The sequence below is a fragment of the Lathyrus oleraceus genome, chromosome 6, assembly GCF_024323335.1.
Source record: "Lathyrus oleraceus cultivar Zhongwan6 chromosome 6, CAAS_Psat_ZW6_1.0, whole genome shotgun sequence".
In the NCBI taxonomy this organism is placed as follows: Eukaryota; Viridiplantae; Streptophyta; class Magnoliopsida; order Fabales; family Fabaceae; genus Lathyrus; species Lathyrus oleraceus.
This window is the reverse complement of record NC_066584.1, coordinates 466,499,571-466,571,659: the sequence shown is the minus strand read 5'-3', so window position 1 is coordinate 466,571,659 and position 72,089 is coordinate 466,499,571. Positions and strand designations below refer to the sequence as shown.

At 36.0% G+C, this 72,089-nt stretch overlaps 2 long non-coding RNA genes and 1 pseudogene across 2 annotated transcripts; 2 read left to right on the top strand and 1 right to left on the bottom strand.

The window, feature by feature from the left end:
- The first annotated feature begins 2,326 nt into the window (after positions 1-2,326).
- Positions 2,327-4,032, top strand: LOC127092665 (uncharacterized). The gene is made up of 2 exons (XR_007792254.1): positions 2,327-2,718; positions 3,669-4,032. It is a non-coding gene; the product is annotated as an uncharacterized LOC127092665 (long non-coding RNA).
- Positions 4,033-27,980: 23,948 nt separating this feature from the next.
- On the top strand, positions 27,981-29,129 carry LOC127092740 (uncharacterized). Its single transcript, XR_007792271.1, has 2 exons — positions 27,981-28,657; positions 28,863-29,129. It is a non-coding gene; the product is annotated as an uncharacterized LOC127092740 (long non-coding RNA).
- Positions 29,130-32,611: 3,482 nt separating this feature from the next.
- Positions 32,612-35,062, bottom strand: LOC127091531 (probable protein phosphatase 2C 63; annotated as a pseudogene).
- Between the last annotated feature and the right edge of the window lie 37,027 nt (positions 35,063-72,089).

The window sequence follows — 72,089 nt, the reverse complement described above, 5'->3', positions numbered from 1 at the left end:
GGAAGATGGTGATTTAACCATAATTTTGAGAAGAAAAAGGAAGACGGTGGAAGATGGAAGAATATGAAGACACGAACTAATGGAAGATTGATGAATAGTGAAAAACAAATAAGCAATATGAAGAATAGGAAACCACGAACCCTAAACTGTTTATAACACAGTAGTTAAGCGGTCACATTACTATATGCATACCTAGTGAAGCTTCGCGAAATATACCTGAGCGCATCACACACTCAAAGATACAACAGAGTCGCCATCGAACTTTATTTATTCCCGAAGGAGAGGGAAAACATTGGTAAAACCTGAGGGAGAAAGAAAAGGGTAAGGAAGTCGGTTATGCAAGGGGAGGGTATTAGCATCCCTCATATTTGTTGTACTCAACGAGAACCGTTTTGAATGTTCTTTGCAAGAATGAGTGTTATTATCTAAAGATTACTCGCGAAAGGGAAAAAAGGTTAATAAATAAATGTGTTCACGAAGGATTCGATCCCTTATGATTAAGCATTTGTTTATTTGCGATATAATGGATGTACTCAGATCATACTCTAGCAATTAAACATTGTTTGTATGCTCACACATGGAGGCTTAAGCTTCATTCACAGTAGAACGGAAGTAACATGTCCTTTCTGAAAAGGTTTTACATAGAAAATAAAACCCAAAGGAAAAACTGAGTTTGATGAGGTGAGTTTGCTTTTATTCTTAAAAGAAAGTCTTGATTTGAATCATACTAAAGTCTATGAATGGAGGTGAATACGATGAGCAATTGGGTTATACATCTCGTACCCAAAGATATCCAAAATGAGGATAAGAATTCTCCACTCTCACCCATTCTCCATTGCTTAAGGCTCATGGCGTACAATTCTAATCGTATTGTTAATTGTTTTTGATTTTATTCAAAAAAATGGTTTTAGTCTTACTAAACAAAGAAAACAAGAGGGGAAAAGAGAAACCCTAGGAGGTTGAAGGCTAATCTTCAATCTGTATCCCATATCTGTGTAGAAAGACTTGTCAATTATTCGATTTAAATTGCACTAAAGTCTATGAATAGAGGCGAATACGATGAGCAACTGAGTCATTTGTCCCGTACCCAAAGATATTCAGAATGAGGATAAGAATTCTTCATTCTCATCCATTCTCTATTACTTAAGGCTCATGTTGTGCAATTTGCATCATAATTGACGAGTGTTGAAGTTGAATCTCTTTGTTGCTTCCTGTGATGAAGGATTGCTTTGAAGAAAGAGACTCGACAATCAATTTACTCAAATTGTATTGAAGTCTATAATTAGAGGTGAATACGATGAACAACTGGATCATTCGTCCCATACCAAAAGATATTCAGAATAAGGATAGGAATTCTCCACTCTCACTCCTTCTATATTGCTTAAGGCTCATGGCACACAACTTGACTCATGATTCACAAGTGTTGAATACACCTTTGTTGTGCTTGAACAGTAGTCCACTTTATCTTGTACTGATTTGTATTGAATGGAGTCTTGAATCGTAAGATCTTGTACAACTCTTGAGATCCAGTATATCTAGTACATCTTGAACACAAAGGACTTGTCCTATCAAGTGATCAATGATCTTTTGATCACTTGAATAGGCTTGGGAAATTGAGCACATTAAAAAGGATTTGGTTTATCAAAGCAAACTTCGATCAACCCAACCAATGTGAATAAAAATGACCAGAATCAAGTACACAACATACCTATAGATTAATCAATTAATTAGATGATTTACAAGTCCTAAGTTAGGGGAACATGCATTTCAAGATTTTAAACTCTAGTGGTACTATAATCAATTTGTACAAATTGTACAATTAGGAATCAAAATATAGTTAAAACTAAACAAACCTAATTATCCAATTATCATCATTATTTATAATCAATTCTAAAATTCTAATTATAACCTAATCACATCTAAAAAATCTAATTGATCTAAAATTCTAAAATTCTAATTAAATTCTAAAAATCCTAGTTCTAAAATTTCTAATGAACCTAATATCCAAAGTTCCCAGTTACCTATACTATTCTAAAATTCTAAATCTAATGAACCTAAAATTATAATTAACACCTAGTCAAATTCTAATTAATCAAATCGACCTAAATCCTCTAATTAACCTCTAATCTAAATTCTCAAACTCTAATTAAACTAAATTCTAAATCTTAAATTCTAATGAACCTAAATTTTAATTAATCATGATAAAATGAACATGAAAATGATTTTAATAAAATAATTAAGAGAGAGAGGGGGGGTGTAGGCCCGTATATGAGGGTAGGAAGAGCAGGAAATTCGTTTGGGCCTTAGGCCCAAACAGATCCGAGTATCAAACACCAAGAAACACGCAAGCTGGAACAATGAACCCACACTTCTCATGAGCTGAAGCAAAAGCAGAAAAATGCTTCTCACAGAAGCGCTTCTTCATCGCGGATTGAAGTTTCAGAGGCAATCGATGTTCAAAGAAAAAACCATGCTCCAAGAAAGTTAAGCCAGTGCACATCCTTAAGCACGATGCAATGAATTTTCATCAAGCAATTTCGTCGTCGCGCTTCCGTTTGCTTCTTCATCTTAGCAATCGGACTCGGAGCGAAAACAAGGTGAAGAATCAATGCTTAAACAAATTTCTTCGAAATCATCATCCAACCGAGGTTCATAACTTATGCGCGCGAATTTGAAATGACGGAAACGAAATCGAAGAGAACTCACTGTATGGAACAGGTATCAAATTCGCCTTGAATTGCTCTCTCTCTCTTCTTCCTCTAATACGAATCGTGTGCGTGAATTTTGATTGAGAAATTGCGAGATTGTGTGCGTGTGTGTGAATTAGTGATGAATGAATCGTTTGCTGAAGAGTTTCTGCATTGTTATTGTGTTGTGATTGTTGCTTCTTCCCTCTGTTCTAAGATTTGCTGTTATGCTGTGAAAATGAGAAATCTGTTTTTGACGAAAGAGAGTGGATGAATGAAAAAATAGTCTGAATGAAAAAATAAGTTCAGTGAAAAGATAGTTTGAATCCTGATTTGAGGCGTGTGATGTGAACTTATATGGTTCTGATTTTCTGTTTTCAAACTCAAATGAAATGTCGGTTAGAAATGCAATAGTTATTTAGATGAAATTCAATCGAAATTTTAATGAAATGTAAAAATGAACTTCAACTTCTGTTTTGAAATGCACTTTTGTTAAATTAAGTTTTGGAAATTAGTTATGTGTTAGTGAAAATTCTGTTATAGTTAGAAACAAATTTTCTGTTAAAGGAATGCCATGTTATTGATGTTAATTTGTTAGTCAGAACCTGTTAGGAGTAATATGATGCTCACAATGAATTTTGTTAGTCATAATGATTGTTAATCACTACTGATTGTTAGCAAAATCTGCTAGTTTATTACACTTCTATTAGAATCAGTTAGGTTGTGAAACTATGCTAATTGATTAGGTCAATGAGTTCAGTTAGTTCAATCGCAGGTTAGTTATCAATTGAATTTAATTGTTTGAACTTAACAAAGTCCTGTTAAGGTTGCTGCAGTTAGTGTAGCTTATATAACTAATTTTCTACTATGACAGTTAATTATTATTCAATTGGCATGAAGCTAATCAGTCAGGCTAATGAAATGAGATTGTTGATGTTAGTTCAGCTGGTTTGAATTGGATTTGTTCTGTTTGTGGTGCAGGGCTACTTAGAGTGCTTGATGAAATTGCTATCATGGACATGTTGTAATGGATCATGCTTGAAGTATGGAATTGGATCATTGGCATTTGGTTAGGGGATGCTTGAGTTGTTCTTGTGTAGTTGTAAGGTTATGTAATGTGGTAATGTATTTGAATTGTATGTAATTTTGGAAGATGACTTTGTAATTTATGGACATGTTGTAATGGGAATGACATATCATGGCTTTGAGGTTTATTAGAACATGGTTGAAATTTGGTTTATTGTTTGTAATGGTTTAAGGTTGAAAGTTGAAAATGAATGTAATTTGGAATTGATGGCTGGATATGAAATTGTAATGAAGGGTAATATGATGAACTTGTATGAAAGTGTGATTTTGAATCAAATGGTTGAATTTAAATGTAATTTGATGAATTTGAATATATGAAGTTTCGACGTATGGAATGTACATTGTATAAAATGGAATGGTATTATGTTTATAAATGGTTGAACATTGAGAAAATGTTAAAAATGTGGGGGAAAAATAGGTTGGTCCAAATGTCGGTCCAAAAGTAGGTTTGACCAGGTTTTGGACCTGGTTACGGACCTGGTCATGGACCAAGTTCCTTGGTCCAAAAGTATGTCAGACCAGGAAATAGACCAAGAATTAGACCAAGCCCAAAAGCCATGCAAAACCCAATAGAACCATGATTTTGATGATGAACATGATAAAATGCATTAAAATAAATCTCACATGGTCAAGAGTGATGAGTTGAGTTTGGTCAACTGGTTGACCAAAAAGTCAACGGTTGACCAAAAGTTAACTTATACAAAAATGCTGAAGTTTATAATCTCTTTTCAACGCCACATGGAAAATGAAACCAAATGAATGGAATAAAAATAGGAATCATGAATGCATGCACATTTCTGACCAACCATATAACATCAAGAATTAGGCTTCAGCTCTAGTCAAACCTGAAATTAAGCAATAATCAAACCTCAAACTAAGTGAGCAACAAACATCAATACCCTGAGCCAAGATAGGGTTTACAATTCTTCAAAGCAAACCTAAGGTTCACCCTTCTCGTGCAAAAGGCAACAAGGGGAGACGTGATTCTGTGCACAAGGCAACAAAATAAACTCACAAAAGGTAAGTCGTCTCAATGAAAATTTCTCCATTCAAAAGGCAAGGAGATTGGAAAGAAGCCAAATGAACTCACAAAAGGTAAGTGGCTGACAAAAGGTAAAAAAGTACATGCAAAAGGCAACACGAAGAAGAGATATTTCGGGAAAACCTGTCGGAAATACCACTATAGAGTTTCATGATAATGTTCTCAGTTGGGGAGAAAGAATGTCTCAACGGAGAATTCTTTTATGCTTTCGAGAAATACTTTCATGCAGTTCACATATGTTTGATTTTGTATGGCGTAATGTTTCCATCTTGATGGAATATGCTACATGTGTCATGATGCAATGAATGATTGCTTAAGCAAGATTTCGATGCATGATCGGGATTTTGTTATGTACAAATATGCATGGCTGGATGTATTTTTAAAGATTGAGAACTTAGGGTACCAATAACCATTGGGTTTATCAATCAAGATCAGGGTTCTCTGTTGAAAGGTGAGGGGTATGTTTAACATGTTTCTCCGACATTCATCTTGCACTTAGAAGTTAGTTACACATAATGGATCTTACTCTGAAGAGACTCAAAAGTATAAAGAGGATATTCCCTCTCTAGTCAGTCATGCCCCAGTCTATTGGGAATCTGCATGCTCCAACAGTATCAAAGAACCAGGACAATGGGAAGTAATGTTGGACACAATCCATACCCTGTTAACCAGAAGCCTTGTAACCAAGCAATCTCCTTGGGTATCCATCACACCAGACCTAAACTCGGGGCATCCGTAGACCCTCAAACCACTGCGCAAACTACATCGCCGTCTTGCATAAACAATCGGCCATTGCATATCATTACATCATGAATCGTGTAGCATATTCCATCGAGGTGAAGCATTACGCCATGCAAAATCAAACATGCATAACTGCATGAAATTCTTTCTCAAAAGCATAAAAAAATCCTCCGTTGAGACAATTCTTCCTCCCCGGCTAAGAATGCTATCAAGAAGCTCTTGAGTAGTATTCCCAACAGATTCCCTGAAATATCTCTTCTTCATTTTGCCTTTTGCAAGTACCTTTTGACCTTTCGTCAGTCACTTACCTTTTGTAAGTCACTTTTTGCTTTGTGCCAATCTCCCTGCCTTTTGCATGGAGAATATTTTATTGAGACAACTTACCTTTTGTGAGTTTATTTAGTTGCCTTGTGCGCGAAATCATGTATCAATGCTTACCTTTTGTAAGTCTCATCGCTGCCTTTTGCACGAGAAGGGTACCCCTGTCAGAACTTTACATCTCGTTTTATTTCAAAATACCTGATGTAGGTTTGGTGAGTCTCGGGGTTTGGGTAACCATTGTTCGAGAACCTCTTCCCCGTCATTGTGCTTGAGGGATATTATGAGGTTTTCGTACCTACTGCAAAGTCCCCACTTGTCAGAGCGTGCCAAAGTCCAGTTCCTGTCTAGCAAATCCTTTCAAAGTCTAGGTTTCACCTAGCAAATCATATTCAAACCTGTCATTTTGACCTTTGCAAACATTTAGGACCTTTCTTTAGTTGCTTACCTTTCATAAGTATCCATCTTCCTTTTGTAAAGGAAATACCTCTTATTTCCCATTTACCTTTTGTGAGTCCCCTTTGCCTTTTGCATGAGGATTATCACATCTTTTACTTGCCTTTTGTAAGTTCCCTCTACCTTTTTCACGGGAAGTACTTCTTTCAACTTACCCTTTGTGATTACCTTCTTCCTTTTGCAAAGGAAAACCCTTTTATTCCTCACTTACCTTTTGTAAGTATCCCCAAACTTTTTCACGAGGAATTCTATCTCAATTTTCTTACCTTTTGTAAGTACCCCCTACCTTTTGCATATGAGACTTTCTCTTTCTAAGGAGTCGTTGCTACCTTTTGTATGAGATAACCATCCTTCACTCTTTCTTCTCAACCTTTTATTGAGAAGTTTTATCATTGTCGTTGCATGAGAAATCATATTCATCTTCATGCGTATTCTTAACCTTTTGTTGAGAAGTTTTCTCATTACCTTTTGTATGAGAAATCCCCTCTAGATTTCTTATTAACCTTTTGTTGAGAAGTTTTCTCATTGTCGTTGCATGAGAAATTGTATCCATCTTCATGATTCTTCTTAACCTTTTTTTGAGAAGTTTTCTCATTACCTTTTGTATGAGAAACCCCCTCCAACTTCTTCTTAACCTTTTGTTGAGAAGTTTTCTCATTATCGTTGCATGAGAAATCATATCCATCTTCATGTGTATTCTTAAACTTTTGCTGAGAAGTTTTACCATTACCTTTTGTATGAGAAATCCCCTATAACTTTCTTTTTAACCTTATGTTGAGAAGTTTTCTCATTGTCATTGCATGAGAAATCATATCCATATTCATGCATCTTCTTAACCTTTTATTGAAAAAAAATCTCATTGCCTTTTGTATGAGAAACCCCATCTAGCTTCTTCTTAAGCTTTTGTTGAGAAGTTTTCTCATTGTCGTTGCATGAGAAATCATTTCCACCTTCATGCGTCTTCTTAACCTTTTGTTGAGAAGTTTTATCATTACCTTTTGTATGATAAATCCCCTTCAGCTTTCTTCTTGACCTTTTGTTAAGAAGTTTTCTCAGTGCCTTTTTGTATGAGAAGTCATATCCATCTTCATATGTCTCTTTAGTCTTTCGCTAAGGAGTGTAACACCTCAAAATTTGCCCTCCTCTCTTGGGACTAAGATTATCATATTGCATATCATTTTTAGGTCATTAGGCATTGCATATTGCATATCATGTGGTTACATTGTGCAAGCTATCCTCCCAAGTCTTGATCAGAAGATGAGGAAGTCAAAGTGCAAAGCAGGGGTTTTATTGACTGATCATTGGCCATCTGAGGATTGGGCTGTGAATTAGGGTTTCATGATTCTCAATGGATGGTGGTCTTCATCTTGATTGCAATGATACATCATCATCATCATGGTTGTCATCAAGTGTTGAAGCAGGATTCCTTGAGATTAGGGTTTTGACCATTGGTCAACCCTAATCAATTGCATTGGGCCAATCAGGGCATGATCAGAAGATGGGGTTTATGATGGCTATGGGGTCATAATATGATTTTATTGTGATTATTGAGGCTAGGGTTTCATCCTTGAGCCATTGCATCAGGAGATTGGGGTTCAGTTTGATCTATGCATTGCCAGATTCATCTATCAGCTGAAAAGTCAACGGTGGTCAACTGTACATGATCTGATGGATTTGGAGGTGGAAATGAGTTGGATACACTTCATTCATGTTGGAACAAGTGTTATTTGACATCTCAAAGCTTAAGAATGAAGAAAATCAAGTCAGGACAAAAACTGGCAAAAATAGAAAGTGACTTGTAATTGAAGTTTCCAAAAATGGAAAGTTTTTCACCTCAAGACCACGTGTCCAAGGAAGCTTCAAATGAAAATTTGTTCAACATGAAAGTTGTAGATCTTGTTCTCACCTTTCCAAAAAGTCCAAGAACTTGAAAATCCCATGTATGGTTGGAAAATTATGGCTCAGTGAATTTCAAAAATGACCCATAATCAGGAGGCCATAACTTCCACATGGATTGTCCAAATTAGAAGTTCTTTATATGCACAAACTCCATTTGACATGTACTTTCATGGTGCATAATTGGATTTTCTCAAAAGTGGTCAATGCAAAAAGTCAAATTTCAACTGGACAGTTAAATGGACCAGGGGCAAAATTGTCCAACTTGTGAAATAATTGGAATTTTTGAGTGGGGATTTTTGCTACACCTCACAAATGGTATTTGAAACTTGTTGGAATCATCATTTCATGGCTAGGTTTCATGATTTGGAATTTGGCTTGTAAAATGAAATTGCAAAAATGGACACATAACCATTCACATGTGATTTTCTAAAATACACATCCAATGAGAGTGAAACAAGTTGCAATAGCTCATGACAGGTATTTGGAAGTTGTATGAGCTGTCCATGAGGTGGCAATGAGCTGGCTTTGGAAAGTACCATTTTGCCCTTACTTGAAAATTAGCCATTTCACTTAATCAATTCAATTTGGCTAATGAGTGTGATTAAGCTTGGATTAAGGTGTCATATAAATTCCTAATCACTTCCAAATCATAACAGAATTACACACACTCCAAAACCAGATCTGAAAACTCTTCATTCTCTCAAAATTTCTTCAAGAACACATTGAACTCAAATTCATCAAACTTCCTCAATTCTTGATCATTTGGAAAAGTGCTTGTGGATTCGAGTTTCATGCATCATCTACTTCATCTGTTTGTGAAGATTCACCTCAAATTCACCACCATTCACGACTGTTCAAGCAAGGTCCTTCCATGGTGAAATCGAATTTCTCCTTCTAGAAGCCATTTCCATTGATCCTGAGTGTTCCAGGCTACTTCTTGAAGCTTGTTCTTCGACTGTTTCGCGTCACAACACCTTGAAAGCTCCGATTCCAACACTGCAATCTCAAGGTACTCAAAATTCGAGTCTCACGATTTTGCTAATTGTCATATGCGTTGTGTAGGTCATTTGTCATAGGTTAACATGTAGCAATCGGTTTGTAAAATGATTGAGCGAGTTGAGAGAAATCGCGACTCGAAGCTTTGAATGTGAAACTTTAAACGATCGATCCGGTTAGTACAGTTAGATTTAGGTTGATTAGGTTATATATTCATGATCTATGCACTGAGACGGTTTCAACGCATATCCATTTGTGAGATTTGGTTGAAGTTTGAGTAAAATCATTGTTGGACGGGGATGAGTATGCCGCGCGAAGAGGAAGGAAAATTCTGGAAAAAACGTGTTCGATCCAATTTTTCATTTGAATGTTTCAGTTTCGCTGTTTACCGCGCCAAGTTGAAGATATTTACCATACTGCCATTAATGAATCTTATTTAATTATATTAATTCTAAAAAATTCTAAAAAATTCATAAACACTTTAGAAAATTCATAAAAAATTCATAAAAAATCAGAAAAATATAGGGATTTTTAGGTTGACTTCCTTGTTGACTGTAGAATTTTTTTGACCTATTGGTGGAAGTTGTGCATGGTAGAAATTGTGTTTGACCTAGGTTTGTTTCACATGTGCTACATTTTGATACATTCTACCATTTTGATTGTGAAATGCTCATAGTATAAAAGAAATTCTTGAAAATTTTTGTGGTAATTATAGACTGGTTGATGATGATTTACATGTGCATTTCATGAATTTTTGATTCCTGGTCATTGAGATACAAATTTTGGAACTTAGGTGTGACAACTTGTGTCACACCTCATTATGTCAACTTGCTGGATTTATTTGAGTGACCTATACTTGTTGGATTAATATGAAATTTTGCATGATGTTTCATTAACATGTTAAGATGCTATGTGAATTTTTGTGGAATTTTATGTGGCATTTTCAAATTGATTGCTATTTTTCATCTCTGTTGGTCAAATGTGCAAGCTTGTGTGACATAGGTTGGTAGATTTAATGTGAAATGCTCATATGGTATTGAATGATCATGAAATTTGGTATGCTTGTAATAGACACATGATAGAACATCCCTGTTTTGGTCCCATCCATTTCTTTATTGTTTTCATTGAGTTATGAATTTTTGAAGTGGAAGCATGTGTTGATGTTGTGATTTGGAGCATGTAATTGTGTCTGTTTTTGTTGATTTTCATTGACATGGTTTCCTTTGTCCAATTAGGCTAAAATTTGACATGCTAGACCTTGAGTATCCCCTGTTTAGGTGTAAATTATTTGAGAATTTTTGGAATTGTTTTGATGTGGATTTGAATGCAATAGTTCTGTTTGCATGTTTGGTGCTTCATTTGAACTAGTTTGCCTTATTTTGTGCATAAAATGAACATAATGAATGATATGGACATGAGACTAATTGTGTTGGCTTTTGTTTGACATTAATTTGAGTTTGGTTAGAGATACCTTGCTGTTTAGGAATTTTTCTTGCCTTTGGACCCTAGGCTTGGCCTAGTGGTCTAGTTGCTAATGTTTGCTTGATTTTTCAGGATGAATAGCACAATGCACATGGAGAATGAATCAAGTTAAATGCAATTGATGTTGTTTGATGTTTGTACACTAACACAACTTTGTTTTGTAGGTTGTGAAGTTTGGGCTTGAGCTCATAGCTTGCCTTTGTTGTGCATTAGTTTGTATAGTCTGACTGATTAATACTTGCTGTTTATTTTTGTCTGTCGGAGTACTAACTGTGTTTGACTGTTTCCATGTACTTTTAGTTGCTCAGTTCCTTGTGAACTTTTGCTTTGCTTTGCTTAAGCAACTTGCATTGAGGTATAACTTCCTAACTTCATGTAGTCTGGAGACCCGGTCTGTTATTTGACCGGGCAAATGTCTGAAGTCCTCCTTAAGAGGCAATGATTGTGGTTGTTTATTTTTCGTGCCAAGCAGGTGAAAGTCCTTTAAATAAGGCAATTGGTGGAAGGTAGGGGTATGCAGTCTACCCCCCACTATTCAGTTGAGTCTTCTCCTTGCTCCCATTACATGGTTGTAGCATTGAGATCACAAGCCCAAGATCTTGTGCGGTGCACGTTGTGTCAGAGTCTCTGAGTATAGAAGGGTTCCCCCATTCTGGACCCATGCTCATTTGTCAGAAGCTCTCCCTGGTTAGGGATAAGAGCTGTGAGGTCTCATCCTCACTTCATCCTTTCATCTGTTTCACCTTAGCCTCGTAATGGCAAGGTTAAGAGCAAACCCAGCCCGTACAGACGACTCGCTTCGGCAGTCAAACCTATTGATTGAGCCCCTTGTTTGGCTATAGTGCGTGCTATGTGGATATCTGATTGACATGCTTGTTTGAGATGCTTGTTCTCATTTGATGTATGCTTATATTCTGTATGCTTGTGTGCTTGCTTCTTTCCTGGTTAGGATAGGCTTGCTTATGCAAGTAGGATAGAAACCTGAACTTAGGGTAAACGATGCATGACAACACTAGGCTCGAGTCCAGCTCCCTAGTAGTGTGTCTTTCCCTGGTTTCTGGCTAGTAATTCAGTCCCTTTCAGGGGAACTACATCGCCCTGATCCTTGTTCCAGACGAGGTATGTAGGCAGGTGGTCGTGCGAGACCACTCCGGGCAACCTTTTTCTTTTTTGCGTGTGTTTACTTGTTATCTGATTGTGTGTTTGGTTCGGATGCCGACGTAGGTCCAGTGATTGGCGGTCGGGCTCCACGTTTGCCCTTTTGAGTGCGTTTTGGTTCGGATGCTGACGTAATTCCATCAAGTGGTTGTCGGGCTCCATGTTTGCCACCCTTATCTGTTTGTGTGTTTTGTGTTGTTTGGCGTGCGTAAGCCGAACTACAGTGGCTCTGATTCTTGTTCCAGACAAGATATGTAGGCATAAGGTGCGATACCTTATCGAGCTCGTTCCTCTTAACCCCACCTGCGTTCCCTGTGTGTGTGTGATGTTTTAGCAACCTATTCTTTATTCTAGGACGTGGATCCCGTCGAGTACGACGGACGTGAGGGGTGCTAATACCTTCCCCTTGCGTAACCGACTCCCTTACCCTTTCTCTTTGGTCGCGAGACCATGTTCTTTCCAGGTTTCTCTGAGCGTTTCCTTTCCCTATTTTGGGATAAATAACGCGCAGTGGCGGCTCTGTGTTGTGTTTTTATTTGAGTCTCGCCGGTTGTTTTTTCGCAGGATGCGACAGCTGGCGACTCTGCTGGGGAGACGGATGTAGAGTTATGCTGGTCCATCGTCCCTAAGCGAGTCCTTCCTAGCGTTTTAGGATTGGTTTGGGTTGCTTATTGTGTTTTATTTATTGCATTTATTATTCTAACCAGTGTGTATATATATTTGCATAAATGTCTGCATGCATCATACTATCATGTTGTTGCCGTCCTCTATGCAGGTGGTTCCTCTGTTTGGGGGTGGGTGTTCTGAGTGGGGCTAAAACCCAGGCCCGAGTATACACCTAGGACTAGTGTGGTCTCATGTCGCCTCTTTCATGTTAAGTCAACATGTGCCTGGAGGCGTGATGTACCACAAGCCGGATGAGGCTCATTTGGTAGTGCTCATCTCTGTGGATATTCCGCTTTGTTTGAGTTACTCCATCTGAGTTATTGACTCTGGTGACCGATCATTTCCCGGATCTTTGGTTTAGACGGTCTTAAGGGAGCTACAATGGCACACCCGAAAGGGCAAACCCATTGAGTATCTCTGCCCGATTGTCGAGACTATTATCCGCCTTAGGATGACCTGTTTAGAATTTACCTGTGAGGGGAGGGTGATTCTTTCAGATGCATTGCTCAGATGGTGACTTTTTGTTCCGTGGATCAGAGTCCTATTTATAAGTCGGATTTATGGCCATTTATTTGCCGTGACGCCGGAGTGCTGTCCGTGATATTTATCAGTGGGGATCCGTTTATTTCGGGATTCCCCGGGCCGTGTTATTTATCAGTGGGGATCCGTTTATTTCAGGATTCCCCAGGCCGATTCAGATGGTTATGGGTATCTGCTCAGAGATTGGTGATGGTGATGATGATGATGTATCTATCTTCCGTTTATTTCGGAACCCTTGAGTTGGATTTGTGGTTACATATTCCCTCGGATGGTTATGATCGGTTCAGAGATCAGGGCTGTGATTCAGAGCAACAGATGATCAGATGATTTGGAGGATGGCACAGCCCATTGCATTCATTCATACATCATTCTCATTTTGCATTCATCTGCACCAAACCTACGTCTAGCCATGTGGGGAGTATTATGGATTGAGAATCTGGTTGAGAGACATCTGGATGTCAAAATGTTATTGGTGAAATGTTATCTGTCTCGATGAAACCAGGATCGAAAGACAGAAGCTTCCTCATATGGATAGACGTTGCATTCATGCATATTAACCTGTTTGCTGTTTTGCAGGAATCATTGCTCGTGCTCGTAGAACTGTACCTTTGCACTCAACCCGACCTCACAGATACTTCACCAGGCGCAACACTCCTAGGCTGATGGATCTTCCCAACACAGATATCCTCGAGCTGAAGGACAAGATGACTGAGCTGATCAACATCATGCAGGGTTTTGCAGTTGATCAGAAAGCTTTGGCTGACAAAGTTGAAAAGCTCGAGCGGGCTTCAGCTGCTAACAGTGTTGTTAATCTGGATGGTGTCTCCGATCAGGGGCTGGGTGGATCCAGAGACGGTGAAAAAAGAGCAACCGTGGGTATGGTGAACAACAATGCTGCTGGTTTTGGTGCTGGTGGTCAACCTGGGCCCGGTCTGGGGCAGAATTTGAAGGACAATTTTGTGCCTCCTTTCTATGGGTTTGATGATGACAGGGAGGAGGACAGAGAGGCTGATCAGTTCTCTATGCTGAATGAGCCATTCGGTCAGTATGGTGTCCAGCCACAGAGCAAAGAAATTCAGTTGCTGGCAGAGAAGGTAAAGGCTCTGGAAAGCCATGCTACTCCGGGGTTTGTCAACATGTCCAACATGGGGCTGGTCGAGGGGATTGTGATCCCACAAAAATTCAAAGCGCCTGCATTTGACAAATACAATGGGAGTTCCTGCCCGGAAACCCACCTTCAAGCCTTTGTCCGCAAGATCTCCGCATACACTACAGATCAAAAACTGTGGATGTACTTCTTCCAGGACAGTCTGTCTGGAGGATCCTTGGAGTGGTACACCAAGTTGAAATCTGCTGACATCAAGAGCTGGCAGGATCTGGGAGATGCATTCTTTAAACAGTATCAGTTCAATGCTGATATGGCCCCGAGTCGTACCCAGCTGCAGGGTATGTCTCAGAAAAATAACGAGGGGTTTAAAGAGTACGCTCAGAGGTGGAGGGAGTTGGCTGCCAGAGTTCAACCTCCGTTGGTGGATCGAGAGATGTCTGATCTCTTTATGGGTACCTTGCAAGGGGTTTTTGCTGAAAGAATGGTTGGATGCCCCGGTTACCAACTTTTCAGACATTGTGGTGGCAGGGGAGAGAATTGAAAGTTGGCTGAAAATGGGGAAGATACAAGGTAATGCTTCGTCATCAGGGTCGAAGAAGCCATTCGGGAACGGTCAGCGTAAGAATGAGGGTAATACCAGTGCGGTCTACGCTCCGAGAGGACCCAGTAGGGATCGTTACTTCCAGCATACCGCTGCGGTAACTATTCCTGCTGACAATCAGCCTGCACAACAGCAACAGCAGCGTCAGCCGCTTCAGCAGAGGTCTCAGAGGGCAGGATATCCAGTCAGGAGGAGGATGAGTGATCGGCATTTTGACAGGCCGCCTGTGACATACTCTGTCCTATTGAAAAAGTTGAAAGATATGGGGCTGGTACAATTGAGGACTTTGGCGCCTATGAGACCTGATCAGAGGCCAGCCAATTTTGATGAAAATGTCAAATGTGAATTCCATTCGGGTGCTCCCGGGCACAGTGTAGAGGACTGCAAAGCTTTTAAGCACGTAGTCCAAGACCTGGTGGATTCCAAGGCTATTAACTTTGCTCCATCTCCCAACGTTAATGCCAATCCCATGCCGGCACATGGTCAGGCGATGGTGAGTGCAGTTGCTGCAGATTCGGATCACGCCTGTAGGATGGGTGAAGAGACTGATGGTAACTGCAAGTTTGATGGTTGGATAAAGCCGTGCGCACCAGGGATGGGAATCCAGAACTGGAAGGCCTAAAAAAGATCATCACTGTCACTCATCCGGAAGAGTAATGATTTTCTGTTTTCAGTTGTTATCTGCATGAAAGCCATACGTGTTGCCCGACATGTAATGGTCCATTGTAAGGGCCACCTCATGTTTAAATTTGCACATTCTGCATCATTAATAAATGGATGTTTTTCAGTCAAAAAGCGGTGTTCCCTGTTTTTCATTTATTTTTGCAGTTTAAAAACAAATAAAAATGGCAATGTTTGTTTTCATTTTTCTTTTTGATTTGTCTCGTCCCGAATTCAAAAATAATTCTCCGGATCTCGTTGATAACAATTTGGTTACACCTCTGTATGACTTCGACAAACCGAGCAATCATGCCGAAGAAGAAGGCGAAGAAGATTGTGATCTGCTGGAATTAGCCAGGTTGTCGAAACAAGAGGAGAAAGTGATTCAGCCGCTCGAAGGGCGATGCGAGATTGTTATTCCAAACACCGCCGAGGTCAGGAAGGAAGTGGAAAATTAGAGCCGCTTCAGAGGCGAGTCGAGAGCAGAATGGTAGCCTTGTTGAAAGAGAAGGTGGATGCCTTCACCTGGTCATGTCAGGATATGCCAGGGTCGAATATCGGTATCGTTGTGCACAAGCTACCATGAAGAGAAGACTGTCCTCTAGAGAAGCAAAACGCCAGTGCCTGTATCAGAGAGCCATGGTGACTTTGTTTCATGATATGATTCATCATGAAGTTGAATGTTATGCTATGACATGATAGCAAAGTCCCAAACAGGAGAAGGGCATCTGGCAGACCGGGGCAAGTCGTTTGACCAGTGGAGATAATTCAAACTGAGGTTGAATTCAGATAAGTGCACTATCAGAGTGCGATCCAGTAAGATGTTGGGGTTCATTGGAAGAGAGGAATCGAGGTTCATCCTGCTTTTAAAAAAAAAAAAAAAAAATGCCTGAACCGAGAAAAAGTAAAGAGAGAGGTTCGTGGTTTCATAGATAGATTGAACTACCTGTCATGGTTCACATCTCATCTAACAGCCACGTGCGAACCTATATTCAAGATGTTGGAAAAAAAGAGATCAAACGGTCAGGTGAAATAATGGTTGCCAAGGGGCATTGAAGAATAAAAAAGAATAAGTTGCAGGAACCTCTGATTCTGACACCTCCTATGGAGAGAGACTGTTAAATCTGTACTTGACGGTCTTCGAGGGGTCTATGAGGTGTATTGGGTCAGCATGACTAGTCTTGTCGAAAAGAGCATGCAATTTACCTAAGCAAAAAGTTTACCGACTGTGAAACAATACATTCACTGTTCGAGAAAACTTGTTGTACTTTGGCATAGGCTGCTTGCCGACTGAGACAGTTTATGCTGGTTCATACCACTTTGTGGATTTCCGAGTTGGATCCGATCGAGTATGGGTTTGAGAATCCAGCATTAACCGGACGGGTTGCGAGAAGAGCAAAAGAATGTTGACTGATTTGTGACACTCTCAGAAAGCAATTGAAGGTGTATTATCTGATTACACCGCCCGGCAACCCATGGTGAATTATCAACCGATGAAGTTTGAGTTCCCTGATGAGGACATCTCGAGGTGCTCTGATCGAAAGATTGAGAGTAGCCGATCCCGGAGGAGGGGCCTGACCCCGAATCCGAACGGATTCTGATGTCTGATGGGGTTAATGTGAAGGAGTTAGTACTGCTTTGGTTACGCCAACAGGATCTCACATTCCTTTTGTTGCCCGGATAACGTTTGAATGCACCGATGGTGTGACTGAGTACGAAGCTTGTAGCCCGGGTACCGAACCTCGGTGCGCCTACTGGGGCAACTCCTTTCTCATTGGTGTATGGGATGGAGGCTGTATTACCGGTTGAGGTTCAGATTCCCTCTTTGAGAGTCCTGATGGACGTGAAGTTGCAAGAGGCTGAATGGGTAAGGACCCGGTACGAAGAGTTGAGCCTGATTGAGGAAAAGAGGCTGGCAGCCATCTGTCATGGACAGTTATATCAGCAGAGGATGAAGCGTGCTTTTGACAAGAAGGTGCGACCTCGGGTGTATCACGTGGGCGATATGGTGCTGAAAAGGATCCTTCCTCCTCAAAACGATAGAAGGGGCAAATGGACACCGAATTATGAATGTCCATTCGTGGTCAAGAAGGTTTTCTCTGGCGGAGCCTTGTTGTTAACGACCATGGATGGTGAAGATTTTCCATCCCCTGTGAATGCGGACGCAGTTAAAAAAATACTTCGTATAATTGACCCGCTGGACGAAAAGAATAAAATAGTCCAGGCAAAAATGGGCATCCCGGCGAACCAAAAACAGAAAGAAAGGTTCGGGCAAAAATTAGGGATAAAATGAAAAATGTACACCCGGCAAGTCGAAAACCTGAACAGGCGACTTGGGCAAAAAAGGGTATCCCGGTGGACTGAAAACCCGAAAGGGCGGTCCAGGCAAAAGAGGGATTGAAACGAACAACTGCGTCCAGCATGATCATTTGCGCTTTGGTTAAAGCATCACGGATAATACCCGGTAAGGATCAGTCGGAATCGTCTTGTTCAGAAGGCAGAAAGCACGGAGAGTCTGAGGACATATGGGGTGTAACCGAGTTGGAACTCGATGAGATCACGGGTTTCACATTGCCATTAGGATAGATTTTTCCTTTTGTGCGCAATTACCTCTTTTCAGGAATTGCTTCCTTTGTATTGCTCAATTTGAGCCACACTTTTCCCAGTCAATAAAATGCATATTCAGTCAAATAACTTTGTTTTTGTTTTTCATTGCCGCTTTGATTGCAAAAACATCCAGATATTTTTGATAAAGAATCTTGCATTTTAAGACATACAGGTCCCTTCCAATGCATGTTTATAAGATCGAAAGCTTGAAATCTTATTCGGAAGGTTGAGTGACCCAAGTGTTGAAATCTTGACACGCCTGGGGCACGGTTTTATCTGACGGTCTGTTTTGCAGGTACTGTTAGATATTCTTCACTCACTTGCAGGTTGTGATGTGGAAGCTGTTGGAAAGCAAATCCCCATGAGAGTTCGCTCAGGGACGAATGAATGAAGAAGGACGAAGTGACGTTGAAGCGTACGACGATCCTTGATGATAACCAAGAAGACTCTTCAAAGTCGGAAGATTGGAAAGTCTGTAGAAATTCCCCGCAGGGTCCAGGCAGGGGCGAATGAGTGGGTAGAGAAGCAGTGAGAGACGTCGAGACGTCCGACGATCCTTGATGATAATCAAGAAGACTCTTCAAAGTCGGAAGATTGAAAAGTATGTATAAATCCCAGGAGTACGGTTTCCGTTGAGCGCGAAGCGATTGGGAATACAAGATGATGGAGCAGAAAAGGTCCAGACGAGTCTGGGAGTCCTCAAAAGTGGAAAGTTGATACGAGATTGGGAGGTGGATATCATGGTTCGACGAGTCGACGGGTGTTCTGTACCTACTTTTCTCATTTCCCGACTAAGTCCCCAAGCAGAGTTAGAGGACCAACTCCCCAACGGATTCCAGATCTGTGACTTTCCCAGCCGAGTCAGGATGGTTATCCCCGGCAGAGGCAAAACGGTGTTTCCTCAGCAGTCAGGTCTGAAGGTTGCTATTCCCCGAGTGGAGCGGGTTTCAATGAAATATATCTCCAGCAGTGTTCATCCTACCAGTGGATTGGACAAGTTCCCGTAGCAGGCGGATTTCTGCGTCCCCAACTGAGTTGATTCTACCTATGGGTTGCATGGGTTGTTCCCAGCGGAGTAGCATTCGTTTTCCCTAGCAGGGTCAGGATGATTATCCCCAGCAGATGTCAGATCAATGCTTCCCCAGTTGCCAGGCCTGGAGGTTGCTGTTTTCCCAGCAGAGTATCTGTGAGCATCTCCCCAGTGAAGTCGTCAGGTATCTGTGAGGGTTCCCCAAGCAAAGGAAGGATGTACATCCCCAGCAAGTCAAAGATCGTGGTATCCCCACAGAGTGTTGGGGGTTCCTATCCCCAGCATTTCCTCGAGCGGATTGGGTGCAAAGGAGGTGTTTCCCCAGCAAGGGTTGCCTTATTCCCAACAACAGTGCTATTCCCCAGCCGGGTGGAAATCGGAGCGGTGACGAGTTCCTCAGCAGAGCGTCTCGAGCTCCTCAGAAGAGTCCCTTGAGGGGGATACTTTTTTATGCATTCATCATGTAAATAAGCATAGCATATTGCATAGAAAAAATAATAAATCGCGTAGCATTTCCATAATTATAGAGCATTACGCAGAAAAAGATCATGCATCATTATTGCAAGCATAGAGCTAGTCTCAAGCCGTGGTTACCGTTTGAGAGGTGGTTGTGCCAGAAAGCGAAGATGTTACTCTATGGAGTTTAGCATCACAACGTTAGATCAGCAATGTTCCCCAGTAGTGCGATATTGGAGGAAATGTTTCCGTCAGACAGAGATGGAAATAATATCAGAAGACGTTACGCGATCAGCGCGATTCAAGCCGTGGTTATCGTTTGAGAGGTGGTTTCATCAAGACGGTGAAGATGGTACTCCGAGGAGTTCAGCATCATGACGTCAGATCAGCAATGTTCCCCAGTAGTGCGATATTGGAGGAAATGTTTCCGTCGGACAGAGATGGAAATAGTATCAGAAGACGTTACGCGATCAGCGCGATTTCGGGGTCCAAAAAGAAAAACAAGAAAGAAGATAATCCCCAGCTAAACGCGAAGTGTTTGTCTGCCAGGGTTGAATAGAGAGCAGTCAGCTCAGGGCTTGTCATCCTCAGCATGGGTCGTTGCGGCAATCCGGCCAGTTTCCGATTTCCAAATCGAAGAGGTTCTCCACAATCAGGACGAAGAACTTGTGGCACTCCGGCCAGTTTCCGATTTCCAGATCGAAGAAGTTCTCAACAGTCAGGACGAAGAACTTGCGGCAATCCGACCAGTTTCCGATTTCCAGATCGAAGAGGTTCTCAACAGTCAGGACGAAGAACTTGTGGCACTCCGGCCAGTTTCCGATTTCCAGATCGAAGAAGTTTCCGATTTCCAGATCGAAGAGGTTCTCCACAATCAGGACGAAGAACTTGTGGCACTCCGGCCAGTTTCCGATTTCCAGATCGAAGAGGTTCTCAACAGTCAGGACGAAGAACTTGTGGCACTCCGGCCAGTTCCGATTTCCAGATCGAAGAAGCTCATGATGATTAGATCGATGCAGCTTGCGGCAATCCGGCCAGTTTCCCGGTATCCAGACCGAAGTGGTATCCAGACCGAAGAGGTGTCCAGACCAAAGTGGTGTTCAGGCCAAGAAAATGAAAAAAGAAGAGAAAATTCCGGGGTTCAAGAAAATAAAAAATAGAGAAAACCTTGGGGTTCAAGAAAAGCAGAAAAAGAGGATAATAATCCCGAGCGGATGAGTGGTGTTCAGGCCATAGTTATCCCTGCGTTACCATTTATTTTGGTATCCAGGTCGACGTTCTTCTTCAAGATTGTTTCTTCGCCGATTCTGACGAGCGTTGTTAATTATATCCCGATCAGAGTGCAAATTGTTCGTCTGTTCTTGGTATTCAATCACTCTTCATCCTGATCATCTGAACGCCGAGGCTATTCGTATCGACAGGTTCACAGTGGATTGAATAGGGGCAGCTGTAACACCTCAAAATTTGCCCTCCTCTCTTGGGACTAAGATTATCATATTGCATATCATTTTTAGGTCATTAGGCATTGCATATTGCATATCATGTGGTTACATTGTGCAAGCTATCCTCCCAAGTCTTGATCAGAAGATGAGGAAGTCAAAGTGCAAAGCAGGGGTTTTATTGACTGATCATTGGCCATCTGAGGATTGGGCTGTGAATTAGGGTTTCATGATTCTCAATGGATGGTGGTCTTCATCTTGATTGCAATGATACATCATCATCATCATGGTTGTCATCAAGTGTTGAAGCAGGATTCCTTGAGATTAGGGTTTTGACCATTGGTCAACCCTAATCAATTGCATTGGGCCAATCAGGGCATGATCAGAAGATGGGGTTTATGATGGCTATGGGGTTCATAATATGATTTTATTGTGATTATTGAGGCTAGGGTTTCATCCTTGAGCCATTGCATCAGGAGATTGGGGTTCAGTTTGATCTATGCATTGCCAGATTCATCTATCAGCTGAAAAGTCAACGGTGGTCAACTGTACATGATCTGATGGATTTGGAGGTGGAAATGAGTTGGATACACTTCATTCATGTTGGAACAAGTGTTATTTGACATCTCAAAGCTTAAGAATGAAGAAAATCAAGTCAGGACAAAAACTGGCAAAAATAGAAAGTGACTTGTAATTGAAGTTTCCAAAAATGGAAAGTTTTTCACCTCAAGACCACGTGTCCAAGGAAGCTTCAAATGAAAATTTGTTCAACATGAAAGTTGTAGATCTTGTTCTCACCTTTCCAAAAAGTCCAAGAACTTGAAAATCCCATGTATGGTTGGAAAATTATGGCTCAGTGAATTTCAAAAATGACCCATAATCAGGAGGCCATAACTTCCACATGGATTGTCCAAATTAGAAGTTCTTTATATGCACAAACTCCATTTGACATGTACTTTCATGGTGCATAATTGGATTTTCTCAAAAGTGGTCAATGCAAAAAGTCAAATTTCAACTGGACAGTTAAATGGACCAGGGGCAAAATTGTCCAACTTGTGAAATAATTGGAATTTTTGAGTGGGGATTTTTGCTACACCTCACAAATGGTATTTGAAACTTGTTGGAATCATCATTTCATGGCTAGGTTTCATGATTTGGAATTTGGCTTGTAAAATGAAATTGCAAAAATGGACACATAACCATTCACATGTGATTTTCTAAAATACACATCCAATGAGAGTGAAACAAGTTGCAATAGCTCATGACAGGTATTTGGAAGTTGTATGAGCTGTCCATGAGGTGGCAATGAGCTGGCTTTGGAAAGTACCATTTTGCCCTTACTTGAAAATTAGCCATTTCACTTAATCAATTCAATTTGGCTAATGAGTGTGATTAAGCTTGGATTAAGGTGTCATATAAATTCCTAATCACTTCCAAATCATAACAGAATTACACACACTCCAAAACCAGATCTGAAAACTCTTCATTCTCTCAAAATTTCTTCAAGAACACATTGAACTCAAATTCATCAAACTTCCTCAATTCTTGATCATTTGGAAAAGTGCTTGTGGATTCGAGTTTCATGCATCATCTACTTCATCTGTTTGTGAAGATTCACCTCAAATTCACCACCATTCACGACTGTTCAAGCAAGGTCCTTCCATGGTGAAATCGAATTTCTCCTTCTAGAAGCCATTTCCATTGATCCTGAGTGTTCCAGGCTACTTCTTGAAGCTTGTTCTTCGACTGTTTCGCGTCACAACACCTTGAAAGCTCCGATTCCAACACTGCAATCTCAAGGTACTCAAAATTCGAGTCTCACGATTTTGCTAATTGTCATATGCGTTGTGTAGGTCATTTGTCATAGGTTAACATGTAGCAATCGGTTTGTAAAATGATTGAGCGAGTTGAGAGAAATCGCGACTCGAAGCTTTGAATGTGAAACTTTAAACGATCGATCCGGTTAGTACAGTTAGATTTAGGTTGATTAGGTTATATATTCATGATCTATGCACTGAGACGGTTTCAACGCATATCCATTTGTGAGATTTGGTTGAAGTTTGAGTAAAATCATTGTTGGACGGGGATGAGTATGCCGCGCGAAGAGGAAGGAAAATTCTGGAAAAAACGTGTTCGATCCAATTTTTCATTTGAATGTTTCAGTTTCGCTGTTTACCGCGCCAAGTTGAAGATATTTACCATACTGCCATTAATGAATCTTATTTAATTATATTAATTCTAAAAAATTCTAAAAAATTCATAAACACTTTAGAAAATTCATAAAAAATTCATAAAAAATCAGAAAAATATAGGGATTTTTAGGTTGACTTCCTTGTTGACTGTAGAATTTTTTTGACCTATTGGTGGAAGTTGTGCATGGTAGAAATTGTGTTTGACCTAGGTTTGTTTCACATGTGCTACATTTTGATACATTCTACCATTTTGATTGTGAAATGCTCATAGTATAAAAGAAATTCTTGAAAATTTTTGTGGTAATTATAGACTGGTTGATGATGATTTACATGTGCATTTCATGAATTTTTGATTCCTGGTCATTGAGATACAAATTTTGGAACTTAGGTGTGACAACTTGTGTCACACCTCATTATGTCAACTTGCTGGATTTATTTGAGTGACCTATACTTGTTGGATTAATATGAAATTTTGCATGATGTTTCATTAACATGTTAAGATGCTATGTGAATTTTTGTGGAATTTTATGTGGCATTTTCAAATTGATTGCTATTTTTCATCTCTGTTGGTCAAATGTGCAAGCTTGTGTGACATAGGTTGGTAGATTTAATGTGAAATGCTCATATGGTATTGAATGATCATGAAATTTGGTATGCTTGTAATAGACACATGATAGAACATCCCTGTTTTGGTCCCATCCATTTCTTTATTGTTTTCATTGAGTTATGAATTTTTGAAGTGGAAGCATGTGTTGATGTTGTGATTTGGAGCATGTAATTGTGTCTGTTTTTGTTGATTTTCATTGACATGGTTTCCTTTGTCCAATCAGGCTAAAATTTGACATGCTAGACCTTGAGTATCCCCTGTTTAGGTGTAAATTATTTGAGAATTTTTGGAATTGTTTTGATGTGGATTTGAATGCAATAGTTCTGTTTGCATGTTTGGTGCTTCATTTGAACTAGTTTGCCTTATTTTGTGCATAAAATGAACATAATGAATGATATGGACATGAGACTAATTGTGTTGGCTTTTGTTTGACATTAATTTGAGTTTGGTTAGAGATACCTTGCTGTTTAGGAATTTTTCTTGCCTTTGGACCCTAGGCTTGGCCTAGTGGTCTAGTTGCTAATGTTTGCTTGATTTTTCAGGATGAATAGCACAATGCACATGGAGAATGAATCAAGTTAAATGCAATTGATGTTGTTTGATGTTTGTACACTAACACAACTTTGTTTTGTAGGTTGTGAAGTTTGGGCTTGAGCTCATAGCTTGCCTTTGTTGTGCATTAGTTTGTATAGTCTGACTGATTAATACTTGCTGTTTATTTTTGTCTGTCGGAGTACTAATTGTGTTTGACTGTTTCCATGTACTTTTAGTTGCTCAGTTCCTTGTGAACTTTTGCTTTGCTTTGCTTAAGCAACTTGCATTGAGGTATAACTTCCTAACTTCATGTAGTCTGGAGACCCGGTCTGTTATTTGACCGGGCAAATGTCTGAAGTCCTCCTTAAGAGGCAATGATTGTGGTTGTTTATTTTTCGTGCCAAGCAGGTGAAAGTCCTTTAAATAAGGCAATTGGTGGAAGGTAGGGGTATGCAGTCTACCCCCCACTATTCAGTTGAGTCTTCTCCTTGCTCCCATTACATGGTTGTAGCATTGAGATCACAAGCCCAAGATCTTGTGCGGTGCACGTTGTGTCAGAGTCTCTGAGTATAGAAGGGTTCCCCCATTCTGGACCCATGCTCATTTGTCAGAAGCTCTCCCTGGTTAGGGATAAGAGCTGTGAGGTCTCATCCTCACTTCATCCTTTCATCTGTTTCACCTTAGCCTCGTAATGGCAAGGTTAAGAGCAAACCCAGCCCGTACAGACGACTCGCTTCGGCAGTCAAACCTATTGATTGAGCCCCCTTGTTTGGCTATAGTGCGTGCTATGTGGATATCTGATTGACATGCTTGTTTGAGATGCTTGTTCTCATTTGATGTATGCTTATATTCTGTATGCTTGTGTGCTTGCTTCTTTCCTGGTTAGGATAGGCTTGCTTATGCAAGTAGGATAGAAACCTGAACTTAGGGTAAACGATGCATGACAACACTAGGCTCGAGTCCAGCTCCCTAGTAGTGTGTCTTTCCCTGGTTTCTGGCTAGTAATTCAGTCCCTTTCAGGGGAACTACATCGCCCTGATCCTTGTTCCAGACGAGGTATGTAGGCAGGTGGTCGTGCGAGACCACTCCGGGCAACCTTTTTCTTTTTTGCGTGTGTTTACTTGTTATCTGATTGTGTGTTTGGTTCGGATGCCGACGTAGGTCCAGTGATTGGAGATCGGGCTCCACGTTTGCCCTTTTGAGTGCGTTTTGGTTCGGATGCTGACGTAATTCCATCAAGTGGTTGTCGGGCTCCATGTTTGCCACCCTTATCTGTTTGTGTGTTTTGTGTTGTTTGGCGTGCGTAAGCCGAACTACAGTGGCTCTGATTCTTGTTCCAGACAAGATATGTAGGCATAAGGTGCGATACCTTATCGAGCTCGTTCCTCTTAACCCCACCTGCGTTCCCTGTGTGTGTGTGATGTTTTAGCAACCTATTCTTTATTCTAGGACGTGGATCCCGTCGAGTACGACGGACGTGAGGGGTGCTAATACCTTCCCCTTGCGTAACCGACTCCCTTACCCTTTCTCTTTGGTCGCGAGACCATGTTCTTTCCAGGTTTCTCTGAGCGTTTCCTTTCCCTATTTTGGGATAAATAACGCGCAGTGGCGGCTCTGTGTTGTGTTTTTATTTGAGTCTCGCCGGTTGTTTTTTCGCAGGATGCGACAAGGAGTTTTTCTCATTACCTTTTGTATGAGAAATCTCTTCCAACTTTCTTTTTAACCTTTTGTTGAGAAGATTTTTCTCATTACCTTTTGTATGAGAATTTAAATCCCCATTAGCCTTTTTGTCGAGGAGTTCTCACTATCTTTCGCACGAGAATTTCACTCCCAACTTTCTTCTTAACCTTTTGTTAAGAGCTTCCTGATCTTCTCTTGCTAAGGAGCCATTGCTACCTTTTGCACGAGAAATTCCCAGCAGAGCCGCCAGCTGTCGCGCCACGAAAAATACAGAGTCGCCATCGAATTTTATTTATTCCAAAGGAAATAAAAAATAGCGATAAAACCCCAAGAAAATGTTCTTCTCTACCAAGAGTAGATTCAGAAGTCGGTTATGCAAGGGAAAAGTATTAACACCCCTCACGTCCATTGTACTCGATGGGAACCACTAACTTGTATCAATGCGTATGGATGTTATTTATTTGAATGTTACATGCTATCGGGAAATGAGATGAGAAAGAATAAAATGCGAAGAGAAAATAAGTTTTAAATTGGTGTGTTCACCAAGGTTTTGAACTCTTGGGCCTATGTATCCTCATTCGTGCAATAAGGAAATTAGAGCGTCGTAGTTCCGCTCATAAACAGTGTATTTGTTTGGTTATTTTTATGAACATTATTAACGTTTGTGTTCTATAATCAACTTGCTTGTATGCTCGAGCATGAGAGTGTTAAGTGTTTGTTTGTTTGCGATAAAATGGATGCGCTTGGATCACACTCTAGTAGTTAAACATTACTTGCTCACACATGGAGGCTTAAGCTTCGTTCATGGTAGAACGAAATAACACGTCCTTTCTGAAAAGGTTTGAAAGATGACCCAAGGCAGAACATGATTTGATTGGTTGGGGTTGATTTTAATACGAAGACAAGTATCAGACTCTTGGCTAAGTACGATCAACAATCTGAATACTTGGGATTTAAGAGGACTGTTGCATCCTAACCACTTTTTTTCATCCAAAAGAAGTTTGATTTGTGAAATGATTTGGAAAGTTTAATCATTGGTACTTATAGAGAGACAAGTATCTAAACCTTGGTTAAGTACGACCAACAATCAGAATACTCAGGAGTAAAGAGGACAATGGCATCCTAACCACTCTTTTTCTCTCTTAAGAGCACCATATTGAACTTGTTTTATTGTTAGATATTTTGAGGAGGAAGTCAAGCATCGGACCCCCAAGCTAGATACGACCAACAACCCAAGTACTTGAATATTGTGTACAAGTACGCACACTTCATTTTTGCATTCCAATTTATTGATTAAACAAACTAACATGTTCAATGGCTTTAATCACTTTAAATGGAAATGGATTAATCATGGACACATAATCAAATACTATCTCCTGATCATGGCATATGAAATAACATACACAAGGCATACATCATATAAATTGAAATGGCATTTTCAATTTTCATAAGATGATCACAAACGAAAGAATCAATTAAATTGACAATTAAAATGGACATTAAATCTAATGATAAAAAATTTAACCTAAACATGAATTATGGGTCAAATTAATCAAAGGCAAATTAACAACCTAAATCACAATTGAATCTAATATATACATGGACATGGCAATTACAATACAATAGTCAAATCGAATGAAATTAAACTAAATAACAAAACGTGATAAAATCAATATCTAACCATGTTATCCAATTATGAACAAAATGAAAAAGAAAAAGAAAAGATCAACCAGAACCCAGAACCCTAATGGCAAGTGATACTACTCATAGCATGGTTAATCAACAATTGAATCAAATTCTGAAAAATCAAAATCAAATCTAATCAAAATGATTTGCCTAGTTCTATCACATGAGTAAAATCACCTAATTAATCAATTAAACTATATTCCTAATTATAGCCTAATTATCAAATGAATCAAAATTTTAAAAAAAAATCTAATTTTTAACCCTAACAAGAAAATCAGAGGCATGAATTAATCCAAGAATTAACTAAATTAAAATAAATTAACATAATCAAATGGATTAGGAAGGGATATTTACCGGACGATTCCGGCGCGGTGGCTCTGGGTAACCTGCTCCTTTCTTCTTTGTGCCTTCGATTTCGCTTCTGTTACATCGTGATGTTGAATTTAGCTCTTCAATTTTGTTGCTATGCGTTTCCGAATCGTGGCGTGTGATGGTGAATTGAAGAGCTTTTGCGTATTGTTGATTTTTGTGGTGAGGATGTATGGTGAGGAGTGAAGATCGTTGAAGTTTTGTTTGAAATGGTTCCGGTGAATGAAGTGTTGATGAAGGTGAAGCCTTCTCCAAGTTGCAGTGAGTTTCTCTTTGCCAGATTTTTCTGTTAGAAATTCTCTCCTCCAATTCTGTTTCGGTTAGAAGTACAATGGCTCTGTTCAGATTTTCTTCTTGAGAAGTTTTGTTGCAAGCTTCTGTTATGAGAAGTTCATGTGAGAATACGATTCAAGATTCTGTTATAGGTTTTTTTGTTGTGAAGTTTGTTGAAATTTATGTTGAAGGTTTCAAAGCAGTTGGTTAGAGGTTGTTGAAAGGTGTGGAGATGAGGGTTGAACCATGATTCCAAGAAGACCTTGAATGATGAGTGAAGAGGGTGATTTATAGGGCTAATGATTCTAAACAGAGACTCACTCTCCTCTGTTCTGAATGTGCAAGTTAGTTGGAATTCATTCGTTCTCAGGATTAGCAATGACTTAAGTTTGTCATAGGGTTAGTTGCAGTTAGGGAAATTGGGTTCTGCTAACTAATTTCTGCTACAGTTAGTTGTTAGAATTGAAAAGAGTTAGTTAAAATTGAAAAGGGTTAGTTAAATGATTTTCATTATGGATTGTTCACATTGGTTTTCTTGTGGATGTATAGGTTGAATTCAATTTGGACTCTTTGATCATGGAGCTACTTGGAATATGCTTGTTTGGAACAATGGCTTGGTGATGCTATGGGATTATGGTTTGACTTGGCTTAGGGACAATGTTGCAATCTTGTTGTAAATTTTGTAGTTTGAACTTGAATGTAATGTTTATGGTTGTAATGAAATAATAGAAATTGTATGTGATTGGAATTGATATAATGGAAATGTAAATGTATTTGAAAATTGAATAAATGGAATTTTGTACTTGTATGGAATTATATGGTGAAACTTGGTTTAAATGGAATATGTTTGGAAATTTTGATTAATGGCATAATGAAGTAGAAATTGAATGGTAAAAATGGAAAATGGCTTGAAAAAGAGAAAAGCTCATGTAGGTCCATTTGTTGGTCTGACCAGGTTTTGGACTTGGTCACGGACCTAGTTCCTTGGTCCAAAAGTTGGTCTGTTTGTTGGTTCGATCTAGAAACGGACCAAGAAATGGACCTAGCCTATCGGGTATGAAAAAACACGGGAACATGCATTTTAATGATGAAACATGATAAAATGAATAGAAACACGTCTTAGGGGGTAAGGGGGGTTAGTTGACCGAAAAAGTCAATTGTTGACCAAATATCAATTGTAACAAAAGTGACTCAAAAATGGAATCTTTGCAATGAACATGAATACTTGTGATGAAAAGAACATGATATGAGTGGAATTGGGTATCTGAATTGGCCTTGAATGAAATGAAATGAACTGAAATGACTGTGGACTGAATTGAATGATGACTTGATAAAATGAATTGAAAATGGACTTGATTAAATAACACAACGCCTTTAAACCAGATGAAATATGTCATGTTCCAAGACTTGAAATTCAATTAAGCAAAACCAACCAAATGATACTTAACTAAGCAACAAATTATAACACCTTGAATGAATGCCCTTAGACCAAGGCATGTGTATCATGAACAAGCAGACCTCTGATGAATTGTTAAACAAACTAGTGAAATTCCAGGAATGATCAAATGAATCAGATGAACCTCAATCTTGAATGCACCCATAAATGAAATGATAGGACCACAACTGAAAATTTGGGTTTAAGGGACTGGATGACCAGATAATGCTTGCAATCTAATACCAATGAATTAGGGTCCCCTATGCTCCACCATGAATACCTATAAGATGAGGAGTTCCAATACAAACATGGTCATCACAATGAACCCTAGCTTGAGGACTTAACTTCTCTTCCATGTTTTGTGTAATTAAGGCCCTTGAATCTATGATTTTGAGTTTCTTAATGTGAACGAGAGTACTATGATGTCATGGATATGCATATGAAATCTTAAAACAAAGGTTAGGTAGAAATGAAAAAGAGAGGGCAAATTTTGTGGTATGACACCTGGCATGCCACCCAACCATAATTAACGTTTTTTTCATCCAAACTAACGGAAGGGACCAAATAGTTTAACGAAAGAGAAGTTAAGGGACCATTACGTAACGTTTTTTAGTTAAAGAACCAAAGTGAAACTTCGCTTAAAGTTAAGGGACCTAGGGACTAATTATGTCAATTTTAAATTAAGTTAAAGAATCAAAACACGCACATAGTAAAATATTGTTTATTATAAAGAAGAAAAACATAATTAGTGTCAATCAATTTTTTTTGGTACAATATCAATCAACTTCTAAGTGTTATTTTTTATTTTTTATTCATTTGAAAGTTTTTTTAATTTTATTTATGATCGGAGACATTTGAGAAAGACCTCTAGCATCGAAAGATATGTTGAAAATTAATAAAAATTGCATACAAATACGATGTGACACATGCTCGACATTTTGGTTAATGCCTAACTCACTCTTTGGTTTGAAAAAAAAGGAAAATTAATAAAAAAATTAATTGATCTAAATAGACATTGACTTCCATGAATAAGATGATAATTGACTCATTCTTCACAGTTATTCCATGAAACCAAAATATAATTGATATTAAATTAGTTTGAAATAAGTAATTCGGTTGAAGTGGAATTGGACTCAAATCAATTATACATTGTATTTTTGAGCATATTAACCGGACTAAAATTAGATTATAACGTGGAACATGGACTATCAAAGTCACCCTCTCTCTTACATTCAGACAACAAAGTTAATTTTTTCATAAAGCTCTGTATAATTAATCTAGTAAAGTATAGATGGTAATTTCAATTATTATTGGATTCACAACTATAGATTAATCCAAAGGAAATGACAGGAAAGAAAAAGAAGCAAAATGGTATCTTAATAAAAAAATATCATAATGATATAAACTAGCTCTAGTTATTGATATATATTAAAATTGAATTAAGGTGCGGTATATTTTTGTCCGTTAAATAAATAAAAAATCATATAACATAAACTAGCTCTAATTATTGGTACAAATTAAAATTGAATTAGGTTGAGTATATTTTTGTCTTTTAAATAAAAATGAGATAGTTGAAATCTATGATGGTCAAAGATGGGATAAATGCAATGTTAGCACTCCAACACTTAAATCAATGTTTGAGAAGGGTAAAACCATACAAGTGTGAATGAGAATAATACACAGATATGAATCACATTCATACTTATATATGAGAGACTGTTAAAATTATTCCTGATTAATTTGACGAAGAATGTGGAGGATCGATAAATGCACATCAACAATGGAGAGGAGGCACGTTCTATGTGATACTCCAAAGAGGATGTCCACTCTTACATCGGTCTAAGTATATATTCTATTGAGGAAGTAGATTCGTTGAAAAGGGGCCCCTAGAAAGTGAGAGTGCTTCCTTTTGGCGTTATCAGGAGTACGTTGTTCTATGTGATACTCCAAAGAGGATGTCCACTCGTAAGTCGGTCTAAGTATATATTTTATTGAGGAAGTAGATTCGTTGAAAAGGGACCCCTAAAAAGATTCGTTAAAAAGGGCCCCCTAGAAAGTGAGGGTCCTTTTGGCGTTATCAGGAGTATGCTGCATTGGAGACATGCAGATATAATATTCATCGTGTAACTTAAACATTATCTAGGCTAAGAGGAAGACACGCCTAAGCCCATTTGAGAGCACTTGAGTGACAATGTAAAAGGCTCTATCTTAATCATGATTTTTGATCTTATATTTAAATCATGGTCGTTGAGATTGATTTAAAATTGAGTTTCACTTTTTAACACACGTGTCCACCTCACCCTAATTTTCGTGGGACAGATAAAAAATTTAGACTAACGGTCTAAACTATATCCGTCCCACTCCTATTTTTTGAGGGCGAACATGGCTGTTTGCATCACCGAAGAGTAGTAATATATATATATATATATATATATATAATATATATATATATATATATATATATATATATATATATATATATATATATATATATATATATATATATATATATAATATATTCCGGACATTCATTTCAGAACTTAGAAAGTGAAATCTTATCTCAAGAAGTATTAGTAAAAGGATCTGATTCTGAAAACTAAAAATACTGCTCCACCGCTTTATCACATTTTTCTGTCTGTTACAGTGTACAAGACGCAGTTAAGAATCTGTCTGCAATTCCATGTCGGGGTTTAATTGCAATCAACACACCACTCTGCTTATCATAAACACCCACCTTGCCCACCTATCAGCTTTTGTTAGTTGGTGAAATGTAACCAACGCTTACCTCGTACCTTATCATTCACGAACATTACCAATAGATCCTCGTAACCAATAAATACAAATTTTACTTTTTCTTTCTAAATAAACAAAATTGATACTATCATTAAACCCAAAAAAATAAATTCACAGCTATACATATGCATGCATCTGCACCAAGAATATGTCAGCAACTTGCGGTCACTATCTATGCAGTAATTTCTAATTTGCATCTTTTACTCAAGAATTCCTTTCTTTTACCAATACTATTCATCTTCATTTATGATGTATTGAAGAATTACACTCTTTAGGCCACTGAGCCAAGCATACTCTTCTCAGCCTCATCGGCATTTAGAGAAAATATATCAACTGGGGCAGTTGTATAGCCAACAGCAGTTTGCTTAGATCCACCACTAGAAGAGCCTCTTTGTTGATTAAGATAGATTACAATAACGGTGATATCGTCATGGAAGTGTCTTCTAATTCCTTTGTCGATTTTCTTTATGTCAGCATATCTCATCTCTCTTTTTTTTGCAGCTTCTTGGAGAGCAGCTCTTACTAGTCTCTTGGCGATTCCCTGCAGGTATCGAAAACACAAATATAAAACCATGGAAACAAATTGAAACTCTGTTACTCGGTGCAGCTCAGAAGTAATAACAGAAGACACTCACGGCTCTTGGATATTTGAAAACAAGATCAACTGCTGCTTCATCACTTAATTGTTCCCAAAGGCCGTCTGATGCAAATATTAAGAATAAATCATCTGACTCAAGCTCCCTAATGATGATTGATGGTTCAGCTGTCATTACTGGACGCTTCAAAGGAATAGGATTTCCAAATTGCCGGAAAACGGGGTCTCGGTAGAAATCTGGTCTCTTCAAATACACATCACCAATAGATCTAGACACCTGCAACACGAGAAAACTGTTAAGTTCAGCTATCCTGATCCCATTTTATTACAGCAAAAGTAAATCAGACCATTCCCCCACCCTTACAGCCCCTTTTCCTGATAAGGGAAGCAAAAGATCAAGAGAGGCTAGCAAGTCTTCTTGATAACCACAAAAAGTGTGTAATGAAGGATTGAAAGAAAAAACATATAAAATAAATGAACATGTTTTACTCTACATTGTAATTTCAAATAAATAACAGTATTAAAAAGGCTTGAAACAATCACAATCGGACATGTATTGTTATTGCTATATGAGTAAATCTTCAACAGAGTTTAAAAGTGACCAAAAATTTGTTAGTAAAAAATCAATGGTATATATTATGTATGTATACCTGAATGATGCCCTTAATCCTCCAAACTCCACGGCTATAAACCACAACATGTGAATCATCGGGGTGGAGAGCTTCAACTTCTCTCCTCACCTCCTCGTCGGCTACGTTATGATCCGTTGACAAGCGCACAGCCTCCACAGAACAACTCTTGTTCTCATACTTCCTCCCAAGAACAACTCTAGAGTCTCCAAGGTTGGCAACATATAACACATTATTAGAAATTGCACCAAGAAGACAACACGAACCCACCGACGCAATCTGGGGACTAAGAGGCAAGGACAACTTAACCAAATGCAAGAAATCCTCCTCGGTGGCACTAAACGCCTTCTTTATCACATCAACTGACAATCCCCCTTGCTCAGATGCAAATTCTACATATCAAAATCACAATCAAGTTAACTGCAGAACAAACAACAACAGACAAGACAAAACAAAACAAAACAGGGATCAAAACATAACAATGCCATGACAGTATAATTTAAAATAAAATAAAAAAGAATTAATTAAAAGTGATGATGATAAGTGTCGCGCCAGTTTCAGACTCAGACACCATACACAACTTTTTAGAGAGGTGTCTGTGCTAACGAGTCTAATGAGTCAAAATCGTGCTAATGAGTCAAAAAATAGTTGATAAACTTACTAATATGTTCATTATCATCATCACAATCACACAAAGTTCAAGTAATCAATAAATATTAATGATGATTATCCATAATTTCAACTCAATGAATTTATTTAAATGATTATTTAGTTCTAATTAAGTTATAATTAATGGCGTAACAAAACAGAGTAATGAAAACCTACTGTGCAAATAAGGGAAGAGACGGTTATTGACGAATCTAGAGGCTTCGGGTCCACCATGACCGTCGTAAACACCGACGTAGGTGGCGGAAGGGGAGGTAAAGACTTGACTCTGATCCTCAAGGGAGTAATTAGCCTGAGCGACGGCTATGGAGAAATCACCGGAAGCGTGAGGTTTCAAGTCGGTGTGCCAGAGAAGGAAAATCAGAGGCAGCACGACGTCGGAAGCAAAAATCGAGAGGGCTGAAGCACAAACGCAGCATGATCTATGGAAGGTTTGAGAAATTGGGGATGAGAATTTATAGATGGTGATGATGATTATTGAGGTTAGGTATGCCAGAAACGGAGAGAGAAAGAAGGGTTTGGAGAATGAAATGAAAAGAGAGTGATGAATGCCGCGTTTGGAGGGGGAAGACGGACCCCTCAATCAAAGATATGTTCCCTCTTTCTTTCTCCTGTTTCTTAATAACGCGTCTTCGTTATTAATCATCAAAATTATTATTATATATACTAGTAATACTCTCACAACTCATTAACATCTCCTGACGTGTACAAAACCACTATAACAATCGAGAAAAAATAGTAATTATTAATAAATCTCACAAATAATTAAACAAAAATCTTTACGCCAAAATAATCAAAGCATATGATGTAATTTTTAAAGAGAATTACAGGATACACCAAGTCATAGATAATTAGCGATGTAAAAAACGATAAACGTTTTATTTATTTATTTATTATTATTATTATTATTATTATTATTATTATTATTATTACATTTTTGAATTTATAATTTATAAATTTATATGACAATTTAAATGTGTTTTATAATAGCATTTTTATCATAAATTTAGAATTTATTTTCCCTATTTTAAATATTATTTTAGTTTATAGTTTATCATCTGTTTTTTCATTTTTATCTTTATCATTTTAACAAAAACTCTCTTTTATTTTTTATAATTTATTTTAATTTAAAATAAAATAAATATTTATTAAAAGTATTTTACATTATTTTATATTTATAAGTTAATTGAATCGTTAACTATACTAAACATTTCATTTCGTTTATCAGTTATCAACCATCGTTTATAAGCTACTATAAACTATCAGACATCAATCATCAATTATTAACCATAAGATATTTGTTATATCAATTATCAACCATCGTTTATAAGCTACTATAAACTATCAAACATCAATCATCAACCATAAGATATTCATTAGCTTACTGACAAACCGTTATTTTACCAAATAAAGCATTAGTTGAATATAAGATTATTATTATTTTATTAATATTATTGACAGATGGATAAATAGTATATATATATATATATAATATATAATATATTATATATATATATATATATAATATATATATATATATATAATATATATATATATATATATATATATATATAAATGTTGCACAACGTCGTAAAGTTGCGACGTGAAATTAACATGGCAAAATAAGAAAGTTACGACGTAAATTTCACGTCACAAGTATATTTTAATAATAAAATAAAATTTCGAATGGTGGAACACTTAAAAAATTTTAAAAAATATGTTCTGTCATGTTAAACAAGTCGCAACATATATTTCCAAATAAAAAAATACGTAAGAGATTTCATATAAGAGGATATTTGAATTTTAAAAAGTTAAGTTGTAATGTGAAAATCAAGTCGCAACATACTTTTTAGAAAACATGAAAATATTTTTTGAACAAATTGATGGTTTGGTCAAGGAATTATGACCGTTGTGTCGATCAACATTACTGACGTGGAAATTACGTCGCAAGACAACAAATATTTTTTTATTATCACGTGATTTTCACATCTCTGAGTTGCGACGTGATTTCCACGACGCAAGGAAGGCTATATATTAGACAGTTTCGTTCCCCACGCACATATCCTCCATTTTCTCATTTTCACACATTTCTTTTTCCTTTTTCACACATTTCTTCTTCCCTCTTCCACTCATTTTCAGATTTACTCATTAATCCTTCCTCTTCCAACCTCAATTTTCTTATCTTTTCTCTCTTCCAACTTAGCAAGGTAAGAAGTTATATATTATTTTTCCTTTATTTAATTTTTTGGTAATTGAATTTTATTTGTTATTAGTATTTTTTATTTTTCATTTTTAATTTAGATTATTAAGAGAAAAAGTTGTTCCATAAAATATAGTTTGTTATTTCGTTGAGGTATTTTGACAATTATATATATATATATATATATATATATATATATATATATATATATATATATATATATATATATATATATATAATATATATATATATATATATATATATATATAATATATAGTTACAAAAAAAATAGAATATATTAAATAGTATTTATTTTTTGATATTAATTTAGTAATATTTTTATATATTAAACATAATATATCTTTATAGTAATATTTTTATATATTAAACAGAATATATTTTATTTTTTATTTTTTAAATAATATTTTATATAAATAAGTAAATCATTTTTATATATTAAATAAAAATAAGTAAATTATTTTTATATATTAAAGTAAGTAAATTATTTTTATATATTAAAGTAAGTAATTATTTTATATATTAAAGTAACTATTATAAGTAAGTATATATTATAAGTAAGTAAATAATTTTTATATATTAAAGTAAATATTATTAAGTAATAGATTTTTTTAAATAAGTATATTTTTTAAAAATAAGTATTATATAGTAAGTAAGTATATATTTTTTTAATAAAATGTTTTAAGTATTATATAATGAGTAAGTAAATATATTTATTAAGTAATATTTTTATATAAGTAAGTATATATATTTTTAAGATAAGTAAGTAAATAAAATTTGAGTAAATATATATTTTTTTAAATAATAAATACGATTTGAGAAATTATATATATGTTTTAAATAAATATTATTAAGTAAGTAAAAATATGATTAAGTAATATATATTTATTTTTAAGTAAATATTATTTAGTAAGGAAATATAAGCAAGTAAATATAAATATTAAGTAATATTTCTATTTAAGTAACTAATAAAAAATTAGAATGAACATATATAGTATGAAATGTAGTTATGTTTAAAACAATGTGAAAAAAATTATATTATTTTGCATATATTAAAATCACATTTTTAATTAAAATGGTAACGATTGTACGAATGTGCATTATGGAATATTATCAGTACTATCGTAGTTGGATGTACGATAGACTGTATCTAGGAAGGCGTGCACTTAAACCAAAATTTGAGGAATGAGTTAAGTGATTTATCACGTGGGTATTTGTTCAAGAATATTGTCGAAGCGAAGGAGAAGTAAGACGTCTTTGTCTTAAATGTGAATGTAGACCTATAATTAGTGACCCGGAGGAAGTAAAACGCCATTTGAAGAGAAAGGGTTTCATTGCAAATTATTGGGTTTAGACATATAATGGAGAAGAACTGTCGAGCAACGTACCAGAGACATCTAATACACACGCTTCAAGTAGTCGAGCACATATGGAATATGATAAACAATTTAATTTGATTGATGAGATGGTTGGCGATGCTTTTGGGATGAATGAAACCTATAATGAACCTTAAGATTTTGATGGGGAAGAGTTGTCGAATGAGGAAGCGCAAAGATTTCATCAGTTGTTGAAATAAATGAATATGTTGTTGTTTGAGGGATCGTCAGACTCAAAATTATCAATGTGTGTGAGATTATTGGCCGCCAAGTCAAATTGGAATGTTCTTGAATAGTGTTTGGAATTCTTTGCAAAAATGATGTTGGACGCGACTCCTACGAAAGACAATCTGCCTACAAGTTTTTATGATGCAAAGAGGTTGGTGTCGAAGTTGGGTTTAGAAGTAAGAAAGATTGATTGTTGCATTAGTGGTTGCATGTTGTTTTATGAAAATAAGTTTGGTATTAATGATGGAGCGTTGGAGGAATGTAAGTTCTGTAAGAATCCAAGATATCAAGTTTGCATTAAAGCCATTGATCATAAGCCAAAACGTATAGCATTGAAGTCCATTTTTTATCTTTCAATAATACCAAGGTTAAAAAAAATGTTTGCTTCAATGCATAGTGCAAGTCAAATGACATGGTATCATACAAACAAAACAAGTTCTAGCACTATGTGACATCCATATAATGGCGAGGCATGGAAGCACTTTGATCGGATACATCCTAATTTTGCTGCAGAACCTAGAAATGTGAGGCTTGGATTATGCTATGATGGTTTTACTCCATATTTTCAAGCATCGGGAAATGGATATTCTTGTTGGCCAGTTACTGTAACCCCTTACAACCTCCCTCATGAGATATGCATAACAAAACCATACATGTTTTTGACTTGCCTCATTCCAGGGTCGTCGAGTCCAGAAGCCGAAATCAATGTGTATTTACAACCTTTAATTGACTATTTGAAGAGGCCGTGGATTGGAGAATGGACTTATGATATCATATAAACAAAACTTTACTTTGCGAGTTGCCTTGATATGGACTATTAATGACTTTCTCGCATATGGCATGTTGTCTGGTAGGGGTACACATGGAAAAAGGGGATATACACATTGCATGGAATACACTAAGGCTTTTACATTGGAAAAAGGAGGGAAAAGTTCTTGGTTTGACTGTCACCGCAAATTCTTACCGGAACATCATGTCTTTAGAAGAAACAAGAATGATTTCAAAAAAGATGGGCGATTAAGAGATTTTCCTCCCCCTTGATTGTTACTAGGTGAAGTATGGAATCAAGTTTGCGAACTGTCAAAATTCATAAATAATGGGAAAGCATGCAGAATTCAAGGACATGAGGTCACACATAATTGGACAAAAAGAAGTATATTTTGGGACCTTCCATATTAGAAAGATAATTTTTTACGACATAATCTTAATGTTATGCATATCAAGAAGAATTTTTTGATAATGTATTTAACACAGTGATGGATGTTCAAGGCAAAACAATAGATAGCGGGAAGGCTAGAAAAGACATGGAAATTTGGTGTAATTGAAAAGAGTTGGAGTTGAAGCCTCAACCGAATGGAAAATTATTAAACTCAAGGTTACTTACAGTCTAACTTCCCAAGAAGCTAAAAAAGGTTTGTTGATGGTTACATGATTTGAGAATACCTGATCGTTATGCTTCAAACTTAGTAAGGTGTGCCGACCCCAACACTAGGAAGTTGCATGGAATGAAAAGTCATAATTGCCATGTTTTCATGGAATGATTGTTTTCTATTGCGTTTGGTTCACTACCCAAACATGTGCTTAATCCACTAACTAAAATTAGTCAATTTTTTTAGAGATATTTGTGTGTCAGCTTTAAGAGTGGACGAAATCATTAAGTTGGACCAAAATATTCCAGTCATTCTCTGTAAGTTGGAACAAGTATTTCCGCCTGATTTTTTCGACTCTATGGAACATCTACCTGTGCATCTTGCATATGAAGCTTATCATGGTCGACCTGCCCAATATATGTGGATGTATCCTTTTGAAAGGTTCATGGGTGATTCAAAGTTATTGGTTAAAAATAAAGCAAAAGTTGAAGGATCAATATGTGCACATTACTTGCATCGGGAAACATCATATTTTTGCAGTCATTATTTTAATCACTTGATGTTAACTCTAAGAATCATAAGGAATGCAATAAATGTTAACGAAAGAAGTCAATTTATCTTACCAGTCTTCAGTCTTCGGTCTTCCAGGCCATCCCTCTGGAAAGAAGAATGTGCATTGGCTGGCCCAAAAAGAAATGCAATATGTGCATGTTCATGTCTTGATTAACTACGCTGAAGTTAAACCATATCTTGGGTAAGTATACCCCAACTACCTATTTATCTTTACATTGTGAATATAAAACTTATTAAATTCAAACTTATAGTATGTTTCTTTATAGGACATTTAACAACTCCTAATTTCATAGCACCGGTGAATAAGCAAGTACCGACCACATTCATGCATATTTTCCAGCATGATTCAAGGAGCAATTTCCATGTATTGTTGCACCGACTCAAGAAATACTCCATTTGAGAAACTTTTCTGAAGGCCTTGTTCAAAGTGTAAATGAATGACACACATACTTTGTGAGCGAATATAAATTTCACTATGAGACATGGACTAAAGGGGGAAAAACCATAAATAATGGTGTATTTGTAAAAGGAGTTACAGATGGTGGTGAAGACAACTTCTATGGCATTGTTACACATATCTACGAGTTGGTATACAATTACTTGGACTCTGAAAATAAAGTTGTCTTGTTTATTATAATTGGTATGATCCATCTGACAGGGGCACAAAAATAGATAAGAGATATAATATTGTTGAGATTCGAATAGATAGAAGGTATAAAGAGTATGACCCATTCATAATTTCACATATTGTTAGGCAAGTTTATTACGTTCCTTATCCTTCAATTGTGCCATGTAAATGAGGGTGGTGCGTTGTAATCAAAACAAAACCATTGGGTCATATTGAAACTGACGAACTAGTGGAAGACGTTGCTCACCAAGTTTATGAAATTTCTCAAATTAATGATGTGATTGAAGTTAAATAAATTACAAGTTTGTGTGATACAGTGGTTGAGGGTCATCTAGTTGATTCATCTATATTGTTGGAAGAAAATAATGTGGACGAAGAGAATGATGAGTTTGGATCCAAGGGCAATATCGGATCAAATGATGAGAATGATATGGATGAAGAGCATGAAGAGTTTGAATAGATTGTTTTTGTAATTTTACTTAATGATTGGTAGAAAATAATGTGTAATTTTACTTAATGATTGAAGAGCATGAAGAGTTTGAATAAATCACTTTTGTTGATTTATTAATTATGTTGATAAGTTAGTTGTATATATTGTGTTAATTTATTATATATGTATTCTCTCAAAATAGATAAAATGCCACTCTGATCTGATAAGAGTAAGGGTAAGATCCATCATCGGCGCCAACTCCCGAGGGTAACGGTATGTGAGACACCTCAGTTGGTTATGTGTCTTCCCCTATAGAGTTAGGTAGATCCCATGTCTATGTCTAGTTCTCAACCTCTCATAGCACTACTCTCCCCTCATGACTATCCTATGTTCCCATTTAGGGCCCGATTTTCCTTAGCCCATTTGGGTTGCCTAGATTTTCATACCAGCAGACTAGGGTGCCTAGCTTTCCATTCCCTCATCATCCCATACACATACCCTCACCATTCATGCAGGTTGGGGGGTCCCGCCCCCACATCCCACACGCATACCCTCACCCTCCAGGTAGGCCGGGGGATCGTGCATCCCCATCCCATACACATACTCGCACGTGAGGAGGAGGATGACAATCATCAGGGGAAGGATCACGCTGCACATTCGAGTGAGTATAAGATTATTGATGAAAGATACTACATTTGGCCTAGTGCAAAATCGTAAGTTTCAAATTTATAAACTTTTAATTTAAGTAAACATGTTGCCTTTTTTTAGATTTAATAATACTTATTCAAATTTTTGTTTAGTTTTGAGCCGAGTCGGATTACTGCCCAATGTATAAATTATGTTATTCAACAAATGTTCAAAAAATCTTGGAAGAGATTTTGAGAACTTTCCAAGGATGATAAAGAGGTTTGGTTTAGCAAATTTAAGATATAATGAATTTATTTTAAGTTATTGTTATTTTAATTAATTTTTTTAATTATAATTATCTAACAGTTAATTTGAATGTCTTACAACATGGTAGGAAAAGTGTATTTGGAAAAAAAATTGACGAGGATAGGATTAAAAAAAATTGGCAAGGTAGAACAACAACCTGACTTTCTGACATGCTACGACGTACTAACTGGATAGGAAGAGAAGTTTTTGATGAACTTCTTGTCTATTGGGACACACTTGGTTTTAAAGCAAGGTCTGAAAATGTAAAGAAAATGAGAGCATTTGAAAATAGGGTCACCTCAGTGAAGTTGGAAGCATTAGTATTGCCGAACATGCTCGTCGTATGGTAATTATAACTACTTCTTTAAGTTCTATTTTGATTTACTATATATTTATAATTAAAATTAATTTTATTAACTAGTCTAAGGATTTGAGGAGACACCCTCGAATGAATAAGCTGATTGCAAAGGCTCGTATTAAAAAATCGAGAAAAATTGTTGACGAACATACCAAATTAGCTTTGGTAGGTTATTTATATTGTATTATTTTATTTAAATTAATGTATGTATATGATTAAATTGTTTAATCTTTTAATATCTAATGGTAAAGTTGTGGCGTGATTTTCATGTGGCAAATAAATTAATGTTTGTGGCGTGAAAATCACGTGGCTATATTTCATTATTTAATTTAATTTAATTCTTATATATTGTTTAAACTATATTTAATTTAAAAAGAATTCTTGTATGTGCAGAAGGACTATGACATATTGCTCGCATACTTTTTAGTTTAAAATTCTCAGTATACTCCGATAGGTTCAGACTCGATTGATGATCGTGTGGATCTTTATATTTCGAATTTAGTAACTGGCGGCGGGAAAGGACCTAACATGTGTTTATTTGATGTTGGATCTTTGGTCTGGAATTATAGACCAAGGAATAGAACATTATTTGAAAGAATTACGGATGTGGAAGGATAATCACGTCCACGTGGTTGACTACCATGTAATTGTCATACGTGTACTTCTGACCATACCTTCTGAAGTTCGTCGCCTATATTCCTGCCCATAAACCTATCCGGCCCCTTGATTTCTGTCGAAACGCTTCCTTCTCCTTGTCGTAACCTCAGTCCAATCGTCCATTTCCCTCCTCGTTTGTGCCATCCTGGCTGAGACCCCATCCCTAAAGTCATCGTCGTCGTGAAAAAAGAACGGCAGAAAATAACCCTCAATTTGTCTCTCTCATCGTCGACGGCGCTATCCCCTAATCGTGACAAAACATGATCTATCTATTTTAAAAATACCTTTTAAAAAGTAATATATTAAAAAATGATAAGAAATATGTTATTTAACAAATATTTGAGCTTTTCTTAAAGCTTAACCTTTTATTTTTCTTAAATTTTAGACTCGCACTTTTATTTTCACTTTATAAATTTCATCTCTTTTAAACGATACGTGTCTGACATTAAATATTTTTTTTTTCAATTTTAAAGTTAATTTGTCATATTATGAAAGTCTAACTCATAATATTAGACACAATTTATATTTATTGGTTTATAATATTTTGTTTTAGTTCTTACACAATGTGTTTGTAGTGAAATTATTTTTTATAATATATAAAACATTTAATTTTAATTTCTTAATATCAAAATTAATCTAAATAATACAAAAATCAATTTTACTCTAATATATTTATGAAAAATAAAACTAAAAAGAAATATATTTACTGATTAAAAAAATAATATATTTATGATGATTAAAAATATATCTATACCAATAAAAAACAGAGCAAAAATATATTCCATCAAACCATAAAATTTATATTAGTAGTCGCATGCACCTTTTTCCCCCTTCTTCCTTTGAGTTTCCCTTTTTCTTTTCATAAACTTGATTTACGCGTCTGCCTCCATTGTCCACTTGTGTCATAATAAACTATTGCTACTCTAATATTTACTCGAATAAAATAACTTTTCACTTTCACTCCAATTCTTTTTTATGTCCTTTTTGTTTATTTTTCTCCTCACGTCACATCCAATAATCAAGATCTACTAGACTATGGTTTGTTTATATATCTTTTTAATGGCATATTATGTGGTTTGTTGATATATTCCTTTTAAAAACAAAATCAAGTACTTGAAGTTGAATCCATAGAATATTTCGTATAGGCTATTTTAATTTCATAAAAGTTTGTGTTTCTCAATATTTGTTGATATTTTTTTTTAACGGTAATCTTTAAAGATAATATATATATATATATTATATATATATATATATATATAATATATATATATATATTATATATATTATATATATATATATATATATATATATATATTATATATATATATTATCTTTAATATCCTGTATTTTGAGATACATTTTGATCTCTTAACTTAAAAAAGTTTTAAATGATCTTTTAATTTTTCAAAATATACTATATTAATTATTTTTTGACGAAAAAAAACTCAAAAATTGATCTTTAAATTCATCATTAATGAGACGAAAATAATTAACATGGTATGTTTTGAAAAATTAAAGAGAAATATGAATATTTTTAAGTTAAAGGAGTAAAGTGAACACTGAAGTGAAGTTACAGATCTAAAAACGAATATATATATATATATATATATATATATATATATATATATATATATATATATATATATATATATATAATAGTAGAGAAAGAGAGTCTTCTTACGTAGAGATTGCGATAGACTATGTGCGTTTCTCCCTTGAGTATTTGTATATTCTCCTAATTCTAAGATTAATGTATTTACAGAGGACTAAGATAGAAAGTCACGAAGTGGTTTCCTTTATCCTATGATCATAAACGTGAAAGAGGAAGTCCCATTCTCCCCAGATCGTGGGGAGACGATTTTCATTTGACTTATATTTCTTGGAAACCTCATAGGTCACGTTTGATAAATGGGATGCCCTTTGACTTATATTTCTTGGACACCTCATAGGCCACGTTTGGGGATGATTTCCCTTTGATTTATATTTCTTATAACGCTCGCCTAGCGTTACTTTTCTTAGATTGGGATGCCATTCCATTGACCCCTCCTCTGTAGGCTCAATAAAATTATCCTAAACCACTATTTCTTAAACATAAGACCTTGGAAAGAGTGAAATAATTAACTCCAAATGAAGTGTGATCTTAAAGACTATGCGAGTCCCTCAAGCGAAGCTCGGGAAGATCCCCTCAAGTAAAACTTGGGGCGATACCCTTAATCGCAACTTGGGGCGACCCCCCTAAGTAAAACCCGCTGGCATGTATAACTTCCTCTTCATTCCCTTATTTTTAAACATGGCAATCATTTGGGATTTAGACGAGAGGGTTAATGTGATTGAGCCCTCCAATAGCAGAGAGCTCATTGAACTATATGAATATTGCTTAAAAAATCCAGGTGAAATGATGGAATAATTGATGACATACTTTTTGAAACAAACATCTTTTGGAGTTATGAGAGCACATTCGATTCTAGTAATGACGGTGTCCCTCTTTTTTCCTATTTTTTCTTAGGAAACTCAGAGTTGTAATAGTGGCCAGCTCTTCCATACATTTGGGAATGAATGACTTTGAAACTAGCTACATCTCTGAAAAGAAAGTAGCCTCCTTTGGGAAACACATAAACCTCTCTAGAATAGACAATAATAAGGATGTTATTCTGGAGCCCTACTCCAAAGAGGGATGAGCTAACTTGACTTCCCTAAACAATTCACCCCATGCATTCTTCTGCATGCACATTCCAGTCGTCCATGACCTTGGGGTGCTTATTTCATTCACTCATTTTGAGTCAGAGGTTCACGCGACCATTAGTTTCGCCCCTCCCTAACAACTTTAAATGGTTGGTCTTTCAAAATCATTTATCGACATCTAGACGTTAACCCTGCAATAGGTGTTTTATTCTATTTTTATGGTATTAAGACAGGAGCCAAAGGTGGTTGGGTGACTCTAGGCGCTTTGTCAAGAAGATTTTTATTCACCCCCACTCTAACCATTACAAGAACTAGAAATACAAGTCCGTCATGGTAAGAGACGAGATGGTGCGTCCATGGTTACCACTAGGGACGGTGACACCTGGTATTTCCCCTTATATTGGACGGAGGATCGAGTATCCATAAACGAAATTTATTTTGAACACTTAACCATCAAATATAGGAAGGTGGTTGATGTCTTTGACGAGTTTAAAATCATGCTATATGTAGATGGTGGAGCTCAATTGGGGTGAAAACAGTAAAACTGATGATTATATGCATAAGTATAACTTGTGTAAAAATTGTTAATTAGGATTTTCTTATCATTCAATGCTTAATATTCCTTTTATTTTTGCAAAAATAATGGCCCCCATGAATGTCGTCGAGAGGAAAGCTCGCCTAACAAAGAAGAAAATTATATGGGGAGAGCAATGGACAGATAGTTCAAAAAGGCACCCTAGCAACATCATGATCAAAGCGAAAAGAGAGGTATTGAGGGGAATGTTATCATTAACCCCCGACCTATCAAGACCATGAAGCATGAGGGGTTCTAAGGGAGTTTGACATCTGCTCAAAGTTAAAAGGACAATGGTGGAATGCCTGCGAAGACGATCATTCTGAAGGACGAGAGTAAGGGTGATAACCAAAATGGATCGCCTATTTCTGTAAATGTTCCCACAAGAAATCCAAAGGGCTTTACAATTCCATCCCTCTAAAATAAGTATTTTGATGCTAAAATCTATAGGTACTTGTCTCCATTTTTCCGGAGACTTTCTCAATGGCTTCAAAGTGGTGAGTAAAATGGGGAACAAATATTTATCCAATATGGTGGAGAGTATGGGTGGTACGACCCGCCGAAATTTTTGTACAATTTGATTTACTACATAATTTTTAAAAAAATTAATCATTACTAAAGAGGTCGACAAAAGATTTTTTTAACAGTGCATAATAGAACTTCAACATAAACAAAAACATCATAATTATAACACCAAAAACTGAAAACAAACATAATAAAACACCAAAATAATCCATTTGGTTTAACTATGTTATGGAAGAAACATCACAATACCAAAAAAATAAAATAAGCACAACCTAGATAAGGACATCCAGTGATACAAATTAGCAAAAACAACTAAGACAAGCTAAACAAAGACAACCAAGAGCATCAACAAAAAAACCAATCCCATAAGCTCCATGACAAACACTTCATCAATCATAATCTATATTTTAAACATCTGAAACTTCAGTTGATGTTGTAATAATTGGGTGAAACGTTTCCTCATCCCTCTCCTCATCGTCACCCACTAAAGCTGCATAAAATAAAATGCAAAAAAAATAAAATCACAACCATATATTTTATATAGTCAAACAAACAACATATAAATAAACAAATAAGTTAATTAAAAAACATGATTAAATATGATTATGTACCCGAACTATTAAAACTGTGAAGCCAATTATGAGTGTAAATCAAAGCCTTCACATTTTTCAATAATAAACAATTTCTATATTTGTTAAGAATTATAGAACCAATGCTAAAAGATGATTCAGATCAAACACTAGTGATAGAAATCCCTAACAAATCATGAGCCATTAAAGATAAATCTTTAAACTAATACATATTCTCATTCCACATTGAAGAACATCATAATTTTGATAAGTAGAATTCAAGCAAGACTCCTCCAAATAAACATCAAGTTGAGACTTTTCTATTGAAGTTACAAGTTGTTTATCGTGTTCTTTTAATGCCTATAATATTATTCAAAGTTAAAAAAGAAAAACCACACCAAACAACAAATAGACCAACAAAAAACAATAATATACAAATTGTCATAGATTAACAAAATTGTCCCACGAAGAGAAACAACAACAAAAAGTTACTTACATTACCTTAAACAAGTTACATCTAATAAAGAATATAATTAATTGCTTTACATATTTATGTATCATATCATTCTAATAAAGAAAATAAATATATTATAATTAAGCTACTTATTGAACAAGTTGAAACTCAATTTGTAGGTAAAAAAAGTAGCGGGAGATGGAGTGTGTAAAGTTATATTTGTGGGGGTCCCAAATAGAAACGACGTCAGGGTCTTCTCCTAGTAAGGAATCTCCCGCGTGTTATATTTACAAAATATGGGGTTTTTCTTTACGACAAATGATGTGTATAATATTGTTATCTCCCTGCTAGTCATATAAGAATGTGTCATATCAAGACTTCTTAAAAAGTAGGTATCTAACATTCTCCCCTAGTCAAGTGGGAGTGGTTACCACCTTTGAGGGTATCCTAAACCTTAGGCCCAAGAGCCTATATAAATATTTGATCCTTTGAGGGTAGAATATATATCACATTTTACCCAATATAACACTTATATACAGAGAGCCTCTCACCTCACATGAGTTGGCCCCCCTCATACCACCAAAAACACCATAACACCACCGTACATGGCCTTTCACTACCACAGAAAGCCCTAATCGTTACAAAACTATTAAGGACTTAGAGTGACCCCTCCGTGTAAGGATACCACACATAAAAGAAATGGAAATATTGGATCCTTATCCACTCTTATACGAAATATGGGAAGTTCCTGCTATTGAAGGATTTAAACCTACCTCTTTGGTAAAGTTTAATAGGTGCAATGATCCTTATGAGTACGTCGCCTCCATCAACAACAGATGGACACTATTGGAGCGCCTGATGCCCATAAGTGCAAATTGCTATCAGGAATCTTTAAGGATGCAGCCCTGCGATGGTATATGGGTCTACCACGAGCTTTCATCTCTATTTATCAAGAACTAGTGAAAAAATTCATACACCAGTTTTTCGGAAACCGTCATAAAAAAATTCCACCACTAGATTGTTCAATAAATGACGGGGACCCTTAGAATAATTGAGGGACTATCTCTCCCAGTTCAATGAAGCAACCATAAGGGTCATCCCCCCAAACAAAGAAATTTCATGGGGGAGTTCCATAATGGTCTCAAGGCAAAAACACTTTAGTGATTATCTCACCCAAAATCCATCATTTTCATTAGCGGAAGTGGTCACCAAGGTATAATGTTACATAAAAGGTTAGGAGAGAAATGTTGAGAAGAATGCCCGAGACGTCAAAGAGTGTGTTCTTAATGTTGAAGGTTCACACCACCATAGGAAGAATAACTACACTTCTCCCATCAAGGACAAAACTGCATTCAGGATAGTAGAAAACACAACAGAGAACTTTATGCCCTTGAATACTCAACCTGAACATATCTGGCATGAAGTCCTTCACCCACACTTTGCCTAAAAACCTCAATCTGGCCCGCCAAAAATGGGGGTTAAACGGGCCAGCCTTAGGGGTTTGACCCATTTTGCCAACTCCAGTGGTGAGCTATATTCTCTGGGGTTAAATATTGAAGAGAGTATTGTTCATTACTCATGACCAATTAGATAGGTTTGTTAATGATTTGAAGGTTGATCTGAACATTGTGAAGAAGAGACTGGATCAAGAGCAAGGGTCGCTGAAAATTGTGACTGAGGAGCGTGATGAAGTCAAGTGTTTTAAGGAGAAGCTGAAAGAGGTCCCATAGAAAGCTATGGGAGACGCCAAAGACGTTGACAAGAAGCTCGCTCAGACAGTAAATAAGTTGAGAGATTCTAAAGAATCTCTTAAGGTGGATATTCTCTCCCAAAATAAACTGGAGGGTGAATTGTTATTGTAAAGACGAAATGGTTGAAACCTTTAATAAGTATTTTTAACGGGATAAGGAACAATTGGCATTCTTCTACCTTAACTTGGATCTGAGCCAACTTGATTTATTCAAATAATTAAGGACAACGGGCTTGTAGACAAGGAAGATGGAGTCCTTCTTACCACTACGGTCCCTACCCAAGATGCAGAGGTTTCCTCTGAGAAGAATGAGGGTTCCCTTATCTTAGATGTATGGAGGCAAGGAGAATTCAATTAACATCCAACATTTTTATCTTATTCATAACCCGCAAAGATCAAAGCAATTAAGAAAGAAAAGTTCCTCATTAAAAAACCCAACTCTCGTGGGGAAAAAGAGTGTTACTCTGTTAAATTAAACCACGTCCTCAAAAGAAGTTCATCATACAAATGAAAATTTTAAAGACCTTACCTTATTTAACAAAACTTCAAAAATTTAGCTAAAACAACGCCCTAGATCATTGAGCTTCAAGGTCTAAGAATTTTGTTCGGCGTCATTACTTGAAAAATCCATATTCTTTTTTAGTTGGGAAACCAAATTTTATTCAATTCCCATTGTGGGGGCGTCTTATTCGGTGGTATGGAGACCTTGGAGTTTAGTCTGGACCCCCTTTAGATTTTCAGTGGATTTCTGCCTTTCCTTCTCGGGTTCCACTCTGTGGTTCAGATCCACGAAGTTCACTCTTTGTATGTCTGGTGGTGGAGCATTGATCACATTTATATTCACTTTTTGAATCTCAATCTATCTTGATAACACCTCCGATCGATCTCTTTGGCTCATTGGACTACCCTAACATGCTCATCAGGTAATGAGTACTTCATGCATAAATGCAAGGTTAACATGGCGACTCCTTAGAGGTTGAAAGTGGGTCGTCCTTGTTAGAAGAGGGCAACGATCTAGAGGGGGGGGGGGTGAATAGATCGATAATAAAATTTTCTTTTATTAAAAAATCTATTTTTAAAAAATTATTAACTGTGGAAAGCAATAGCTATTCTGGATCGACACTCGTCTATCTCGAACCGTTATCGGAAGAATCAGATATACGTATAAACCGTAACAAAATGTAAAACAATGATGAGAAACAAATCAATATGTTTTCTAAAATAATGTTTGAACAATTAACACTTTGTAATCAATTTCTGATGAATTAGGAAACAAAATTGACTAAAGAAATCTATCAAAACTTGGTGTGCAATAGACACCAAGCTGGTTTTTTCTTGTGTTGAAGATATGAAAATCAATTGTAATTGTTTAGATTGCAATTATCTTACAACACAGTTTGAATTAATTCAACACAAACAAAATTATCAGTTTATCAAATTGCATACTAAGTGAATCATAAAAAATTAAAGAGAGAGAGAGAGTGTGTGTGTGTGTATGTGTGTGTGTGTGTGTGTGCGCGTGTGTGTGTATGTGTGTGTGTGTGTGTGTGTGTGTGTGTGTGTGTGTGTGTGAGAGAGAGAGAGAGAGAGAGAGAGAGAACACAAAGATTTTTTTGGGTAGTTCCCCAATTGTCCTCACTATGGGTACATCTTCCCCCAATTCCAAATAGAACTGAGATATGTAATTAATCTTTTCAAGAGTGTTATACAAGAGAAAAAGTAGCAATCTAAACCCATAAACCCTATGTTTAATGTTGATCATAACTTCTTGTCTCTCCTTGATCTTAAGTAAGATCAAGTGACCCAAGACTTCCAATTCGATCCTCCGGTTACCGCTACTCCTTTGACAGAAACTTCGTTCTTCAAAGTTTTCACTCGACTGAATCCTCATTGTGGAATCTTGTACAAAGACCCCCAAATCAAAATTGATCTTGGAGGAAAAACCCTAACTAGTTTTATCAATGAAGACCCAAAACAATACTCAACCCAATTTGATTACAAAAATCCTAAATTGGACTTTATCAATCTTATCTAGATGACACCCAACAAAATTGATTATGTGTATTTGTTGTGTGTATGCATATATGAAGACTGAAGATGATGAGAAAATTCTTTGTGTGCTCTTAGTTTCGGTAATGAAAAATGATGCATGAATGTATATATATATATATATATATATATATATATATTATATATATATATATATATATATATATATATATATATAGAGAGATGAGAGAGAGAGAGAGAGAGAGAGAGAGAGAGAGAGAGAGAGAGAGAAAGAGAGAGAGAGAGAGAGAGGTTAAATGTACACAAATACTAAGTATCCTAGTCTTGACATCATTCAAATTATTTTCAATAGGATATTGCACTCACATACTCCCTCTTTTGATGGTGGAAAAAATTACGAAGCATTTGTTGTCTTGATCATAACTCCCCCTAAATATATGTATTAGACTTTGTTCTTGCATGAACTTCTCCTCCTTTGACAATATCCAAAAGAGACAAAGCCACGAAATGTGAGAAGCATCATGAAAACTATAGAACAACATATATAACACTCAGAGGCGTTGCAAAGATAAAATTTCCAATAACAATGTGCACTCATACATAGTTACATTAAGGCGAATAATGCATAAACATAAAGAAACATTCAATTCAGACAAAAGAAATGAAATTCATTACAATTTTTTTATAAGAAAGTCATAATAGAAAATCATAATAATGCAACACAAAAAACTGAAATGCATGAAGATTAGACTTGATCCATAATGAAACTCAAATAATTCCTACGACCACGACTACTCTTAGTTTCAGGTCTCCTACCTCGGTACCAAGCCACACCATCATTTCCATATTCGGCATCCAGAAAACCACAGATCCCCCTGTAAAATTATTGATACTGATGGTGATTCTCATTTTGATAACAAATCATGTTATTGATGGCGGTTTAAGTTGCACCACGGTTGAATCCCATGTCTTGACGGATTTGATTGAACGACTTCATAGCATACACGACAAAATTGTTAAAATTGTTGTCCTGGGCAGTCATATGTCCATTGTCGCATCCGCGAAAAACAACCGGCGGGCTAAAACAAAAACAACACAGAGCCGCCACCGTGCGTTATTTATCCCAAAAGAGGGAAAGGAAACGCTCAGAGTAAACCTGGGAAAAGCAAGGTCTCGCGACCAAAGAGAAAGGGATCGGGAGTCGGTTACGCAAGGGGAAGGTATTAGCACCCCTCACGTCCGTCGTACTCGACGGGATCCACGCTCTAAAAGAAAGAAAAGGTTGCTAAAACAAACATCACACACACACACACACTGAAGATAACACAGGTGGGGGAAGAGGAAGAGGGCTCGCTAGGATATCGCATCCTATGCCTACGTATCTCGTCTGGAACGAGAATCAGAATTGCCGTAGTTCGGCTCACGCACGCCAAACTAGACACACATAAACACGGGCAAACATGGAACCCGAACGCCAATCGCTGGACTTACATCGGCTTCCGAACCAAACAAACACAATCAGGATACGGACAGCCAATCGCTGGGCTTACATCCATATCCTGACACACAAGAGGGTTAACAAGCAAACACACACAAAAAGAAAAAAGGGTGCCCGGAGAGACCTCGCACGGTCTCCTGCCTACGTACCTCATCTGGTATGAGGATCAGGGCGACGTAGTTCCCCTCAACCGGAAAGAAATTCTAACCAGATACAAAGGGAGACACACTACTAGGGAGCTGGACTCGAGCCTAGATGTTATCATGCATCATTGCCCTATGTTATGGTTTCTATCTACTTGCACAACAACAAGCTAATCCTATCCAGGAAAAAGCAAAGCATGCAAGCATAAGCAAAATAAATCAAACATTCACAAGTAGCACACACTATATCCAGTCAAGTGAGGCTCAAACAAGGGTGAGGCTGCAAGAGCAAGCCATATGTACAAGGGTGGTGTTAGCTCTTAACCCTGACATTGAGAGTCAGGGTGAAGCCAGATGAAAGGTGAGTGAAGATTAGACTTCGCAGCTCTTATCCCTGGCCAGGGAGAGCTTCAGACGAAGGAGTGTGGGTTCAGAAAGTAGGAACCCTTCTACACTCATGACTCTGACTCGACTGTACAAATGTACAAGATCTTGGGTTAATGTCCCAATGCATCAACACAGTGGTGTGAGCAGAGGGACGACTCAACAGAATAGCGGGAGATAGATTGCATATCTCTCTTATCCGCCAATTGCCTTAATCAAGGTCTTCTCCTGCTTGGGGACAAAAATAAACAATCACAATCATTGCCTCTTAAGGAGGACTTCAGACAATTGCCTGGCTAAATAACAAGCCAGGTCTTCCAGACTACATGGAGACAAGAGAGTCTACCTCAATTGGTTTATACAACCAAGTAGCAGCACAACAAGTTCTTAAAGAACTAAAGCGACTATGGTACCTGAAATCAATCTAATACAGTCAGTATTCAAGTCACAAAGTCAAAACAGACAAGTTAAGAATCAACAGACAATGTATAATCAGACAATGCAATGTGCAAAGCACAATCAACTCAAGTGAGCCAAGCATCCTACAAAATAAACCAAGTTAGTCCATAACAAGCATATAAACCAAACTCAATCAACTTGCATTAATCTCCTTTAAAACATTTGCTTCTTCAACCTGAAACACAATTCAAAAGTGAGAAACAAGACCACTAGGACAAGCCTAGGGTCCAAAGGAGGTGAAAAATTCAAAACAGCAAGTGAAAATTAATCAAAATCACAATTAAACAAATTAGAAACAAATCCCATTGGTCCCATGCTCATATCATTCATCATCATCATTTCATGAAAGAAAAGGCACAAAACATGCAATTTGCAACCTCAAAGGACCAAACAGAATGATCACCATCAAATCATTATCAAAACATTTCAATAAATTCCACAAAAATTCAAGTCTAAACATAACACATTAAATGAATAGCATATAAAATTTCAGCTCATTTGGATAAAGGAAAGTAGGTCAATGAAAATCATAAAGTTCAGACAAGTTCAAGCAAGCCAACACAAGGCATCAAAACAATCATCAACTTCCATCAATCATAAAACAGTAACAAAACATGATAAACGAATGGGACCAAAACCACAATGACCTATAATGTGTCTAGAATTCACATGTCAAATTTCACATCCATCCAATTAATGACCAGAATTTCACAAATCAAATGCCAACATGTGTCACAAAAAATCAACAAATGACCAAACAGAAAATAAAATCCCAATCAAATAGGAAATGCCATCAATAAATCCAGAAAAATTCCCATGTGTTCTCAACATCCATATGCTCTATCATGCAAAAATTTAGCTCAATCCAATGTCCCTAAGCACATCAAATAAAATCATGAATTGGCACAATGAATGGTGTGACACAAATTGTCACACCTCTATTCAAAAATTCATATCTCATCAACCAGGGATCCAAAAATTGCAAACCACATATCAAAATCACCAGCAAAGAGTCCAGAATATGCACAAAAAATTTCAAGCATTTCTATGGAAGCATCATCACTTTATGAATGATATGGTGAGCATGGTACACAAATGATACATTCAAACAATCCCTAGGCAATTTATTTTTCCACACGTGCACAAAAATATTAAAAATCACCATAAAAAACTACACATCACAAGGAGAATAATGCAAAAGGTCTCATTAAATTTGGACAAGAAATGAAGAACTTATGATTTTTTGAAGTTATGGATCAAAATGAAATGAAATTAAAAAAGGAAAATGAAATGAAATGATTTAATATTGGATAATGGCAGTTTTGTAATTCTGGCAACGAAGTCCAAAACGCTGCGTTTAATTTTATTTGCTGGCGCTACGCTATTGGCTAGGAAACGCGGTAAACATCAATTCAAAACAAAAGCCAGGCCAATGGAATCAAAACGCGTATTCTTCATCATCTCCAACAAACAAATTTCCAGAAAATCCGTCAAGAACACATCTCAACCAAAATGCACAAGCAGCATACCAATCGAATCAGCAAGTCATGTAGATCACTAAACTAACAATCATTTGACCTAAATCTACCTATGCTAACCGGATCGAGCGAAAATAGTTTCCTAGGTCAAAGTTCAAATCATGATATCTCAATCAAAACCTAACGAAAATCAATGATACAAGTTGCATCGTGTTCTACATCACAAGATCTACCTAAACCACATCAAGATTCTAGCAAAGGTTGAGATCGAATTCTGACCTTAAGATGATGGCAGTGATGAATCCGCGTGCTTCAAGGAGTGAAAGGTGAAAACAGATGAAGCTCAACGCTGTGGAAGATGATTGAAGTACGTGCCTCAGCTCAACTATGCTCCAGATGCAAGAATTAACAAAATGCCATGGATGAGTGAGATTGCAACAGTCCGAATTCCTCAATGTTTTGGCCTTGATCTTGTGAAACAGTCGTGCACCAACACTTGTAGAGTGTGGATCAAACAAGAACGAACAAAATTGATGAAGAATTCAATGAGAAATGATGAAAAGTGTGAAAAAAGTTTTGAGAGAATTGAGAGGTTTTTGGAGGGAAAGTTTGTTAGATCTTGAAAAATGAAAATGTGATTATGATTTTCTGTTATAATTATCACTTATACCAACTCCTTAATCCACTTGCTAATCCAAATTAACAAAATAAAGTGAAATTAGCAAAATGCATTTTCAAGTGAAATGGCCAATATGTCCTTTTGCAAACCAGTCAATGTAACAGTGTAAAATCAGTTCAAGCAAGTCATATTGGATATTTGGAATGTGTTGGAATTGGTCTTGTATGGAAATCACATGTATTTTGGAAATTCACCTTTTTTCCCACCAATTTTCAAATGGTTCACTTGAAAAATGACATTTTGCCAAGATGATTTTTGATGAAATATGATGATGCATCATGAAAGTACATGTAAAATTTGGTTTGCTCAAAGAAAGATCACCCAATTTGGTCATTCCATGTGAAAGTTATGCCACTTTGAAAATCAACATTTTTGGAAAATGATTTGATCACAACTTGCCAACCACACATGATAAATTCATGTTCTTGGACTTTTTGGAAAGGTGAGAGCAAGATCTACAACTTTCATGTTGGACAAAATTTCATTTGAAGCATTTTTGGACACGTAATTTTGAGGAGGAAAACTTTCCATTTTTGGAAACTTTCAATTACAAGTCACCTGCCATTTTTGGAAACTTTTCATCTGACTTTATTTTCTTCATCCTTGATGTTTGAAATGTCAAATGAAACTTGTTTAGACATGAAAGAAGTGTCTCTAACTCTCTCCCACCTCTAAATCCATCAATTCAGGCCCAGTTGACCACAATTGACTTTTCTGACTGATGGATGAATTTCAGCTTGACTGATGAACTTGAGCCTCAAACTCCTGATGAAATGGCTCAATGATGAAACCCTAGCTTCCATAAGCTCAATATAATCACATGATGATCCCCATATCCATTGTAGACCCCTTCTCCTTGCCAGGCCCTGATTGGCCCAATACAACTGATTCAACTGATTAGGGTTGACCAGTGGTCAAAACCCTAATCCCAAGGTATCTGATCAATCTTTTGGATGATATCAAGACCATGATGATGATGATGTACCATTTCACCCAATATCAAGCTCAATCTCTTTGAGAATCAAGAAACCCTAATTTGTTCCACACATCCTCAGATGATTAATGATCTATCCAATCAATGAAACCCTCAACTTGCATCTTAACCTCTCTTATCTTCTGATCAAGACCTAGGAGGATGACTTGCTCAATGTAGCCACATGTTATGCAAATATGCAATGCCTAATGACCTACAAATGATATGCAAAATGTTAAGCTAGTCCCAAGAGAGGAGGGCAAATTTTGAGGTGTTACATCCATGAACCAATCTGAAGTGCTCCTCTTGAGCAGCTTCAAACACGTTACGCCTATGTGACTCCTCTTCGTGGCGCTCTCGTTTACTTAACATGTATTTTTTCCAGCAAGGTGATAATAAAAGATTATTCACCATTTGAGCCAACACCAGAGTTGTCACCATAAGGCATGCTATGTTGAGACCAAGAATTTGTTGCCTCTGACCCCACCCCTATGGGTCTTTATGTTGCGCTGTATCATGTAGCCAAGCATAATCATCATCATGGTCAGTATCAGCCATGTCTGTATCCACATGGTGAACTTGGTCTTCCATCTGTTGTTTGTCAACATTAATTGAGCCAAATTCAGCAAGATCATCATAATTTTAAATAATCTTACCAGACCCCTTCACATGATAAAAACAAACCTTTAGAGTATCATCTGAATGGTACCCCATGTTTGACACAATGCTCTTGTCAAACTCCTGAGCTTGACCAAGGGAAATGCATAGAATATTTGGCACACCAATACAAAAGAGCTTTAGAATCTTTGAAATCATCGAAGCGTAACACAAGGAGGACCATTGGTTACAATCACTAACAACAAACATCCTTGACACAAAGTAGTTTGGCCAATTAATTTTAAATTTATAATGTAGAATATACATGAGATCTACCTCAGCTTGGTCAATCCAAGAATGACCTCGTTTCCTTGGACGCAACACGTGAGTGATAATTCACTGAAGAATACAAGGATCTCTCTTCAATAAGCCCGTTGACAATATATCAAAGTCGTCATCTGGCCTTGGTGCTTTTAGACAAGAGTTCAAGTGAACTTTTCAATCAAAATTTGGATGAAAGGCATGATCAGATAAAGTTGCTTGATGAGAGAACATAGAAATACCAAACACTTCCCTACATAAATCTGACATAAAGTGGTAGGAATTATTTCCCATATTAAAGCGAAATGAAGAACCTTCCCTTGATTGTAACCCAAAATAAAAGACTCTTATTAAGTCTTCACTGTAGTTTGTGGAGACTTTTAAAAAGTTGTTAATCTCTTGATGCTCCATAAGATTAACAATCTCTGGAATGTGTAACTGAGCAGCAACCGCAAGATCATAGACATGTTGTTTCATTACAATCCTAGTTTTGAAATTTTTCTCAAACTCTGCAACACAAGTAGGATGTAGGAGTGAAAGAGCACTTACGGGTGTGGATGAGGATGTACCCACAATATTCTTTCCTTTATTCACTTTGGTATCCATGAATTTCGTATTTAAGGGTATGCGCACAAGGTGTTTGATAAAATGTGTGAATGAAAATGTCAAGATTTTAAGCGATATAGGATAACCCAACTAACCCGACCTATGGGAAATGGATTATAATCACACAAAGAAGAGGAAATTAGATGAAGACAAGTGATATCTTAAAAAATGATGAGAATTTATGGAGTTTTTATAAGGATAGGAAAATAGAGTCTAAGTTTACTTGGAAATGAGGAGAAGTTTGAAAAAGTATACTAAATGAGTGGTTGAAAGGTGACAAACGCATGGAAAGTAGTGAAAAGAGTTGGAAGGGTCGGCCCATGTGCCTAGGGAGCCTACCCAAAAGTATGAAACAAAACAAAATTTAAAAAAAAAATCGAAGGGATGGACCCATGTGAGTTGGGTGTCGACCCATACTAAATAGAGTTGTTTTTGAAAATATTAAAATTTTGAATGGGTCGACCCATACGAGATGGGAGTTGACCCCTACTAAACCGAGTTTAAAAAATCTAAAAAGGTTATGTTATGTGTTGACCCAAGCACTTTTGTTTCGACCCACACTGTTTAGAATTAATACTTTTGAAACATTAATACATTTGGGTCGACTTATGAGGTGATTGAGTCTATACATACACTATGGACCAAGAGAAATCATGCAAAAATGTCACTTTTCATGCAGGATTAAATAAATAACATACTTAATCATCAATGACATCAAAAATACATCAAATGTGAATAATTAACATCATGAAATACATATGATGATGAAATAAAAACATGACGTCACTATAAACATATAGATTGAAACACTCATGGGTTATCAATGAAATTTTTGGAATTTAACAAACATGAAGTGTATCATACATCAAATATATCACACAATGTTAGAATATAAACATGAAAACAAATATAAGAGTAATAGAAAAGCAACATATCTTATAAAAGCTTAAGAATAAAGAGATAAGTGAAACGATATTACCTCATAGGATGAAAGACGGATGATGCACTCACATGAAGTATAAATTTCGAACGAAGGTTAAAACATATGTAAAGAGTGCATGCAACATAATATTTTAGGCAATATTTGAGATACCGAGAATGCCCAATTCCCTTCGAATATTGAAAAATAGATCAGTCGCAAGAGATTTTGTGAAAATATCGGCAAGTTGGTTTTTGCTATCAATGTGTTCAAAAACAACATCGGCTTTTTCAACATGGTCGCGTAGGAAATGATAATGTCTCTCAATATGTTTAGTACAAGAGTGTAGCACTGGATTTTTGGTTAAGCTAATCGCACTAGTATTATCGCATATTATCGGAATACATTGAAGTTTAATATCTAAGTCAAGTAGTTGTTTTTTGAGCCATAGAATTTGAGCCCAACAACAACCAGCTACAACGTATTCTGCCTCGAAAGTTGACAAAGCAACAAAGACTTGCTTCTTACTAAGCCAACTAATTAAGGAATTTGAAAATATGTGGCACCACTAGTACTTTTCCTATCCGATTTGCAATGGGAAAAATCAGAATCAGAGTAACCAACCAAACTACAATCGCTACCTTTGGAAAACCAAAACCCATTCTTAGATGTACCATGAAGGTATCTAAGGATGCGCTTCATAAATTTTAAATGTGATTCCTTAGGAGCGGATTAATATCGAGTGTAGATGCATACACTAAAAATAATGTTAAGCCTAGATGCAGTAAGATATAAGAGTGATTCAATAATACCTTTATACCCTTTGACGTCAACATCCTTACTATTTTCATATACGTCCAAGTTCCCGTTTATGGGCATTGAAGTGTCAATTATCTTTGTGTCTACCTTTTCGAAGTGTTTAAGCAACTCTTAGCAGTACTTTGTTTGACATACAAACGTCCCTTCTTTGAGATGCTCTATTTGAAGTATGAGAAAGTAATTCAACTCACCCATCAGACTCATCTCAAATTCTCCATGCATTAGCTTAGAAAACTCTTTGACCAATTGCATGTTAGTAGAACCAAATATGATGTTATCAACATAAATTTTAACTAGAAGAATATGTTTTCCTTGACGTTAAATAAAAAGTGTAGTATCAACCTTACCTCTAGAGTATCCCTGTTAAAGTAAGAACTTGCTAAGTCATTCATACCAAGCCCTAGAGGCTTGTTTGAGATCATACAAATATCATTTTAGTTTAAAAACATGATTAAGATACTTATGATTTTCAAAACTAGGATGTTGTGAAACATACACTTCCTCATTCATATAACGATTAAGTAAAGCACTTTTCACGTCCATTTGAAATAATTTGAAATCTTTGGAGCATGCAAATGCTAGTAAAAGGCGTATAGCCTCGAAGCGAACAATCGGAGCATAAGTTTACTCATAATTAATGCCCTTCTCTTAGTTAAATCCTTGAGCCACTAGTTGGGCCTTGTTCCTTGTTATCGCTCCATTTTTCGTCTAGTTTATTTCTAAAAATCCACTTAGTGCCAATAACTTGATGATCTCGTGGAGGTGGGACAAGGTCCCACACATCATTTTTTAAAAATTGATTTAGCTCATCTTGCATGGCCATAATCCAATGCTCATCAATTAAGACATATTTTATGTTTTTAGGTTCAACTTGTGACACAAATGCAAAGTGATAACAAAATTTACTTATCTTAGAGCGTGTAGTCATGCCTTTGGTGATATCTCCAAGAATGTTATCGATTAGATGGTCCTTGGAAGACCTCCAAGCCAAAGGAAGATCAACCACTTTATTTTCAATCTCATCCTTCTCCTTTTCAGGATCATCATCTTCCTCCTCCTCAAGTTTCATCGCTTCAGGTTGACCAATTCCTTTTTTGGTGTCTTTGAGTATGTCTTCTAAAGATACACATGTATCATGAAAAGAAATACCTTTCCCGACATTTCTCGGATAATATTCATCGATAATAACATGCATAAACTCCTCAATAGTAAGTAATCTCTTATTATAAACTCTACAAGCTTTGGTTGACTGAGAGTATCCAAGAAATATACCTTTGCCAGCTTTTGCATCAAACTTTTCAATGTTGTCCTTACCATTATTCAATACAAAGCATTTGCATCCGAAGACATGAAGATGTGATAAATTTGGTTTTCTACCTTTTAGAAGTTCGTAAGGTGTTTTATTTAAAATAGGATGAATAAGTATCATATTTAAAACATAATAAGACATAGTAATAACATCGACCCAAAAATATTTTGGTAGACTACTCTCATTGATCATAGTTCTTGCCAACTCCTATAAAATTCGGTTTTACGCTCCACAACATCATTTTGTTGTAGATTTCTTGGATCAAAAATATTATGTTTAATACCATATTTATTACAATAATCCTCAAATAGGTAGTTTTGAAATTTACCTCCATGATCGCTTCGTATTGCAACAATGTTTAAACTCATTTTATTTTGGGACAACTTTGCAAACTTTGTGAAAGCTGAAAAAAGTCTCATATTTACTATGCAAAAAGATGGTCCAACAAAATCTAGAATAATCATACACAATAATAAAACCATAGTAATTACCACCTAATATTTTTATCCTAGAAGGACCAAAAATATCCACATGGAGAAGCTCAAGAGGTCTAGAAGTTGAAATAATATTTTTGGATTTAAAAGAGACTCTTGTTTGCTTTCCCATTTGGCATACGTCACATATGTGGTCTTTTGAAATTATAACTTTAGGCAGACCAATTTTGTTTAGTAAATCAAATTTAACATGTGCTAAGCGCTTATGTCATAACCAATAGTATTTACTCATGGTTACTAAACACTTAGTACTTGTTAATGATACATCATTCAAGTAAAGCATATAGATGTTGTTAACCCTCAAGTCCTTAAAACAGTAATCTTTATTTTCATTATGTTCAATTATGCAACAACTATTTGTAAAAGTTCTTTTATAGCCTTTGTTGCATAGTTGACTAATGCTAAGCTTATTATGTTTAAGACCTTCAACAAGTATAACATCGAAGATAGTAGTAGAAGAGGGATTACCTACACTACCTTTACTGAGTATTCCACCCTTATTATTGTCTCTGTAGGTCACATGACCATTCTTATTTTCCATGAAGTCAATGAATAGGGAAATATCACCCATCATATTCCTTGAGCATCCACTATCAAGAAACCACATTCTTTCCTTGGAGCCAACATATTCAATCTACAGGATCAAGCAAGAGTGGTAGGTACCTAATTTTCATTGAGTCCTTGAGAATGGATGGAAACATTGTTGCACTTGGTCAATAATTGAAATACACCTTTAGGAACCAAGTATCTCCTAAATTTTCATTTAGCATTGGTATGACTTTTCTTGCAACAATAGTGACAAGTCAAGTGATGATGAGAGTGACTTTCACTATTTGATTCCTTTACAACAAAATTATACTTTTTATATGATACATTTAAAGATCTTTTAAATTTTGTTGGATTAATAGTGAAGGCAACTTTTGGCTCTAAAGTCTTGTTCAATTTGGTTTTTAGAGTAATAACCTCTTTTTGCCAAATGTGATAAGTTTCACAATAAAACCAAGAAGATTTCCCATCCTTAACATCAAAATTTGAAGCCTCTAACATGGTTTACTTAAGAGCTTCCATTTGTTTTTCAGTTTCTAAAACTTTGACTTCTAAGTATGAAAATATTCTTTTATTTGAAGTCATCCTTTTAAAAGTTTCTACGGCTTTACCATGTAGATTTTCAAAAGCAATTTGTAATTCAAAATAAGATATTTTAACAATAGGTTCATATTTAGAATGACTTACATTTTTCTTCTTATGATGATGGGCCATGAGGATTTTTTTTCCTCTTCATCACTTTCCCTTGAGCTACTTTCACTTGAGAATTCACTATCATTTTCCCAAGCAATATATGCTCTTCTAGACTTGCTAGACTTTTTGTATTGACCATTTTTTTATCCTTCTTAAGCAATGGACAATCCTACTTATAATGACCAACTTTTCCACGATTAAAACATGAACCTTTAGATTTTTCTTTCTTATTCTCATCTTTCTTTGAGGAATTTGCTTGTCTTCTATAGTTGATGAGATTCTTATTGGAGTGTTTCACTCCATTTATCTTAATGTACTTATGGTACCGTTTCATAAACAATCTCATTTCTTCATCATCCAAACACTCATCATCACTAGTTCCACTATCATCTTTCTCTTTAGTAGAGGACTTTGAACTAGAAGCCACTAGAGCAATTGACTTCTTGTCTACCTCCTTTTCCCTGCTCTCTTCTTTCTTAATCTTCTTCTCAGTTTTTTGGTCTCTCTATTGAATATTTCTTGAGTTTTTTTAGTCCCCTTCAGATTTACAAAGGTGGCAGTGATGTGGCAATGCCACTTGGTGCCATATCAAATATTTGTCCACGTCACTTTAAAAAAATAATTAATTAAAAAAATATATTTATTATATATTTAATAAATTGAATAGTATTTATCAAATTATTAATATGTGCCATTAAGTCTTTGCCATCTATCACACAACATAATTGTGATCTTATTTACACTGTAGAAACTGAGTTCCGTCCATTGCATGTCACTCATTCACCTTCATATTTCTCTTCCGTTCTTTTCTTTATTCACTGAAAATACAATGCTTGTTCATATCATTTTCGTTACCATAAAGCATTATTTGTGCTATCATGATATATACTAATTTTTTCCATTTCAATACGTGATTTTTCATATGCTTTTAACAATCATAACTTTTATATCTTATTTGCAGCTTTCTTATATCCTTCAATTCAGTGGTGCAACAACATCAAGACGTGATTTGTTAGATCTTGTCTATCAACAACATCATGATTTTGGTGCATCAACCTCAAGTGGAAATGGATTTTATGGACCAACTTATGCATCAACATCATAAAGAAATGGATTTTCTGGACTATCTACAACATCAACTAGAAATGAATTTTATGAACCAACAGGTGCATCAACATCATCAAGAATGAGATTTTTTTTGACTATCTGGTGCATCAATATCATCAAATGGAAATGGGTTTTATGAACCAACTGGTACATCAACATCATCAAATGGAAATGAATTTTATGAACCAACTAGTGCATCAACATCAACTGAACTTGGATTTTATGGGTCAGCTGGTGCAACAACTAAGGTGCTCGTAAAAGATGTTGAGGATATTGATGAACATGCATTTGTGGTATCGAATTCAATTCAATATTATGTATTATTTAATTACAAGATGCAGCTTACGCTCATGTTTTCTTTTCTTTTCTCCGTACATAGTTGCATCAATTTCGCCAAGGGTTGGAAAATCAAACAATTAGGTTATATATAAATAGATTTATAAAATTATCACAATTATGTTGTGGCACATGACAAAAACTTATTTGTTTTCACTGAGTGAGTGGGTCCGACTCCCACATGTGGCAAAAAAAAATTATTTGCTCAATATTTATTGCCCATTATCATTTGATAAATATTATTCAATTTATTAATATATAGTAAATAATATTTTAAAATTAATTATTTTTAATATGATGTGGAAAAAATGTGTGATTTGACACTGAGTGACATTGCCACATCACTGTCACCTTTGCAAATCTGGAGGGGACTAAAAAAAATTCAATAATTATTCAATAGACCGACCAAAAAACTTGTTTTTTTAAAGATGATTAAAAAATTAAAAAAATCAAATTAAAGAGATTAAAAGTGCATTTAAATCTAAATATTTTAGATAAGTAATATTTATTATGAATTGTTTATTGTTTATTGATTAAGTTTATTATTAATCATGTTTATAGTCCTAATTTTTTTTTTGTGTCTTTTAAGTTTAGTGTCTACAAAATGTTTGGTTTTATAGGAATTAAATGTTAGGACAAGTATGTTTTTTCAGAAAAAACATAAATGACTAAAACTGGGAAATAAATTTTAAATTAACTAAATATCTAATTTCTAGTTTTATAGATACTAAAAATATACTTAACTTAAATTTAATATATAAATTTAAAATATATAATTTTAATTTAACTTGAAATTTATAAATCAAATTCAACAAACTAATTATAAATCGAGTGTTCTAAAATATATTTAAAATGGTTAAGTTCGAACTAAAAGTTTGTCTTACAAGATTAATAAACTAATTTTTTACTTTTTACTTTCAATTTTTAAACTCACATAAACAAACAAAAATTCTATTTTCTAACAAAGTTTTAACCAGAGTTTTTACTTTTTTACTTGCTTTTAGAAAAATTTAAAATGTTATTTAAAACAGCTTTTGAGTGTGAAAAGGAAGAGTTTGTCAAGTGTAAGACAGAATGTTCCTTATCGCGTGATGCCTTTGCGTGTTGGCAGGTTTAGAACTAGAAATAGATGTTCAAAACATACTTGTTGACTTCTTGACTTCTTGTTTTCTTCGAAACTTCTAAACACGCTAAACCCGCGCGTTGAATAAAATAACATTTTCTTCTCTACAATCCTTACATTCCCACGGTGGTTAATGGGTTACATTCACTATACCCATTTACAATTAAAATATGTTTGAATAAATAATTTATTATATTTTATAACATAATAAAGGCTTTATTAATAATAGATGTTTGTTTATGATTTATTTATGTAAAAAAATTATAATTAAACTTAAAATATAAAAGCAAAAAGATAAAAAGCATTCAGTATATTTCTGTTAGTGCATGTACTTTGCTTCCTAGGCGGCTATAGCTATCAATCACGTTAGTTTCTCTATCTTAGCAGCTAAGTTAACGGATTTCACTTCAACCTATTCAACATTAGGTTTCTTTATTGTCATTTATTATATATTTCCCAAATCTAAAAATAAAAATGATGTATCTTATGTTTTTTTATTACAACTTGTTTTATTATTTTTACATATATTATTATTATTATTATTATTATTATTATTATTATTATTATTATTATTATGTGAAAGTGAGAATAATGAATTTATTATACATTGACTTTTTTATTTCTAGGTTATTTTTTAATTAAACCAACACAAATAATTTAAACATATTCATTAATGTTTTTATAAACGTCTTTTCTTCCATTGTCTTCTTTCTTGTCGTACGTGTTCTTCATTCTTATCCTTCTTCAAATGTGTTCTTCATTACCACATTAAATATTTATCACTCTTCCCGTTTTTAGTCCCTAAAACAAGCAATACACACTTCAATCACTAATCTTTTCTCAATTGCAAGAGCTAAAACACATCCACCACAACCCTCATTATATGATTCACCATCTTCCAATACCAAACCTCTCAATTTATATAAAAAAAATAACTTACTATTAGTTGAATGCGGGTTATCAATGCACATTATTTAACAAGAAAATTGACCAAATCTGATAATAACTGAGCAGGTTAGAGACAAAAAAGTGAAAAAAGTTGAAAAAACACTTTTGGGTGAAAAATAGGCACTTAGTAAGAAAATTGGTGAAAATAGAGTAAAAACATGTTGATTCACTTTTGGATTTTACGCGTCCATGTTGCCTCAAACGCGCCCGCGCTGAAAAGTAATGCGCCCGTGTTGAAGTAATGATGGCACAACGCGCGTGTTGTTATATGGCGAGTCTGCGCCGCAACTTTATAAGGAAAAGGGAGAGAAGAAAAATGGGGTCGATTCCAAGGACTAAAAAGTGACGAAAAAGAAAGAATTTGGAGGCCATTGAAACCATTTGAGAGCTTCTTCTTCAGTGATTTTTCATGCTCTTCAAATCTAAAATATTGATATTGATTATTTTCAATATGAGTAGCTAGATTTCTCTATGTTAGGTCAAACTTTATGATGAACCTGTTTTTACTTGATTGAGACATATGATCAGATGATGTTAATGTTATTGTTCTGACTCTTTGCTATTATTCAGTTATTGATTATGTGCATTACTTTTTGTTTGTTACAACATTCAAATCGATCTTGATAAAAAGTGACTATTGACCTTAGGGCTATCTAATTGAATTTTGTTGAATTCTCTAATTGAATGGGGATAATATGATTAGGAATTGTGACTTAGGGATTAACGTGATGTGTTGCCTGGTTTAGCGATATAACTAACCTGAGGGTTCAGGGAATTAACGATTAGGCTAGTGAGCTACATGTCAAGGGATTCTGTGTAGCTGTTCAGTTAATTTGTCGTGAAACTTTGTAGTCATTGCATGTTTGTTAATGCGTGTTTCATCAATCAAGTAGAAATAGGGGATTCTGATAATACCATATGTCTGCTTTTCTCATTATTGTTATCAAAACTTATTTATTGTGTTCTCGACAAAACAACCTGCAAACCCCTCCATTTACTGTTTAATTAAATTGCACAACGTATCTTATTTTAAGTTCGTAATCCATGTAGAGACAAAATTATTTTTTTATTACCTCGATAACAACACTAGTACACTTTCTAGTAATATTGTCCATCAAGTTTTTGATGCTGTTGTCAGGGATTGTTGATATTTTCAATAAGGCATAGTGTACGACTTGTTTTATTTATTAAATTCTGTTATTTTAATTTTAACTTTTACTCTATCCCGCATTGAACAATGCTACTAAGGTATTATTTCTGTGTTTATATGAGGTTCAGATTCAACACTTCTGTCATTGGATTTAGAGATAGAGAGAACTGCGAGAGCACTCCGTAAAGAAAAGATCGAGGCGTTGTTAGTTGAAAAAAATTGAAAGAGGGAGCTGAAATGACAAACCCACCATGTCAGAAGTTTGTTGATTTTTGTAGGCAAACCAACGCTGATCAAATTTCACAAGGATTCCAACCAGCGAACATGGTGACATTTAATATTAAGAATTTTGTGTTGCAGGGTCTGACAAATAATTTGTTCGACTATCATGATATTCTTGATCCTTGGTAACATTTTGCCAAGTTCTATGAGACATGCTCCATGTTCAAACCGAAAGAAGATATCACTGATGATCAAGTGAAATTTCATTTGTTTTGATTTTCCTTGATTAGTAGAGCTAAAGACTAGATGCAGTGTATTCCCAACGGGACAATACAAACATTGGAGGAATTAAAAGATAAGTTCCCAGAAAGATCCTATTTGAATGCACAGTTTGTAGAAAGAAAAGTTACAATTATGAATTTTAGCTAAGATGGTAGTGAGTCATACGCTTGGGAGAGATTCAAATTGTTACTCCGAAAGTGCCTAAATCACAACCTGAGTTTAATGAATCAGTTGTCACACTTTATGAGACGGTTGACAACAGCCACCCAAATTCTTATGGATGCTTTAAATGGAGATACTTTGAGAGAAAAAACTGATGAGGAAGTTAAGATACTCATGGAAAATATGTGTTGAAACGAGTACCACTAGAATGAGCTAGATGTGAAAGGAAAATGTATGTTAGCCGTTGACACACAAACTGCTCTACTAGCCCAACTGACGACTCTCACTAAACAGTTAGTTGTTTCTTAGTTAACTCAAGGTAATGTGAGTCAGATCCCGACCTTGAAATGTGACTTTGTGGAGGTGAGAATTCCAATGGTAATTGTGTTTCTAACATAGAGAGTGCAGATATTTAGTATGCCAACTTCCAAAGAAATCGTCAGTACTCAAATATGTATAACCTATATTGGAAGGATCATCCTAACTTGAAGTGGAGCAATAATATTCAAACTTTGTATCATACTCAAGGTGTACAACAAGAAACTCAAACGCCACAACAAAAGCCCTCATTATTGGAAGAAACTCTTAGCGTATTCATGCTTACCACTCAAAAGAGTTTTCAAAAGATAAGTTTGGTACAAAAAGAGATGATGCATAGTCAACTAACAACAAATAAGAACACAAAGGCCTCAATAAAAAAATTAGAGGCACAATTTGGTCATTTGTCAAAGCAAATAGCAGCTCTGGCTAATTCAAGAAGGGGATTCAATGGTAATATTGTTGATAACCTAAAGAACAAAAATTATAGTGTTATGGGATTGAGGAGTACAATGGTCGATACCACCGCACAAGCTAGTGAAAAAAGGTGGTAAGTGAAGGTGATAAGAAAATGAGGGGGGGAAAATGAGAATGAGAGTGATGATGAGGTTAAGGGGTGGACTCTCGACCAATTTATAGACAAGAACTCACCATGGAGAAGGACTAAGAAACAAATTCTAAATGATCTTAATCCTATTCTCTCTGACTATATCAAGCCACGTTACCCCTTCTTGAAAAAGAGACCTAAGAAGAAGGATGAAAAAGAGGAATAATTCAACAAGTTTAAGGAAATGTTGTGGAAAATTCAAGTCAACATCCCTTTTTGTGAAGCCATGGACTAAATGCCAGTATATGTTAAGTTTATGAAAGAACTACTCTCTGGAAAATGACATTTGAGGAATAATGAAATTATTGTCTTAGATGAGGAGTTTAATGTGATAATACAAAGGAAGCTTCCACCTAAATTTACCGACCATGGTAGGTTTACTATCCCATGTTCTATTGGACCTGTCAATGTTGACCAAGCTCTTTGTGACTTGGGGGAAACCATTAATCTAATGCCACTCTCAATGATGAAGAGGTTGAGGTGTGGAGAGCCGAAGTTTACTCACATGACTCTCACCCTAGCTGATTGTTCCATAACATATCCATATGAAATTTTGGAAGATGATTGGTTAAGGTGGATGGCCTTGTTTTTCCGGCAGATTTATAATTTTGGACAATGCCTGAAGACACTGAAACCCATTTGATTTTAGAAAGACCTTTTATGGAAACATGAAGATATTTTGTTGATGTAAAGTTATGGGAGTTGGCATTGAGGTTAAACAAAGAACAAGTGGTTTTCAATTTGTTAGAAGCCATAAAGATTCTTTACTGCTGCAAGGTAGCAAACTGCTAGAGTCACTTAAGAAACAGATAACGACAAAAGAAGAATTGAAAGTGAGCAGAGGGTCCAATGACTGAAATCTAGACAAAAGGGGTTGTTATGTGTGTTTAGGTGTAAGGAAGTTGGGCCTTATATAATTCAAATAATCTATGAAGAAGGAACTTTTATAGTAAAATATCCTGGAGACTCAAAAGTTTTTGTTGTTAAGAGTAAGGAGCAGAAGGCCTTGCCAATTACTGATAAAGCCTCAAAGATGGTGTCTCTATTGCTCATAGATCCTTAGGCTCTAGAGTCAGACTCGTAACCTTAAACAAGCGTTGTATGGTAAATAACCCACAATTCAGTGACTTATTTTAAATTCAGTTCAGTTAAATTTCATTCCCGTTAATTTTTAATTTCAACGCGTTTTGTAATGTTTTTATGTTGATATTCTTTAATTTGTTTGCTGAACGTGTAGAATACTAAAAATGGCAATGGAGGTAGCATGTAGCAAGAAGAAAGTGAGATAAAGCAAAATTATGTACAGAAAAAAGTAAAGTTTGCCCTTGGAAAAAACGTAGGCGCGCCAACCTCCAACGCATACATGATGCCTGCTGACACAGGTGCATTACCTGCTGACGCAAGCATGTTGAAGAATTTAACCATTTGCTCTATCATTCGCCGACATGGGTGCATTGGATCTCAATGCGGACACGTTAAGTGCTAGGCAGGCCTATAAAAGTGGCTTTTCAACCATTCTTTTCTCATTCCAACTTAAAAACTCCCTTCTTCTCATTTCTTACTCTCTATTTTTCTTGAAAACTATTGAGTTTTCACTCTTTTTACATAAATTATGGCACCATCCAAGAGAAGTCGTACCTCTGGTCCATCACCATCCTCCGTCTCTCAATCATCTCAAATTTCTTTAACATACCCCTTGTAGCACCTCAAATTTTCCCCTCATTCATGCATTCATTTTTAGGCCATTTAACATTTCATGTCGCATTTCATCATGTCAATCAGAATTAGCTCCAAGAAGCTTGAATATCATCCAAGACACTTTGTGGGTTCTAGCTGGGTGATCAGTCAACACAAGGGAATGACTTGAGTTACTTCCAACATGTTCAAATGGGGTCTATTCATCATTCGAAACGCTAATCTTGGAGGAGCAAAAGTCTGTTCCTGAGCTGTCATGCTCGCTAGGCGAGCAGCGTGGTTCGCTTAGCGAATCTGAACTGTCATGCTCGCTAGGCGAGCAAATTCTTCGCTAGGCGAAGCTCACGCGTTTTCAAAATATAACAGAAAAATCTTGGACTTGGACCTTTCTCATTTGAGCCCACAAAGCCACGAAAATCAAGTTATAAATTCTTAAATTTCAGAAGAAAAAAGGG